General features: G+C 38.0%; 7 protein-coding genes across 9 annotated transcripts; 4 read left to right on the forward strand and 3 right to left on the reverse strand.

Annotated features, from left to right (window-relative positions):
- Window positions 1-1,138: 1,138 nt before the first annotated feature.
- On the reverse strand, window positions 1,139-7,050 carry LOC103994244 (protein PAIR1). The gene is made up of 11 exons (XM_018829752.2): window positions 6,853-7,050; window positions 6,611-6,761; window positions 4,780-4,933; window positions 4,367-4,501; window positions 4,100-4,152; window positions 3,833-4,024; window positions 3,538-3,600; window positions 3,372-3,430; window positions 2,837-2,975; window positions 2,385-2,466; window positions 1,139-1,427 (listed from the first exon to the last, which is right to left on the reverse strand). The coding sequence occupies exons 1-11, from the start codon at window positions 6,909-6,911 to the stop codon at window positions 1,321-1,323; spliced, it is 1,194 nt and encodes a 397-aa protein (XP_018685297.2). The 5' UTR covers window positions 6,912-7,050; the 3' UTR covers window positions 1,139-1,320.
- Window positions 7,051-13,698: 6,648 nt separating this feature from the next.
- LOC103993248 (U-box domain-containing protein 33-like) lies at window positions 13,699-21,570 on the forward strand. Its single transcript, XM_009413239.3, has 9 exons — window positions 13,699-14,554; window positions 15,240-15,361; window positions 15,564-15,685; window positions 16,434-16,538; window positions 18,265-18,547; window positions 19,148-19,288; window positions 19,466-19,993; window positions 20,090-20,854; window positions 21,243-21,570. Exons 1-9 carry the CDS (start codon window positions 14,299-14,301, stop codon window positions 21,432-21,434), a joined length of 2,514 nt encoding a protein of 837 aa, XP_009411514.2. The 5' UTR covers window positions 13,699-14,298; the 3' UTR covers window positions 21,435-21,570.
- A 1,606-nt stretch (window positions 21,571-23,176) lies between these two features.
- LOC135619059 (SKP1-like protein 21) lies at window positions 23,177-31,037 on the reverse strand. Of its 2 annotated transcripts, none has more exons than XM_065120661.1 (10): window positions 30,815-31,037; window positions 29,393-29,721; window positions 28,799-29,023; window positions 28,333-28,524; window positions 28,151-28,261; window positions 27,948-28,023; window positions 26,757-26,857; window positions 26,518-26,660; window positions 25,674-25,807; window positions 23,177-23,489 (listed from the first exon to the last, which is right to left on the reverse strand). In XM_065120661.1, exons 2-10 carry the CDS (start codon window positions 29,426-29,428, stop codon window positions 23,473-23,475), a joined length of 1,035 nt encoding a protein of 344 aa, XP_064976733.1. In that variant the 5' UTR covers window positions 29,429-29,721; window positions 30,815-31,037; the 3' UTR covers window positions 23,177-23,472. The 2 variants fall into 2 exon arrangements, with proteins under 2 accessions (XP_064976733.1, XP_064976732.1); XM_065120660.1 differs by having other exon boundaries at window positions 28,151-28,273.
- Window positions 31,038-32,706: 1,669 nt separating this feature from the next.
- On the forward strand, window positions 32,707-34,099 carry LOC135619060 (aquaporin PIP1-2-like). The gene is made up of 4 exons (XM_065120662.1): window positions 32,707-33,115; window positions 33,199-33,494; window positions 33,566-33,706; window positions 33,816-34,099. Exons 1-4 carry the CDS (start codon window positions 32,785-32,787, stop codon window positions 33,909-33,911), a joined length of 864 nt encoding a protein of 287 aa, XP_064976734.1. The 5' UTR covers window positions 32,707-32,784; the 3' UTR covers window positions 33,912-34,099.
- A 4,081-nt stretch (window positions 34,100-38,180) lies between these two features.
- Window positions 38,181-38,801, forward strand: LOC135619881 (NDR1/HIN1-like protein 10). Its single transcript, XM_065122334.1, has one exon. It carries the CDS (start codon window positions 38,181-38,183, stop codon window positions 38,799-38,801), a length of 621 nt encoding a protein of 206 aa, XP_064978406.1.
- A 1,461-nt stretch (window positions 38,802-40,262) lies between these two features.
- Window positions 40,263-51,223, forward strand: LOC135619061 (uncharacterized). Its single transcript, XM_065120663.1, has 8 exons — window positions 40,263-40,534; window positions 41,680-41,871; window positions 42,049-42,171; window positions 43,168-43,205; window positions 43,293-43,461; window positions 43,881-47,426; window positions 49,296-49,432; window positions 50,729-51,223. The coding sequence occupies exons 1-8, from the start codon at window positions 40,454-40,456 to the stop codon at window positions 50,934-50,936; spliced, it is 4,494 nt and encodes a 1,497-aa protein (XP_064976735.1). The 5' UTR covers window positions 40,263-40,453; the 3' UTR covers window positions 50,937-51,223.
- Window positions 51,224-53,933: 2,710 nt separating this feature from the next.
- On the reverse strand, window positions 53,934-56,466 carry LOC135619062 (protein YABBY 4-like). Of its 2 annotated transcripts, XM_065120667.1 has the most exons (7): window positions 55,996-56,466; window positions 55,757-55,915; window positions 55,484-55,682; window positions 54,896-54,944; window positions 54,739-54,814; window positions 54,531-54,608; window positions 53,934-54,380 (listed from the first exon to the last, which is right to left on the reverse strand). In XM_065120667.1, exons 1-7 carry the CDS (start codon window positions 56,095-56,097, stop codon window positions 54,306-54,308), a joined length of 738 nt encoding a protein of 245 aa, XP_064976739.1. In that variant the 5' UTR covers window positions 56,098-56,466; the 3' UTR covers window positions 53,934-54,305. The 2 variants fall into 2 exon arrangements, with proteins under 2 accessions (XP_064976739.1, XP_064976740.1); XM_065120668.1 differs by lacking the exon at window positions 54,531-54,608 and having other exon boundaries at window positions 55,996-56,465.
- Window positions 56,467-57,310: the final 844 nt, after the last annotated feature.

The following is a 57,310-nucleotide window of genomic DNA, read 5'->3' on the forward strand; positions in this document are numbered from 1 at the left end:
GGAAGGTCAAAAGGGAAAGGAATCCAGAGTTCGATATGAGGGTGATGGGAGGACTCAACTTTCACAAAATGTCCTGCGCTTTCCCATTCTGGCTCTTAGCTCTTGTGCAAGTGGCCGGTTGAGCACTTCGCCATGACGGCAGGAATTTTGATGGATGCTCCCCACTCACAATCCTTCATATAAATTGGGTGCCTAATTTGGGGCTTCTGATGGCTGAATGCCAGCACAAGAGGAAAGCCTATAGGCTATCACACGAGGAGCAAAAAAAAAGATAACTGGATATCACTAGAACCTCAAGAATCTAGTGTCAATTAAATCACCTCGCGCAGCAAAAACAAAAAAAGGATAACTGGATACCTAATAAAATCAACAGCAGCAGAATACTGTTGGAATTAATTGCAAAGCATGAAGATAAAAATAGTTTAAAGCAAAATTATAATGTACATACCTTCATAATCTTCTGTCCAGCAAAAGAAAGCGGAAAGCAACAAGGTTGGATCTATCAATCAGCACAATGATCAAAATCTATCAAGGTCTTCTATGCTGTTTAACAGATACTGTTTGTGTGGGGTAACTTGTGGTCAAGACTCTTACTGTCATCCAACTAGAGGCTCAGATAGACCATTTCTTACATTAATTCTTGATATTGTTGCCCAAATTATTGGACAATTTTCTTATAAGAAGATGAAAAAGGTCTCTTGTTTTAAAACAATGCATATGCTCAAAGATCAAAATATGAACAGATGCGTCCACAGGAAATACGAGAAAAAACAACATTGATAACAGAAGATGAATTATATACATTTACACCTTAATTTCCGTGTATTTGTTATATTTCTTTGATACATTTGAACATGAAGCTCGAAAGGCTTTAATGGAAAATTAAAATAAAAGATAAGAGTTACATGTATCAATTAAACAATGTCCTCTTTCGTCCTTTTCTTTAGTGAAATGTAAATGGAGAAAAATTCACCTATTCATATAATGAGATTTGACAAAATAATGAGAGTTAAGCTGCCCAAATTTAAGTTTTATTATAGTAACAACATATTATTAACTTCTTAGAGACAATCATGCTTCTGGTTCTAGAAGCCAAATTTATCAAGCACAAGATAAAACAATGATGGCATGGCTTGAGCTGGCAGGAATGCTCTGATAAGATTTGAGCTAGATAAGAGAAGTGACTGTACTAATTGATCTTTTTTTGGTTGTATGGCAACTGAAACAGACGATTTTACTTGTGTAACCAACAGTGAAAGCATCATAATACTCTTAATATGGCTGGTGGTTTACCAAAGGACAAGCACATGGTGTCTCACCTTAAACAACAGTTATTGAATTCATCTGTCTTCTTTTTTTCATCCTTGCTTTTCTTAGAATTCGCAGAGTGTCTTCCTGAACTTCCTCCATAAAGCTACTCTTCTTCCCTGAAATAAGACCAGTGGTAACTTGAAGAAATAATATTTATATTTTGCTCCACTAGTGTGGATGCGATCTATGTACATCAATATCTGCTTGTTCTTAATGCAAAAGGAAGTTATCAAGTGTTTTGTTTCTTTTGCAATTTTTGGAATAGTTGTCTTACTAAAGAAAAAGATACTAATGATAGAAAGCAGTCTAATTAATTCTATTTATCATGAATGCATCATGAAGCATGAGATCGGACCCAACTTTGTGGTTGTCTATACTGAAATTTTCTTTTTAGTTTTCATGTTTGTTTAATCACCTTTGCATTTTTTTTACTGATAAGCTAAAGATACTAATTTAACAACATGCTTTCAGTCTAATTATAACAGAAAATTGGATCTGTTTTTCTCACTCCTCCAATCATGATGGATGAGACTGTGATTGTCCTTACACGAATTTTCTTTTTGGTTAACACGTATGCTGGAGGCTGTAATCACATTTGGATATTGCTTTACTTGCCAAAAAAAGTAAAGATATCAATGTAACAACAGATGCCCAATCTAATTATGGCCTAAATTTGATAATTTTTTCTTGTATCATATCAAGATTCATGAGACGAAACCAAACTTTGTGATTTCATCTTCCTTAGAATTGCTTTTTGGTTAATATATATGCTTGAATCACATCAGTGTACCTCATGATGACTCTTCTTAAGAATTAGTGTGCATCATGATGACAAAAAACCTGTTTCTTTTTTTTTTTTTTGTTTCATAACTTCACTTTTAAAGAGAAGATATAATAAAGCTGGGTAGAAGGTTAACTCTTGAATGTTACAAAAAATAAGATCCAACTAATAGATCTACACTCTTGTTAATCCTGTTTTAGTCCAATAAGGAAAAAGAAGTTTTCAAGATTTCCTTATTCCAAATATTATGAAGCTACTTTTTATCTATGTTACTTGAAGTTGCTTAAGTTACCTGTTCCTTTGTTCACTATAAGGCATGAGATGCCTCCATCACTGTCTTCATCTAAATCAACGATTACTCTAACAAATTCTTCCTGCATCACCATGGACAATTATTACTATCACGTGATACATAAACACAAACAACAAATCAGCAAGAATTTTACAGCCAAAGATAAGGTCTTGTCCCAGTTACTCAGTATAGGCCCTATGCTTTTTCAAGTTCTAAACAGCACAATTCTGAGATGTCTTCGAACTGTTACATCACTATGTTGAACTGAGGAGCATACAATTTGTAACATTATGTAGGATACCAAGAATATATAGAATGTCCTGATAAGATCAGTCTTCATGTTCAGAAACAAGTGCATTACTCCAAGCATAAATTGAACTTTATGTAAAAGTGCATTACCCCAAGCATAAATTTTACTTTATTGTAAAAGCAGCAAACTTTAAAAAAATCACCTGCTTTGTATGAGGAATTATGTGTTTGTGTTTCACAGTATGCGTTGGTTCAGTCAGCTTTGATTTAAATGACTCTAGCTTTCCTTCTTTCTTAAAAGGTGGAGACCTTTGCTTGTTGCTCATCAGTGGTGCAGCAGAACTGATATCAACCAAATTTTGATTAATGCAGAAAAATGTAATAATGAGCACATAAATTTTCAGAATCTGTAGTGTGAAAATAAACATTTGCAATAATACCCTCAAAAGAATATTTGGAATACCACAAAGGTAAAAGCATTAGTAATCTGCTGATCCGCATTTCCTAAACATCTGCTATAATTTAGTCAAAACAGTGGTCAAATTGCAAAAAATCCTCTTTCTATAATGTATCTGAAAACTTATTGTAACTTTTAGACGGACGATTAACACCAAAGATTGCAGTTTGACACCATTTTCTAAGCAATAATTCTTTCAGAAATTTATGCCTCCTAATAAGTGAGTTTAGATTATAACAGTAATGAATGTGATAGAACAAAAACAGATGACTGTAACATACACTTTTTTTTCTTCTATATTGCCCTCCAGAGACTCTTTTATATCCATATAATTTCCGCTCTGCAGACAAGATATAAGATAAAGAGGCAAGAAACAAAAAATTCAGAGTACATTATACAGATCCATATCAGATTTATGTTAAAATTATAATTCATGAGCAAACTTACCATAGGTGACTGGAATTTAACTGAATGTTGGTTATTAGAGGACTTAATGCCACTTTCCCTTACCTGGATGGTATCAAGAATCAAGGTAAGAGATATTGTGTGGGTACTAACACTTAGATGCTAATAATGTTTTTGCATATGCTTCTTGGCAAATGAAGAAAAGTCCAAAATGACAGAAAAGAAAGCAAAGATGCTGGACTAGTATCCAGAATCATCAACATATTAGCAAAAATTTTCATATGCAAACAGCAACAACATTTCCATGCAGATAATGTCCGAGACATGACAGGCCTACCTCCTTTTCAGAAAAAAACCTACAAACTTCACACTCGAGTCGTGCTAAACGTGAAAACATCTGCTCTTGCAAAGTTGCAACTGCTGAGGCAATCTCATTTACTTTGCCAGAACTGGAGATTTTGATCAGCTGATCAGAAATGGAAGTGAGGCTTCCACCAAGAAAAGCTTTGATATCATCTTCCCACTTCACCTGTCATCAGGTTTTGTGCTAGTTCATTGATCTTTGTAATTTCAAGAAAAATCACTAAATAAAAAATTAACTTACCATTTGTTGCATGGAGTTTTCAAGAAGACTTACTTTTTGCCTTATCCCTTCCACTGAAGAGAAACACCAATGAAGAGATTATACAGATCATGGTATCTATTTATGCAGTCAATTATGCACATGCAATAAAATTTTAGACCATGGGATGTGAATCAGAAATCCTGTGAGACTAACACTTATGTTAACAATTTTACCAAAAAATTAAAGTGAATATATATTTGTTCTGCTTGATTTAAACATTAGGAAAAGTCCACCACTGAGGCTTACCTTCTAATGATAATTCTTTTGCCGCTCTGTTTACTTGCATAACATCACTTTGAACAGAATCCAGGATCATTCCAACTCTATTGATTGAGCTTTCAATGTGTCGAAGTTTGTGTTCAAGTTCTTCACTGACCTGAACTGTTTGAGAGTTAGTAGTAAGATATTCCCTGCATAAATCCTGAGTTGCAATTACTTTATATGAATTTGCCTCTGAAATATGACTACTTATATAGTATTTAATAATTATTTTGATTTAAACTTCAGTCATCAAAAACCATATTATATATCTATCGAACTTAACACTTTGCTTTGAATGTGGTAGCACATCAGTTGCCAGAATTATACCTTAGGTATCACCAGAAACTTTGACATAAACAGTACTTAAGCAGCAACAGCTATGGATAAACCTAACTTACATCTATTATCTGACATCGAGGCTGCATTCCATCGGTGCATAACATTGCTAGATGCTCTTGTGAGCTGTAGCTGAGATTCTTCTCTTGTTAATGCGATCGGTGCCAATGACGAGATCTTTCTTAATGAGTTATCTTTTTCTTGAGAACCAAATCTCTATTGCAGGAAAAAAGAGACTTAGACACAAGACATAAAACAGCATATGAAAAATTATATATTAGAAAGCTCTTCACGTTAGGAGAGCAAAATATTCAAAATAATTATGCAGAAGCATAAGACCATTGTATAAGTTGTTGACCAAAGAGTTAGAACAGAATGATTTATTTTTAGTTAAAATGATTTCCTTTTCTTTTTTAATTCTTGATGAATTTTCAAATTCTACTGAGTTATATTTTCTTGAGAATCACATTTCTATCTCCAGATAAAAAAATTAAATTAACAACGATCGAGGACAGCATGTGACATATTTCTTCTAAGCATGCAACAAGTTAGAGATTATTTTCTCTAGATGCAAATTTCTAGCCCAGAAGAAATTTAACCAGAAGTAGACAGTAAACAACATGAGCCAATTATTTTCTCTTCCTTAAGAGAGAATTTTTTACTCTTTGACAGAAGTTAAACCAAAAGTAGACACCAGATGAAAATATATGTGACACGTTGAGGGTCTTTTTTTCTCAAAGGAATGATGCATGAACTATTAGATGCATAAAGATCAGTATATCTGGAATTGAAGCATAACATCTTCACAGGAAGTAGATTATCATATAATATAATGAAGAGTGTTAAAAAAAATGAATGCAACATTACGCACATCACCTGTCCTGCGAGGCAATGAGGAAGCCCACATCAGCTTATGTTGCACTTCTCACCACATGGGTAAGTGAAGCAGGAAATGCATAAGCAGATAGGAAGAAGTATTGCAAACAAAACAATTTATATGATCTTTTTGTCAGGCGAAGTATTCGCTGAGCTGTTGTGTTATGATAGCTTTTTTAAAAAAAACTTATAGAACGATTTCTGCTAAATTTTCAAAAATGTGACATGGTTATTGAACCCAATGCAGAACCATGATGGACCCCATTCTGCAACAAAGTCATACACTACGTTAAAACAAATTACACATTTTAAATTGGCCATCAGCACCATGCTATCATAATTAATTATTTGTATCCAACTAACGTGGAGCCACTATAAAATAAAATCTAACAGATCCGCATAGCTATCCTGCATAAATGAGTGTATAATTATCTATGCATGATTTCCTGCACCAGATGTTGAACTTTTCGATAGGTTGTATCTGTTGCAAATTTATCAGACATCACATGCATTAGAAAACTGCGACTATATCAATTGATTCAGCTAAGAATGATCAACTCATAAGCGGACGAGATGATTTAAGCTAGTTTTACAGATATGCACCTCAATTTCCATATTATCAGATTCAGTTTATTATATCAATTGACAATGCTATCCCTTAGACATTAATCATGGATTTACTTGCAATCTTCCTCTGTTTTTAAGGTGTCAAATCTACTTATGATGTGTCTACATGGAAATTTGACCATCAATTACATTTAAGATAACAGAGAAGCCGTTTGGCACTCGGGAGAAACACGAATGAGCCTACACCATTACATAGGGTAAGACGGTCTAAAGAAACTTGAGCACAGGAACGATCAAGCCAGATTGTCTATGACAACCGCTGATTCTTCAGATCCTGACCTAAATAAAGGGATTCTAGATTTAATCTACTCAAAAACAGAACTATAAAACGACATCCAGCAATCTAGGTAATAATCCTGCACATTGACGAGCAGAAATGGAGCTCAATACCTGATCGTTGACCAGAGGCTCCTCAAACGAGCTCTGGGAGAGCTGCGACAGAGAGATGCCCTGGGAGAACGACTGCTGCGATTGGGAACGGATCTGAGACGCCTGTCTCCTCCCCAGTCCATCGCCTCCAGAGCTCATTCCGCCCGATCTCCTAAGAAAGATCGACCAAATAAGTCATATAGAGGGGAAAAATCAAGATCAAGCGAGGTAAAAGGGACAAAGAAAGAAAATGGTCTGAAAACCTCGGAGGAAGAACAGAGATGGAGCCCAGATCGCAGGCTTTGTTGATCCTTAGCTTCATCTGTTTCTCCTCGCGCGATCTGGATCGCCGTGAGCCCTAATCCTAGATCCGACCCACCGAAATCTACGAAGAGATCGATTTCAAGGACGAAGAACCCTAGAGCTTCGGGAGGTCGGCGAAGGCTTCGTTGTCTGTTAGAGAAAAGCGAGCACGAATGATCCGGTGGGGAGGCGGGTTGGTGAACTCTTATTTATAGCCGCGGAATTTGAATTTTTTTAGTTCGATTCCTAATTTGCCCTTCAAAGAGATTCTCGTTACAGTTATAGCCAATATTCCGTTGGTCGTAATCATATCAACCCCTTTTTATTTCCTTCAGAAAATTATTCTTTTAATACAATTTAATGTCTAGTTAATCATGATTAGCACATTTTTTGTAGCAGCTCCATCCAGATTAATATCATTTTTAGAAAATATCAATTTTGATACTGTGATTATATATCAAATTTTAGCACCTGCATTAGCTTTGTTATAATAATGTGGCTGGAAATAAAACATGCTCACATTATTGTGAGCATGATTTCTTGTTCCTCAGGGTTCAAATATTTTTGAGAAATGCTTAACTAATTCTCTTAGAGTTTTATCTATACAAAACTCGTTGAAGCGAGTTGAACTTTAATTTCAAGAAACATAAGAGTATTATTATTTTCTCCTACTGACTTTTGATCATGTTCTTATAGTTGTTTTGATGTGCATATAGATACTTAAAACATTTATAAATGAATAATACGTATGTAATAATTTGTAAGTAGTATCTAGGAATTCTCTAATTCAGAAGTAAAATTTATTATTTATATAATAATATATTAATCAATCTGGATATCTATTAGTTTGAAGAATTTATACTTAATATCTCTATAGTTTTATAAATAAAATAAATAATTCTATTTGTCCCAAAGAAAAACACTAACATATGTTTTGTTTCTAACGACTTTACCAATAAATTTACCGATAAAAAGATAATTTTAACTGTTTGCCTATCATTTTTGCATTGACCAATGTCACATATTATATTTTTTTCAATGTAATTGATAATGTTAGTGATAGTGATAATATTGGCACCCTCCAGCTCGCTTCATTATGTGGACTAACAAACAATAAAAACATACGAACTAGCGATCATTAATAACAACACGCCTTAACTTCCCTAAGTATCTCTTGGCTAACATGTCGAGTTATGCCTTTGTATTAATGGTTGATAGCAAGATGCTCTTATTAAGATCTCCATTGTTCAGAGTAAGGGGGGCCTTGGCTAACACATGATCAGATCATTCGACGCTCAAGTATAAAAGGCACGCCCCAGGCCAAGCTATAAAGCCAGGCAAGCAATAGCCTCTCTACTCTCTTTTTTCATTTACACAGCCTCTCTACTGACTTAAGCATTGGAGGGGTCGAGACGGGACACCCGGTGCAAACCTATTATGCAAGACTACCGATGACTAGGAGACGACCCTACTGCTAGGAGATGACTCCACAATAAGGGAGACCCCTATTTCTCTACCCGGCCTCTCCACTCCAAGGCCAAATGCCCCCGACGAACCGTCTCCCAAGCATACCTTCTATGTTGGTTCACCATGTCGGCACTCCACATCAACAGGGAGGAGTCATCAGAAGGCATATGCACTTTCGGTAGATAACCAACCAGGCCGACTCACTAATCAATAGTGTATTCGTGACATTATCATTTTGACGCTGGAAGGAGGGTTTAATGTCATAGAAATATCCTTCAACCACTTCTTCCAACGAACCCTCGAGTAGAGAAGGCACTACCCCATTTCAACAGAACGATGCCTCCACTTCGACCTAAACATCGGGGCCCTACTAGCGCTTACTCAATGATCCAGGGCTTTCCCCTAAGGTTAGAGACAAGCCCCATGCTCATCTTGTCATAAGCATTCTTAAGTCTCACTTAGCATGTTTAGACTCTTACCGGTATGTATGATGCAAATCATCACTCCACTTCTCCCTCAATTGACTTAGCTAACAGCCCCGATGTAACAGCTTACCCTCATACTGCCGACTGCACATCTTCTTATCGAAGTCAAATCAGGGAGTCGATACCTCACCTTCTAAGGATCATTTCAGCCAAAAGGGACGAGTGGCCCCGCGTCGCAGCTTTCGACAGCAAAGTGCAGCGTTCCACTAAGTCGCATCAAAGCCCTGCTAGAGTATGAGACCCAATCTGACAACTCTTGGGAACCCTCGATGAAAGCTAAACTCCAAGCTATGAACTGGAGGCTAGACAAGGTCCAGCAAGGCTTTGCGGTAACCCCGCAAGCCCTCTCCTAGCATTATCGGAGCATCAACAATGTTTCGCAATAGTTCCTCGGCCCCCTTCCTATGGCACATTGCCTCATCCTCATCGGTGCCCTTTGGGCCTCCACGAGCATTTGCTCAGTTTCCTTTGCTTATACACGAGCCAACTCCAACGTTAAGGACAATATAAGGACCCTGGCCTCAGTAGTCCTGTGCCCCCGCCTTGTCCTCAACAACACCCTCTATTGGGAAATCTGGGGTAGTATCACATGCATAGCAGAAGAACAGAAAATAAAATCTCAATTTTTTCCCCTAAAAATAAAGGTTTCATCATCGTGCAAAGATTAGTGCATCAAAATCCGTAAAACTGAAAACTACATATATAAGAAAGATATGTTACTTTGGGAGATCATATATCCCTAAAGAAACTATAAATCTATAGGAGAGGATAAAGGAGGTCAACTTTTCTCCTCTTTAGTAGTGATCCACATGGTAGGGGCTGCGAAGATGCTTTTTAAATCGCTACATAAACATTCTTTCTACGCATACCACTAGATCAAAAAGTGGCCAACCCTTCTTGCTGTCCACACTCCCCAAACAGGAGCTGCTATCTAAGGATGAGAGGGGTAGAAGAGAATAGAATATGTTAGCTAAAAGGGGTCTAGCCTATGACTCTTTGGTTTCCTTCTATTTATAAAGAGTTCCTGCAAACTTATCCTAATGGATCCTGCCTTATTAGGTATTTGATCCTACCTTATTATGTACTAGATCTTGCTGTCCACATGCCCCAAATAGGAGCTACTAGCTAAGGATGAGAGGGAGAGAAGAGAATAGAATATGTTAGCTAAAAGGGGTCTAACCTATGATTCTTTGGTTTCCTTCTATTTATAGAGAGTTCCTATAAACTTATCCTAATGGATCCTATCTTATTAGGTACTGGATCTCCATTCAACTAACTAAGCCACTTAGATTATTAGATCTCTACCTAATAATCTCTTACTAGCTATTATTGGATCTTATCTATATGATTCAAGAATTTATGGGCTTATTGGATATCCAATAAGATAGGGCTTCGACGGATATCTCATATCTAAACCTCTACTTGTCGCAATACCTACCATATATGTGTGACCCTCTATGCTCAATATTAAGCTGAATATGAGTCATACCTGTCAGAACTTATTCTGACTCAGTGAATTATTATCTTCATAATGACTCACTTGATTAATCGACTACGAACGCACTAACCACTATGTCGCAGTCCTTAGACGATATAGGAGAATCCAATCCATTAGATATGTCTATCCTCAATTACCATGTATCTATAGTCTCTCATCCATCTAATATCTCAAAGATCATATATCGGGTATAGTGTTGTCAATCTCATACAGAATCTACTCAATTCTTACTCTAATTAGATTCTCTCGGTGAACTATTTTCTCTCTCAATCTGAATGACCCTAGAAAGGGATTTGCTTGAGCAAAAACATATAGGATATTCCTCTCATGACATTGAGAGTGGATGATCCTTTATCGATACTCAATAACCCTCGTAATGTTGGTTATTATTCTTGATAATCGATTATATTAGATTTAAAACTTTTAACCTATAAGTCTGGTATCAAATAGTAGAGTACTCATATAAGACATCCTTGGTGTCTCAAGTCTAAGAACCAGATACATCACTAGGACAACGGAATCATTGTCTGACAATGAGAAATCATCAATCATCTAGTATTCTATAAGCATATTGATCAATGAACTCGCTCTCTAATGAGTACTTGCATTGTATCCCTAGTGTACTCACACGAGCAACTATGAGATCAGCCACCTCCATCATATGGATAAGTATATAGCATACTAGCCTATTCAGTTATCTCATTATCTCTCTCAAGTAACATATGACTAAGATTATTGAGGGTCTATATTTAAAAGCGAATCGATCTCATTATCGTGATCTCATCACGATCCGATTCTCATTGCACAAATCTATGGATATCACAATATATATAATAGGCAATATAAAGTGAAAAAAAGCTAAATATATAATAAGCAAAAAGAGTGTATATCATATAACATGTGTCATCACTCACGTAATTGGCTTGCAAGACACATATGATTAGTACCCTCTAGGCCTCCACAAGCTTCTACTCAACTTCTTTTACCCATAAGCGAGCCAGCTCCAATGTTAGGGATAGCCTAGGGATCCCAGACCTCAACAGCCCTACAGCACTGCCTTATCCTCGGCAACACCCTCCGGGCCTTCGTAAGCCTTTGTTCGACTTCCTTTGCCCACAGACGAGCCAGCTCTAGCACTAGGGACAACCCAGGGACCCAAGCCTCAGTGGCCCTATGCCCCCACCTCATTCTCGATAGTCCCCTCCGGGCCTCCGCAAGCCTCTGCTCGGCTTCTTTTGCCCACAAACGAGCCAGCTCTAGCACTAGGGACAACTTAGGGACCTAGGCCTCAGTGGCCTTATACCCCACCTCATTCTCAGTAATGCCCTCTGGGCCTCCGCAAGCCTCTGCTCGATTTCCTTAACCTATAAGCGAGCTAGCTCCAACGCTAGGGATAGCCTAAGGACCCAAGCCTCGATGGCATTACTCCTTCGTCTCAACCTCGGTAGTACCTCTGTAAGCCTCTGGTTAGCTTCCTTTGTTCACAGGTGAGCCAGCTCCAATATCAAGTATTAACCAAGGACCCAAGCCTCAGCAGCCCTATGCTCGTGCCTCATCCTTACCCTCTGGGCCTTTGTGAGCCTCTACTCAGCCTCAACAGCACTACGTCTCCACCTCATCCTTGATAACTTCCTCTGAGCCTTCAGGAGCCTCTACTCAACCTCCTTTATTCATAAATGAGCCAGCACCAGCACCAAGGGTAGCCTAGTGGCCCGAACCTTAGTAGCCTTGCACCCCAGTGTCCATCATTAGTAAAATGTCGCGATAGATTCTGTTAAAGCGAATCCATTTCCTAGCCCATAGTGGTTGATGTAGACCCACCATAGAACCCGCACCTCCAATCACTGCACATCAGTGGAACCTAAAGAGGAGCATGGCCCCTAAGTACATCAAGCCTCAAGGCAGCAAAAAGACTCCTTTGTAAATGAGCACTACATGCAATACAAATCCTAAAGGCAAGATGACACATCACATCCTGAGTGAAGTGCCTTAGCAGAAGACCAAGGCATGTACCTCAGTTAAGCAGACCCGCTCCTAAGCCGTGCACCTTGGCAAGAAGACCCGAGGCCTGCACCTCGATCGAGCAAACTTTCTTCTGAGCCGTGCACCTCAACAAAAAGACCCGAGGCCTACACCTCGACAAGAAGACTCGAGATCATGCACCTTGGCTAAGCAGACTCGCTCCCGAGTTATGCACCTTAGCCAGAAGACCTGCTACGACGGTCGAGCCAAACCCCATAGTGGGTCCATCCACTTGCTAAAAAACGATCGAGCCAAACCCTATGACAGGTCCAACCTCCCGCTTAAATGTGGTCAAGCCAAGCCCCATAGCAAATCTATCCTCCCGGTCAAAAGCAGTCGGGCCAAACTCCTTAAGTCAACATTCATCACTCATATAAGTGCCTCCAGAGCATTGTTCGCCTCAACGGACCTCACACCAACCACCACAACCTCACCAAATAACCACAACCCTGAAGCACGCCTTTCGAGGGGATGAATGATAGGGATAATATTAGCACCCTCCAACTCCCTCGACTAACAAATAATAAAGGCATGAGAATCAATGATCATTAATGACAGCACACCTCAACTTTCCTAAGCACCTCTTGGATGACATCTCGAGTCATACTCTTGCATTAATGACTGATAGTAAGCCACTCTCATTAAGGCCTTCACTGTTTAGAATAACGGGAGCCTTGGCTAACACATGACTAGACTGCTCGATGCCTAAGTATAAAAGTCATGCCTCAGGCAGGCTACAAGGCCAGGAAGGTAATAACATCTCTACTCTCACTATCTCAAAGGGGTCAAGCCGGAAAGCCCCCGATGCAGACCTATTATGTAGGACTACCAACAATCAAGAGAGGATCCCGTCACTAGGAGATGACCCCGCAGTAAGGGAGACCCCAGCCTCTCCGCTCTAAGGTCTAATCACCCCCGGTGAAACATCTCCGCAGCAAACCTCCTACGTCGATTCGCCACGTCAACACCCGACATCAACAAGGAGAAGTAATCAGAAGGCACCTGCACTTTCAGTAGAGAAACCAACCGGGCCGGCTCATCGATCGATGATATTCGTAACACTATCAATTCAGACAAACGAAGTTATTTGTTTCACTTCATAACTATATAGATCCGAATATAATTTTTTTTTAGTATAGAGATCATATTGTTAATATGATTCAAATATAAGGAATAACATATAATTAGCTTGTAACTGTCTTAAATGTTAAACAATCGATTAAAGGATTAAATTTATGTGTGACTCGTAGGATAAGATAAATCAAAATGCGGCAACAAATATTAGTTATTACAAGAACGAACAACAATCTGAGCTAATAGGCTAATGTACTTATAATTATTATTATAAAGTGTGACACCTCAAGTAGTCTTACATCACAAGTATGAGAATGATACATCGTGACACATAAAACTATATGCATTTATTATCATTAATTAGAGACTAAATATTTTGGAGTATATTTTGTTAGGTTAATCAAATTTTATTAGGTTTTAGATGAATCTATCATTAATTCAGAGTTAACCATTTTGAATCATGTAGTTTTTAGTTTGAGTTATTCTAAACCTCTCTGTAGTCCGTAGGGGTTTGCGAAGAGCGGAGACGGGAAGATTGACCATGGCGGAGATCGTTTGTTGCAGTATCACGCGCCTAGAGTCAACCTCGCCGTATCACCATCAACGTTGCACGACTTCATCTCATTCCGTCGTTTTCGTCCCCGTTGAAATAAGCATCTCGAACTCATCTCCACGCCCACGAATCCCACCAGATTCCGAAGAATATGCACCCAAAAGTCCCTTTTTTGTCTTCGAAGTTGCGTCTTTCCGCGTTTGCTTCATCCCGGAGAGACAAAGGCCCTTCCTTTAGCCTCCTCCTCCCGCTGCTTATACTGATTTGGTCCGTCTTGGTGGCCGGCTACTCGACGTGAAATTGCTCTATGGAGGCGAGTCAGGGAGGGGTTTTTGGCTGCACTGGTAGTTCCCCGTCGATGGAGAGCGTACGGGTCGGTAATGAGATAGAGGAGGAGTCGGTGGAGACGCCGGTGGAGTCGGAGGAGGATAAGGTCTATGTCGCGGTGGCTGCGGAGCTGGAGGCCGGACTGACCACTCTTTTGTGGGCTATTAAGAACAAGCACGGTGCCAAAGCCGTCGTTATCGTTCACGTTCATTCGCCAACGCAGATGATACCTATGAGTATGCCTTTTTCTAGTTTTCATTCTTTGTTTTTTGTTTAAGACGAAGAGAAAAATGTCTTATTTTGATAAGAAATGCAATGAGTAATTGTTGCTTGTCTTTTGGGTTAAATTTTTTTGTCACATTTTGATCTGATTTAGGGTTTATCAAGTTCGCAGTGTAAAGTACATCCTTATTACCATGATACTTTATAGGATAAAAAAGGAACTCTTTTCTTTCAGTGGTCGTGATAATATGACATAAGAAAGGGATTGAAAAATTAGTCGAAAGCATTGATTTTTGTGGTTTCTTTGGGTTTAAATAGTTGGCAAGTACCTAAAGATAAATACTTGTTCAATTTGACTTAGTTTTGGATGCAAATTCTGTCAATAAAAGGTGTTAGTAAGCTGAGATTGGTTTCAAGCACACATTCCTCTGGTGGTTTTGGGTGCATGTGTATGGCTTAATAGCTGCTTCAATTCAGTCCAATTCCCTTCTGTCCTTCCAATTTTGTCTCAACAGAAGAACTTAAGATCATAGTTATAAATGCTGTAAAAGTTTTGATATTTCTCAGAATCAGGAATATTACCATCCGAAAATCTATATAACCATCTGTTTAAGGATTGCACCATATGGTTACTGTAGTTTTACATTACATTATTTCTCAAATGTTGACAATGTTTTCAAGTATATCTCTTGGTTCCAGTGGGGGGCAGTTTTCTTGCAAGCTCACTAAGTGCAGTGCAAGTCAGTGCTTATAGGCAGATGGAGAGGGATAAGATGAACAAAAGATTGGATGAATACCTTGCTGTGTGCTTGCGACTGAAGGTATCATTGGGTGCTTCATCTTTTCATTTCATCAATTTGATTTGCCTTTAACCACCAGTAAAATTTATACTTTGTGACCAATCAATGAAGTAATATTTTAGTTTTCTGTAGATTGATATTTATACCAAAAGTGAAGCATCTTAAACAAGTTTTGAACCCAGTAACATTCAGATTATTTTTAAAATCAACCTTTTGATTTCAGGTAAGAGCTGAGAAGCTAGTAATTGAGAATGATGATGTGACAAGAGGGCTTGTGGAGCTTATTGCACAGTTTGGCATCACTAAGCTTGTCATGGGAGCAGCAGCAGATAAGCGATATTCAAAGTATGAACCAGAAACCTTTTGATTTTGTCAAAATTTAACAGAGGAAGAGAGAACAACTTGCTCAGAGAGAGAGAGAGAGAGAGAGAGAGAGAGAGAGAGAGAGAATGGAATGTTAATCGCAAAGAACTATCATTTTCAAGAAAAAATTCATTGGATTTATAAGAGTTGGAGTTTGTGGTGGCAATCTCATACGATCTACTATATTGGCAGCACTTCCAATTCAAATGCTTACAAAATCAGTGTTGAACTATTGGTTACTATGTCGAGGTTGCACTTCAATTTTTTGAAATCTGTTCTACATGGGTCCATTAAAAGAATTTTACCAAAGAGTCTTATGGAGGAGAGCAATTTTAGCAAAGTGTAAACCATGGATGAGCCAGTTGAGAGTCCAAGTTTTATGGAGAACTCTTGTAGATTTGATTATATGTATTGATCCTTTTGAAGATATCATTCTTTGGGAGATGCAGTATGAATCTAATAGCTCTGGATTGATTAAAAAGTCATTCATTTTCTTATTCTTCAAGAAGTGCAGTTTGAATCTAACAGCTCTTATTAAAGAAAAAATTGATTAACAGATATTCATATCTAAAAGGAAGAAACATTTAAGATTTATCGTGTTATTTATCAAAATACTTCATGAGACCAAAGTAACAATTACAGAAGAAAGAACAACAGAAGTTTCTCTGTGGAATATCATTTGCAAGGGATTAACTGAACTCCAATTTGGATCCGGTGTATTATTTGACAGGAAGATGAAAGAGCTCAAGTCCAAGACTGCAACCGGTGTGAATCAACAAGCTGATCCATCATGCATGATATGGTTTGTTTGCAAAGGGAAGCTGATATACACCAGGTATGCCTATGCTCAAACAATATGTTATTAATTTTCTTTTTGGAGTCATCCATCTTCTATGAACTGAGATATTTATGTTAGTTAACCTGGTAGATCTATTCTACTGTAAATTAAGCTACTGAGATGCTTAACTCCTAGCCTTAAATTTGGATATCATGTAAAATTTAGATAATTTAATTGGTGTTTCCTGGACTCTCTTGGCCACCAAATATTCTGTCTTCGTATATCAAGTTGGATGCAGGTCATACAATTAGGATGCATCTTGTTTCAAATTTTAAATTCATACACAAAGATTATGACTTGGAACAATCCAACAATGAGTCGGACTTTCTTTATGAACTTCAAATGAAAAGTATAATTACAGCAGGATTTGTAATTCGGTTGATCAGTTGCTTTTACTAACTGATTGAGCCAGGTATCATTCATTTGGTTACCTTTTTGCTGACTAGAAGTAGGTCCCTGTGTAGATGCATGCCTTGTTGCACCAACCTCCGGTAGCTCTAGCTGGTCATGCACATGCTCAATGGACAAAGACAAAAAAAAGGGAGGTTAAAGACCAATCTTGGTGATGATGCATATGTTATAATACTGAGAAATATTCATAAAGCTTAATAATGGTTTTAGGCTTTTAGCTATGTAAGAAATATCAAAACTCTACTACTCAAAATTTATACAACACCGACACTTAGTTCATTTAGTAGACATAAAAAGGAAACATAATACCACCTTTTGGTAGCTTTTTGATGAGCATGGTTTACTTGTAACTAAATAAGATTTTTTATTAAGAACTCAATATGTCACGACTCGAGTGTGATGGGCTAACTGGCTTATAACTCCATTTTGGTTCAAACCACTGACCAAAATCTAAGACTAATTGAGAGTGGTATACTCATCATACCCTTATAAGTCAATCTTAGTATTTGCCCACTTCCGATGTGAGACTAATTGGGGGTGTTACACAATAAATCATCATGACTTCTATTTTCATGATCATCCTTGGAATATCTTTTACCTCTATACAGTATTATTAATTTAATGCCCCTATATTTTGTGTCAAAAGCATCAAGTATCAACCAAGTGAATCATCAAGAAACCTTCATTTTGATATCATGATCAAGTTAGAAGTAAGTTATGCTTAAGGCGATTTGCTAATCATATAAAGGACAGAACATATTAGTGGGATAATAGTAGCTGTCATCATCCTTTTTCCCCTTGAATTTGAAATTTGAATGCTTGGATACACTTCTGAATTTGTTTCATGTACCATATTCATATCAGGTATTGTAATTTCTGAACTCAAATTGAATTTGATACTGCTGTTCACTTCAAGAAAAAGTTGCTCTACCCGAGGACCAAAAATATGACAACGTCAATTCATCAATAATAAGTATTTTAAATATATATGTATGTGGAAAAGCATGACATTTGTTTATAGATTTAGAAAGATATGTTTCATTATAAATAATATATAACTAGAACATATCATCCAAGAAAGTATGCGTAAAGTATGCCAACACATAATTTAGTATTGATCTTTAGGCCAAAAATAATTGAATACTTTGAGGAAGTATTTATCACAAATTTGGAAGCATCCAAGTTGCTTATGTTTTGTTGTTTACCATTGAAACATGATTAACTGATGACCAACTAGGTCACTTGTTCTTTCATATTTGTGACTTCATGTAATAATTTTGTAATTATCTGTTCTTTTGGTTATTACTTGAAGAGAAGCCAGTCTACATGCTTCTTGGGCAGAAAATTCACCATCCAAGACACCTAATCAGGACAGAAGATTAAGCAAACCGGGAAGTTCAACCAATCCCTGCGAAGAGATTTCTAGCCATTCTCAGAGATCAGATAATTTGTCAGTATCAAATACCGACAAAGAGGTTAGCAATTCTTGGTCAGTTTCATTGCCCAGTGACGGAGAATCTGAAGCTGGATCAGTGAGTTTATCTCCAGTGCATGATTCTGAGGATCTGCAGTTTTCATATCTGCATCATGAGCTGGTATGTCATATGTCATCCCATCTTGCTTATATTTGGAAAGGAGATCAACACAGCTGGAACTTAGATTATACATCTTGCTTAAAATTAAAACTGCAATACCAATAAGACACTAGTCTTTTGGCGTCATGGTGGAATCCTCCAATTGTCCATTTTCTCCTTGGCCAAGCTTTCAGCAATAACCTGTAAATGGTGGATGACAACTTGACAAATAGAAATCAGCAGATGAAGCTTTCTAATTGGACGAATTCTGGAACGATAATCACAAAGATGAAATACTTATGTAGTTGTGATAAGTCATCTCTCTTTTTCTTTTGTGAATGTCGCCAAAATTTTCAGACTAACTTCTTTGAGGTAAAATTTTAGTGGATCAGGTTCCGGTTTGCCAAGAGCTTGAACATCAAACTCAGTTGTCATCTAACAAATTACACTCACAGTCAACAACAACAACAAGCTGTAATATCTCAACTATTTGAAGTCGGCTAGACGGGCTAATGGCTACATAGAGCTTGAGCATCATCTTACACCCATGGTGTTTTTTATTATTTGGATGCAGCTAAATGTTCATTTCTAACTTGAAGATGAACTTTTGTTCTTTTGCAGGAAGATTCCGACTCACATTCTGATTTATTTAATAAACTTCAAGCTGTCCTCAAGGAGGTGGAGAATTTGAAGCGTGAAGCTTTTGAAGAGTCCTGCAAATATAGAAAAGCTGAAACACAATTAATGTTGTCTCAACAAAAGGTAATTCTTTCTATTGTACATGTTATTTGTGAAATATTAGTTGGTATGAATGATGATAGATCATGGCCATCGAGAAGCTTTCAATAAATTTGTTCATTTTTTTCTGAAAAACAAATGAATTTACTAACATGATCTCACGTATATATATAGACTATTAATGCCAGAATCATCTTTCAGGCTAAAGCATCAGAGAACCTGTATGCCAAAGAAGTGAGATACAGAAAAGAAATTGAGGAAGCACTTGATAGAGAAAAACTAGAAGTGGAAAAACTCAAAAACCAACATGCTGCAGTCTTAAAACAGCTCCAGAATGCAATTGATGAGAATCTGGAATTGGGACACAAGCTCACTGAATCGATTTGTACCACCAGAGATTTTGAAGAGAAAATCTCAGCTAACTGCCACCTCCTCCACTCGCTCCAGGAAAAATGTGATACATTGCAGCGCGAACGAGATGGTGCAGTTAAAGAAGTTGAAGAGCTACGCCATAAGGCAGTGTGGACAAATGCTGGCATTTCTTGGCCTTTAATCTTGGAATTTTCCTACTTGGAGCTGGAACAAGCAACTCAAAATTTCAACAATTCTTTAATGATCGGCAAAGGTGGATTTGGAAAAGTCTATAAAGGTTTTCTCCGCAACACCACTGTGGCTATAAAAATGTTGCATCCAAAAAGTTTGCAAGGCCAAAATGAGTTCAACCAGGAGGTAATTTCAAGAACCCTGGGGGTTCCTTGATGTTGAATTATATTGATTCTGTTGTATGCCATCGTTTCCTTCTACTTTCTTATGTTGCTTTTGTAGGTTGCTGTTCTCAGCAAGGTGAGGCATCCAAACCTTGTGACACTGATCGGAGCATGCTCTGATGTCTTAGCTCTCATATATGAGTTCCTTCCCAATGGAAGCCTAGAAGACTGTCTTGCCTGTATAAACAGCACTCCACCCCTCACATGGCAGGTTCGCACCCGTATTATTGGTGAAATATGCTCTGCACTAATCTTCCTTCACTCAAACAAGCCACATGCTGTGGTGCATGGTGATCTTAAGCCTGACAACATCCTTCTTGACTCTAACCTGGTGTCCAAGCTTGGTGACTTCGGCATCTGCAGGTTCCTAATTGAGTCCAACACCTCCGCGACCCCCTACCACAAGACACATCCAAAAGGCACAATTGCGTACATTGACCCAGAATTCCTTGCTACTGGGGAACTTACACCACAGTCTGATGTTTACGCTTTCGGGATCATAATCCTACGGCTGTTAACAGGAAAACCTGCCCCGGGCATTGCTAGGGAAGTGCAAAAAGCCTTGGACGATGGATATTTGCATGCTATGGTTGATCAGTCTGCAGGGAACTGGCCATTTGTGCAGGCCAAGCAATTGGCACATTTGGGGCTAAGATGCTCTGATACCAGTAGGAGGAACCGTCCAGATCTTGTGGCAGAGATTTGGAGGGTGGTGGAGCCCATGATGAAGGCTGCTTCATTGTCTGTTTCATCGGTCTCCTATAATTCATTCTCCGAGGAAAATTACCAAATTCCTTCCTATTTCATCTGCCCAATTTTTCAGGTCAGTTGAGTAGTATTAAGCTTCAATAACTCAATATTTAAAATGTTTTACTTGGTGAAATAAAGAAGTTTAAGATTTTTTGCTTCTTAATATTATACACAGTATGTTTTACCGGATGAAGTGTTTGAAATTTTGGGTTTATGCCGTATATTGGCACATCAATTTATTGTTTGTTCTGTGGTTGATTGTGTCATCAGGCTTCAAAAGTCTGATGCATCTTCGAAAGTCTTTTTCCAAGTCAATTTGTCTTGAGCAAGTCTGCAAACACTTGTTCAAGTGAAACTCACCTTCCGAAGACTAGATTTCGAAATAATAGTTTGAGGTTATGATTATTGATTATTCACCGCTGGAACTAAGCTTACTTTCTTTTCGACATCCTTCGTTTCAGGAGGTGATGAGTGATCCACTCATAGCGGCAGATGGCTTTACATATGAAGCTGAGGCTATAAAGGGCTGGATCGATAGCGGGCATGAAACTTCACCCATGACAAACTTACAACTTCCCAACTGTGAGCTTATACCAAATCGAACCCTTCGTTCCGCCATCCAGGAATGGCTTCAGCTGCAGCAGCGGTCATGACTTAATTCTTTCTCCAATTCCTGCAAATTCTATTTTCCCATTTGGTTTGTGTACATAATTCCTGCAAATTCTATTTTCCCATTTGGTTTGTGTACATAGCTTTCTAATACATATAATTCGATCCCTAGTTTTGATACCTGTACATACGAGCTTAAAATATGTATAATAAGCTCCTTTTTTACTGAGATATTTTTTATTTTGAGGAAGTGAAAGGTGGGTGTGCTGAAGTGTTGAATTATTTTCTTGCACCATAATCCATTTGTTCATCCTGTGCTTAACAAACAGTAGGCTTCCCCTCCGTCCAAATTAAGGTTTCAGGAATCATCCCAATTAAAATTAGGATTGACGAATTCCTGATAGAATCTGACGATAGCATGTGACAGATTCGCATCGTGTGCCTAACAAACAGTAGGCTTCCCCTCCGTCCAAATTAAGGTTTCAGGAATCATCCCAATTAAAATTAGGATTGACGAATTCCTGACAGAATCTGACGATAGTATGAGACAGATTCGAAAGAATCTTTCGCATCTGATAATTGTAAGAGATGGATTCCATGGGATCTTTCACCTCTGACAATAGTATAAGACCTTCCCCGTCTTGTCTTCTCTTGACATGGAAGGATTAACAACAGGCTTTAGGAAAGTTTTCATTTAACAAAGCACCATTAAGAGTTTTCACAAAACTCATAAAGCAAGTTTCCTGTCAATTTCCGAAAACATCATTTGATATATTTTTTAATCTAAAAGATTGATCAGATAATGATATCCGAGATCTATTTATGAAAAGATTTAAGAGATCAAAACCACATCAGATATATTTTTAAAGATGCTGACTAATTTAGGCAGTAAAGATTTTGACAATTCATTACAAAGTCATAAGCTCAAATCTCGTCTTTGTCAATTACTCTCTATAAAAGAAATTTCTAAAAACTCGGTGATTCAATAAAAGCATTGCAAAATATGTAAATTTTGGTTCACAAATTCCAATTTAGCAAACCTATCAAAAATTGATATCAACTCACTAAACGAAAAAAGATTTGATTTTAAATCAATGTTAAAAAGTGTTGGCTTCCAACAATGTTAAAAAGAGATCAAAAATCCAATTGTCGGAAAATAAATAAATATATAATAATAGCAGAGCCACTTCCAACATGTTTCACAAAACTAAATTGAAGATGGACCCATGTAATAAGAAAAGCTCTCCAACTATAACTACAACTACAACTACCACTGATAGACATTCCAAAGATCAATACCCCCAGCACAGATTTGAAGCTACACGATTTCAATCTCTAACAGTAGAAGATAACAGTTAAAACAATCTGTGTTAGATCATAAGAGAGATTACTCCTCGGTGATGGTAATAAACAATCTGTGTTAGATCATAATAGAGATCATAATACCTGGCAAAACAAGAAGCTCTGAAAGTGCCAAGAACAAAGCACACATTAAGTAGGTAGTTGGACAATATGATTTGGATGATCAAATTCAACCAGATAGCAATCATACAAGATTGAGGCACACTAGCATAACATACAATCTGGGGAAATCTATTCACAGAAACATTGGCTTAATTACCCATTGACATGATACCATCTTTCGTTGCACCTTGCTCGCGCCCACTCCTGACTTGTGCTGCCAGTTTAAAAGCTTTGACAAGATGAGAAATATGCAAACTGTGAACAAAAAAGAATCACAGTAAGGTGGACAGGTGGCACAGTTGCTTTCTATCGAGCTGATGGCTTTAGTTCCTAAGCTTTCTTTTTTATTATCAGCCAAAAATGTTACACAAGCAAAAACTTTAGTTAAGTCAAACCAAATAAAGTCCACAAGGGATACAGAAACCAGCTCTTTTTCTGGTAGTTGAGAGCAAAGGCTCTCGCAGAAATTGACGGGCTCTCACTATATTGAAGACTTCTTTGAGATGGTTTCGACAAAGCAACAAGAGCATACCACATTGACCCACCGACCCCTCTATCCAAAAAAAGAGATGCCCTTTGTACAAATACGAAGAACCATTTAGCTATGTTTGACACAGATCATCTTCCATCCAAGCCTGCAGTATATGAAATACAAGTCAGGAAGCTGACAGTTGCATCCAGAAAAGATGAGAATTAAACTTGGGGTGGAACAGCAAAGTAACTCATATACACGACAATCAGAAAAAGACTTTCATATAGTCAAACTAATTTGTCATCGTGTGTGGACCAGCAAAACTTGGGTGAACCAGTTGGATGGAACATAATTGATCCCAAAAGTTTTCAATTCTATTTACAGTTTTTTTATGGAACCACATTTTAAAATTCAACTACATATCTTTAACATGATTCTACAGAACCAAACTTCTTTTGCATGAGAGTTCGAACCGCAGTGAGGTTGTTCTCATCTGAATTTGGCGTCTTAAATAGCATGCAATAACGAGTGGTGAAATTTACATGAAGTTCTTACATATATATGTAATATGAGTTAAATAAAACGAGATCAAACTAGAATAAATAATAACTGAATTCAACGTAAACCAAACCTCTTTGTTTTAGGTTGTGTTCATCGATATGCTTTACTTTCAAGTATTAACTCTTTTAAAATGGGTTGATGTTGAGTTTGATCAAGCCACTGATACTATTTCCACATTTAGTAAATAAAAACTCTTGCGGCATCGTAGCATTTCACTGATACTTGATCTCATCTTGGTATAATATGGAAAAGAATAAAGATCTGGTAGCTCAGAGTAAAGATAAAATCTTTGAATAAAAATAATGAGGTAAGGTATAGGTAAAAGGCCAAAAGTGAAATTTAGGTAGAAATATGTGAAATGAAGAAAAATATGTACTTCATACTATATCAATCAACCGACAATGAGAAGCCAAACTAAATGTGAGATAACCACTTGGATATCAGCTTTCTTTTTTCTTTTTTCTTTTTTCTTTTTTCTTTTTTCTTTTTTGCTTTTTTGATAAAACAAATGGATACAGCGGAAAAACTCACATAAAGAACAGTTAAAGAATAACACCAAACAATTTGGAATGGTGTTAATAGATGACCTAAAGAAAAATATGATTTAAATTTTAAGAAAGAAAACTGGGCGAAAGAGGAACCAAGCAACCTGAACAAAAAAATCTGTCCAATAAAACTAGAGACACCCTTATTTTCATCAAGTTACCATCACAACTTTATATCCATCAAGGTCTCCAAAGCAATACATGTATGAACAACAACAAATTCCTGCCAAACCAATCTCCGTTTGCATCAGAACTTGAAGTGTTCTGATATTTTTAAGATCAGGGAAGGTGGTTGATGGACAACATCAAGGTTCACTCATCTGATAGAAATTATTTAAAAGCAAGCATAAATCATGTTTATCAAGCAACTAGTTAGGCCCACCAATACGACTCAAATTGAACTTCTGCTAAGCATATATAACACTGTAAACAACCATAAAAGTGATTACAAAAATCGTGAAAGTTTGCTGAAAACAAAAAGTATAATCCTAATCTAATCTATGCCATTTTAGTTTCAGCTCTAGCTTAACTGAAATTATTTCAATTGTTCAGAAGGTGCAGGTTGTAGCTCAAATATGGGAGAATAGAGGATCATTAGTGCCGTATCATATCAATAAACCACGAGAGCCAACTAGTACTAATAAGAGAATGGCAGATGCCAGTGTAAACACCATGCCAAGTTTTACCCAGGGACAAGAACAGCCAAGGATTTAAACAAAAGAAAGGTATGCAAAAGATTAGAACTTACTGGCCATTTTGCAAAGCTCACTCAGGATAGGAGCAACTAATACAACCTAAAAACTTATGTTGGCTAGGAAACCAAGCCTATGTGCTACACCATGAGACTGAAACAAGAATATAGAAATGAAACTTCAATGTGAAAATTCTTAGAAATCCGGAAAGAATTTTAAATGAAGAAAATACCATAATACATTAAATATGTAAGATATTAATTTCATAAAAATAAGGATGCCTACCAAATTTGAGAGAAAAAATCCAGCCACCAATTAATTTGAAAGCATGATTATTACACTAAATTACAATGCAAGATGTAGTTAAGGTTTTGCTGAAAAATAAATTGAATACAAGAAACAGATTTGAAATCAAGAATCAGAACATGAACAAAACGAAATCCTACTGGCACTAATGAGGCAGGTATGTGCCATGCAAGAACATAGGAAATTCAAGAAAAAAATAATCCTCTAGTTACCCAATAGAGAGCATAGAGAGTTAAACTAGACCTGCGAATTTCTGAACCGAACCATTCGAATTCACCAAATTAGGAACAAGCCTCCTGTCTTGTCCTAAAGACAAAATTTCTTGCATTCTTTCAGGCCAATCAGAATTTAATCTTCTGGCAAAATCTTCCACTTCTCTGCATAAAAGACATACAGAATTAAGCTACATGCATACAAAATGCAAAAAAGATTGTCAAGTCTTCATATTATATAATTCACAAATGAAACAATCAAAGAAGGATCACCGCGATCAACAAATATATGAAAAAACAAATCATTATACTGAAGCATCAGACAATTTAGAAGTGGTCACATAGATAAGATGCTGATAAAAACATAAGAAGTTTGCTTAGCTTCTACGGTCAATATGAAAGACGAAGAAAAAAACAGGATGCTAAAGAAAGATGACCTAGAATCCAATCAACTTCTGTTTCTATGATCAAACAAGAAATAAGATGAGATCTTGGAAAAACTAGATATGTGATAATGGACTAGGATAATGAAATCAAAGTCAAATAAATTTTCCAATTAATTACCCACATCCTAATGTCAATCTTCAATATTTTGCACAAGTATATGCTCTTCTTGATGAACCATTTAAGAAAAAGGATTATCAATGTGTTGAATTTAAACAAGCTTGAGTGGGCACAAGGCAAACACCCAAAATTCTCTTTGTTTTAAATTCAATGTTACCTTCAATTAAAAGTTCTACCAAAATAACATGCAAAAAGAAAACATAAGTAATCAAATATATTTAAGATTTCGCCAAGAAACATAGTAGAAGAAATAAGAAAAATAACAATAAGGAAATTCTCGTCAATCTGCAAAATTATGAACAGAACCTCACCTATCAAGTTCTTCCTTCACAGCGGGATCTAGCTCATCATCGATATCACCATCTCCAAATTCAACATTTGATACAAAAGCATCTTCAACATTGCCTTGCACTTCCAAATTTTGACTTGGACTAGGAGAAAAGGTGTCTTCCTTCTAAAATCCAAACATTGTAACACTAATTAATTACAGCCAGTAAAATGTTATTCAGACATCTAAGCATCACAAGACAGCAAAGATCATCCTATGAACCTTCCTGTGCACTTTGGCAGAGTCTCCGGAGGTATCCTTTGATAGAACTTTTTTCCTCCTATTCTTTTTCTTATTTTTAATAGCTTTAACACCTTTGGAATCTGTTAAAATTTGAAAAGGTCCATTAGACGCACATTTTAATGCAGTTAATCTTTAGTAAATTTAATATCACACATCAATGTACCATCAATCATGTCTTTCACAAGAAAAACGACACCAACACTGCAGCAAAAAATCTAAACAGTAACGAACAATTGATTTCAACAAGACGATGTTGCTGGTCCTCAGATCAAAAATTGATCCAAGCAGTTCTCACATAATTTTAAAAGGCAGGAAGTTGCAAATGACAGAGAAGGGAAGGAGGAGAAGGGAGAAGATATTGAGAGCAAATACCTTGATGCCAAAGGAGATAAGAAGAAAAGATGCTTGCAAGAATTCCCATCATAGTTTTTTGTTAAAAGCTAAAAGAGAACGCATTGGTGCTTTCCACAGGCCTTCGTCACTGACAATCGCCTTAAAATGGACCCTTTTTCATAGCTTCCCAATAGCTAGTCACCACCTCAGGTGAAAATTAATTTGGGACACTAGAAAACGTTAATGGGTGAATGAATATATTCTTATAATCAGTTCACTAAGTATCTATTGGGATGAACCCTACTATTAGATCAGCTATTTTTGTGAATGTGACTGATATGTTGCACAATCTTTGGTACCCTGACCAAATATTCTTCTAATTTTAAGCTTGCAAATCTTGAAACAAATAGATCCTAATCATTCACAAGTGCAGCCAATGACCATTAAATATTAATTTTTGGATTATATTTGGATCCATCTATTAGTTAGATAGGATCCCAACCATGAGTAAATTATACATGATCAAAAAAATAAAACTCATATCAAGGAAATTATCAGAAAGTGGTTAATGACGCTCTATTTATCAATAATGAAGTCAATGATAAATGTGACCTTAAACTTAGATCACAAACTGGATGTGCAGAGACATCCTAGTTAGCATATCAGCACAAGGATAACCTAAATAAAACAAGCAAGTAAGAGTACACTTAGAGGATATAAAATCCATACAGTAATGTAAAATTAAAGTGGATGCGGATGTAATTGGAAAATGCCAAGAGGTCATAATATGTGGTATTAGTATCAAACATGATAAATCACAGAAGCAACAGATGTCACCTTCATGTCCATTTATAAAAGATAAAATCTCATCAACAGAACGCTCCTCTTTCTTCTCTTCATCTGCTTCCTTACTCTGAAAGAAGTTTTAAGTTGTTTGCTAGGATCAATATTGAAGAAGATGAGAAATGAAATTCTTACATATTTAGAACATATCTCCAGTGAGAACCTGGATTCTTCGCTAGAGAAGCAGATGTAACTACCTTCAATTTCTGCCGCTCTTTTAGTTCTTTACGTTTTTTAGCATATAATCGATTGAGTAACCGAATCCGTGGATCATCATTTACATTTTTCAATGGCTCCAGCTTCTCTTCCTGATATAAAACCTGATCCTTGTAGTAAGTGCAGAAATAGTATGGACAAAAATTAAAAAGCATATAATTACTTCTGTAAGGTCATCTGGCAAATGAAATGTCTCACGAATTTCTTCCGGTGACTTCCCTTCTATCATACGAGCAAGAGCTCGACTAGTGAGATCAACCAATGGCTTTAGCTGGAGGCTGTCAGCTGCAGAAGTCAATTCACACAGTCGTTTTGTATCCATTCTGATGAATTTCTCATCAAAAGATTTCCGCTCCTACACAATACAGAAAAAGACTTATAAAACTCTACTACCTATTTCTTTTTAATATGATGAGCATAAGAGAGCAACCAATCATTGATATTTTGCCACAGAATTTGAAATTCCGGTCATATACATGTTAACATACTAAGGACCTTTAGGTTGGTTTTTTCTAGAAGTTATTAATAGATATACTGAATTTTAACCAGAGATATAAGAAGGACAAGAAAAAAAAAGGGGGAAAGTGAATTTGATGTGCTAAGTAAATAAAAAATAGCATGATACATACCCTGTTAGAGCGGCCAGGAACTTGATGAAACCGGCAATAATCAAAAATAAAGTTCAGAATCGCTGGATTGACATGTTCAGGTAAAGATATAGCATAGTTTTTTGATGATCCCATCCCTGTCTGAACGATCTCTCGGTATATCATGGGACAGAATGTTGCCACCTCCTCTTCAACTTGCTGAATTGACCCATCAGCACATTGCAGCCAGATAAAAGACTTCATGGCCTGTCAGCACAAAAAAAGTTACTCTTGTTTTTCTCATCTTAGCATTAAAATAAAGTATCTGATGTAATGGGAAACCTGTTATATGAATAATTACTTGATAGGACTTATAAAATATCAGTTCAAGGATAAAGAATCAGAAACAAAACTGTATATAATCAAAGAAACATGGAAATAATTGGAACAAAATTCGGAGTCAAATAAAAGTTTGGTATCCAAAGAGAAAGAAAATGTAAATTCAGTGACCATGGGCGACCAGTAAACACTTTGTAAGAAAAGAGACAATTGATGAGCATATGATGGTGAAAACAAAAAGAATAATCGAATTTTACGCTTTCACAAGAGAAAGGTTTTCGGCGATAACAAATATACCTCTGGCTTGATAATGGCCTTTTCACTTTCCGACATTGATGAAAGCCTCTTTGCACCAAGAAGAGAAGAGATATAAATGATGATGAAATTATAAAATTGATCCACCACGTACAGCAATCCTATATTGGGGAGTGATAAAAGATATGCCCCAGCAACAGAATCTTTGGTAATAGAGTAGGTAGTAATTGTTCACAAAACCAAACCCACTTGTTACATGATGTGACTTCTGCATAACTTGCACAAATATACTCTTTGCGCATCAATGTGTCAATAATATGAAATAGCTTTCTGATTATATTACGAACAAATTCTTCAGTCACTTGCTTGGCCTACCAAGATAAAAATCACAGTTAGAAATATAGATAAAACGTGCCTATAAAATTCAACAATAATAAGCACCTATAACAAAAGCAGCCAATTGAGAAAAGAGAAAAGTGCCTTAAAACAAACACAAAGAACTAAATGGAACTTATATGCATGTGAATTCTCCATAGCACATGTTGCCTAACACTTTAGCTCTAAAATGAGAAATTCTTTAAAGAAACCAAAAATCCAGATCAGATACTTTAGTATAACTTCTTCATATGAAACATAATAAAACTTGTTAAAAAGATTTGAAAGATACAAACAGATTCAGGTAAGAAAAATTAACTGTACTTATATGCAACAGATTTAAATTTCAAATGGAAAAGAACCATACAGCACACGTTATTGGAAACCCTAGTAGAACAATGGAGGACGCAATGCTAGTGACTCTAAGGTTCATACAGCAGCCAAAGAACAATATTTCTGAGACCATAATGTCAACTAATGTAGTGCAGTACTGTAGAATAGACCCCTAAATCCCAAGCCTAAAATTCTCAACGATAAAAATGATAACTACCAAATGAATGAACGAGTTCTGTAAATAAATGCTGTTAAACATACCACCGATACAACGTTCGAATAAGTATGTTCAGAAAGTCGCAAGAAACATTAATAGTTTCCCTGGATAAGCTTTCGAAGTGATTGAAAACAAGCACCCAAAAGCAGCATTACATCCTTATCGCAAACATTTTCGTAAAACTAAACATTCAATATCGTATCATGGTTTAACCTGGACAAGAAACAAAGATTAATTGCTAGGACATTGCAACTATTTACAATATATCGAGATCCTTACTATATTCATTAGCGTCAACCACAAGTAAGCTACCAGATTCACATTTCCGTCGGCATAGACAACACAACTGAATAACGAATTCCGAAACAACAACAGAGGATCCCCTTCACCCCAAGATCCGCATCTCAAATCGGGAAAGATTACCCCGGTACGCAAAATTTCAAACTTTCGCCCGCCGACAAAAAAAAAAAAACAAGACGAAACTCGTACGCCTCGCTTCCTCAATCCCCTGATAAATGAGAAGAAGATTCCGCCCGTACCTGACACCACAATGTCGTCCAAGACCGCCCCCCAGGAACGCGAGTGCGAGCTAGGGCACACGGCGGCCCCGCCGGTCGTGGGGGACGGAGAGTAGTACCTCGAATCAATGACGGGGAAAGAATGGTAGGGTTTTGGAACGATTTGCCCCTTCAATCGGAGGATCGTTTTCCTCCTACCCTTCTCGATCTTCCCCTCCCAACCTTTCGCGAACGACACGGCGGTGGCCCGCGCTCCATTTCTAACGCCTCCATCTGGGCCGGGCCAACAATCTATTTGGGCCATACGAAAAGCTAATCTATTACATATGACCCGGTTGATCGTAACTGAAACAACTAATCATGGGCCAAATCTGGCCCATGACAAGATTAGGCTCATAACGGCTTGGTTGGACCCACCAATCCATTTAAATCTTGATGCAGGTTAAGTTGGATCGAGTCGATCGATCCCTGTGATTCGAAATCGATCTCACATTTTTTAGAGCAAATTTTATTACGCACTTGTCCCAAGTTGATTTCGGACAACATCGATCTTGCCCAACTTCGATCGTGTCAACCCTACAAACTATATCGAGGGTATTCTCGATAATGTTCCTTTCATTTCCAAGCTAGCAAGTCAGATAATTTGAATTATGTTTTTGTATAATATTTTAGCAAAAGAAATATTCAAGAACATACACGTTACTCTCATTATCGCTAATTGTAAGGAGAGTGGCGTGACCATGATGCATCAAATCCGAGATACGATAACCTCTCGTTGATGCATCCTCTGAGATGTCAGTCACGTGACACTATAATATTAGTCATGTGATGTTGAAGTGTTTGTTATATCATTAAAATTTTTATAACCTCTTCCTCTATGTTTATGTTTATATAATATTGTTAACAATATGGCATTCGAAACATGATGAAAAATATTCATGCCATTGCATTACTTTGTATACTTCATACAAAACGTGCAAAGGTTATGCATCCATCTATTTAGCATCTGCAATAATTTATATTTTGAAAAAAAAAAAGGGTTAGGCAGATTCATTTATAAATCTGTCTCTTATCGATTATTTTTCTTATTCGGTCAATATCATCTAATTGCAACATTTATAGATCTTTAAATATTTGTATATAATCGAATATTTTTCGTTATTTTATCTTTTATCGGAGCCACACCCAATTTTTATTGGTTCTAAATATTTTTTACTCGATAATTAAATGATTATGTATTTCCATCGTTTTTCTGTTAATTATGTCCTGTAATGACAACCGTTTGAGTTAAATACGATAATAATATAGGCGCCGTCGGACACGTGGAAGCGAGACGAGGCCTTGTCGGCTGGGATGCGTTGTCCTGTCCGCTGTCGGGCCATATTTATATGCGCAACCCAACGCGACCAATTCTTGCCGCCAGCGAGATCATGTGGCCAGCGAAGCAACCGGGCCCACTGTGGTGCGTCCCACATGGCCCGCCACTCTTCTCTCACCTTCTTCCAATCATTCGTTCTGGCTGATCGAAGAAGAGATGACGTAAGAATAACGAGACATTCCCTTCATCTATTAACTTATGCACTAATGTGACTGTCATGCTGCATTAATTAAGGCTATAACATCCATCAGGGCATCACATATACCACCGCAGTTGGATTAGTTCGAGGTATTGTTTATTGATGTGCAGGAAGCATGCGTTTGACTTCAATTCTCGCGGTTCCACAAAGATAGCAGCAACCAAGAGGCACGCATCTTACAAGTTTGGACAAATTATACTTGACCGCTACGAATTGTGATGTGGTGATGAGGAGTATCTTACAGCTTGTCATATGTTATATGATGTATGCATGAAGCTGAAAGCAGTGCGTCTCTATAAAATCCACAGAATAATCCTGTTCTACAGCAAGCGGCGGGCCTTCCTCTCTCTCTCTCTCTCTCTGTTGTGTTTTGGAAGAGTTGGGAGAGGCAAGAGGCTCTTAGAGGTGGGGGAAATGGAGGGGAAGGAGGAGGATGTGAGGATTGGAGCGATCATGTTCTCGGAGAGGCAGCCGATAGGGACAGCAGCGCAGACCCATGCGAAGGACTACAAGGAACCACCACCAGCCCCGCTCTTTGAGCCAGCGGAGCTCAGGTCGTGGTCCTTCTACAGGGCTGGGATTGCAGAGTTCATGGCCACCTTCCTCTTTATCTATGTCAGCATCCTCACGGTTATGGGGGTGGTGAAGTCCGACAGCAAGTGTTCCACTGTGGGTATCCAGGGAATTGCGTGGTCCTTCGGAGGCATGATCTTTGCTCTGGTCTACTGCACTGCCGGCATCTCTGGTAAGTTCCTTTCTCCATGTTGCCTTTTCCTCTTGCTTTGTAGTTGCATCTCTCGGTCTTTGGAATCTGTGATGCTGGTGCAGGTGGCCACATCAACCCGGCTGTCACCTTTGGGTTGCTACTGGCGAGGAAGCTCTCCCTGACCAGGGCCATCTTCTACGTGGTGATGCAGTGCCTGGGCGCGATCTGCGGCGCCGGTGTGGTGAAGGGGTTTCAGAAGGGGGTGTACGAGAGCAACGGTGGCGGAGCCAACGTCGTGGCCGCCGGCTACACCAAGGGCGATGGCCTTGGCGCGGAGATCGTCGGCACCTTCATCCTTGTCTACACAGTCTTCTCCGCCACTGATGCCAAGAGGAGTGCAAGGGACTCTCATGTGCCTGTAAGTAGTTCTTGCCTCACCTTGGCTCATGCTAAACCACTTGATGCTAAACAATGGGTTCGATGTTTCAGGTGCTTGCACCCTTGCCTATTGGATTTGCGGTTTTCCTGGTTCACCTGGCCACCATCCCCATCACTGGCACTGGCATCAACCCTGCCAGGAGCCTCGGAGCTGCCATCATCTACAACAAAGAACACGCCTGGAATGACCATGTAAGCATGTTACGTCATTGAAGAACCAGCAGCAAAGCGATGAATATGATGCTAGGGCTTGTCTAACTACAAACACAACGCTGATGAACTTTTCTTATGTTTCTCTCAGTGGATCTTCTGGGTCGGTCCCCTCATTGGAGCTGCCTTGGCTGCCATCTACCATCAGGTGGTGATCAGAGCCATCCCGTTCAGGAGCAAGCGTTGAGCAGTCATGGCTTCCTTCCATTGCTTGTCCGTCTTGTGGTTCCGTTCCTAAGATGCAATGTTTGCGTGGATTAAATGTTGTCACACGTACTGTGTTTGTTCAGGTCTGCATTTACTGGTGTTAATTCAGATATGTAGTTGTCAGAATTTATTAAGAAATTTATCATTGGCATAATTCATATTTATATACGTGTTTTTTAAATAATTATATGATTAATCTTTAAATCATAAATTGATTAAGGACTAGAGTATATAAAAAATATAAAGTTATCATTTCATATTTGTCGATGAAACTGAACTATCCTTTGTGGAGTCTACAAGTTGATTAGAAGTATGGATATGATAAATACATTATTAATGTTTGACAATTTGATCTATAGTCAAATGAAAATTGATGATAATATGTTTTATACATGAGGGAAAAACTAGGTTGGCGTATAAGTAACACCAACATTATCACGGTATATTATAGGAGTGGATTGATAAGTGACGCCAAGTTCATATAACAAATTGGTGACTCAGTTGAGTTTTACAGCGATTGTAGCGATGACATGATATTCAACTTTAGTGATGGACCATGTGATTGTGCTCTACCTTTTGAAACTCTAACTGATCATAACATAAGTTGATGTAGATGTTCCATCATTCGTATTATCTATCCAATTAGCATCGATAAAGGCATAAAGATGAAGTGATGCATATTTCTAAAGAAGAAGTTCATAATTAAAAATCTTTTTAAGATATCACATGAAACATTTTAGTACAGACTTAGAGAGTCGATATATAAATTGTGATAATTTATTGACTACAAATAAAATGTTTGAATGTATGAGAAATAAATACTACAAGGATCTAAATATTTGTCAATATTGTGTGGGATCTGTAATAGGACTATCATCATATAATAGTGATTTAGTGATGAAGAGTGGGGTGGCGACTTTTTTAGTATTCTACATATTTCTCTTTGATATTATATCTCAAATATACTTCTTTTGAAATAAAAAAAAATTAAAAAAAAATATGAACGTTATTTCCACTCCAAAAAAAAGGTTTCTAGGTGAGAATAAATTTACCAATTGGTTAAAGAATTATTTAATCTTTATTAAATTATTATCTATGATTATAATATCATCCATATAGATTAGTAGATATATAATATATTCATTTTATTAATATAAGAATAAAAAGATGTTAGACTTGGAGTTGATGAAGTCAATAATATATTAGACTCTTAGAACTTGGTAAAGTTCATAAATAGCTTTTTTTAGTTTATAAATATTGTTTGGATATTAAGAGTGGATGAAGTTATAGGGTTTCTATCTAAAGGCAACTTTAATTAAGATCTCTTATAAAAAAGTATTATAAACATCTAATTGATGTATATGTCGACTTTTAGTGATAGTCAGAAGTTAAATCATTATTAGTTTAACAATTAGATTAAAGGTTATTGTGAAATCAATACCTGATCATAAGTGAAATCTTTTAACCACCGGACGTACTTTGTATTTAGTAATAAATCTATTTGGGTTTTATTTAATTAAAAAATATCGACTTACGCCCAATGATATTTTGTGTGAGGTGAAATAATATAAGAGTTTATGTGATATTATAGAATAGGGCATCGTATTCTTTACACATTATGAGAAGTTGTTAGAACTTGGTATTTATCTCATCTATTAGAGTAAACTATAAAAAGTTCTCTATAATCTGTCTAAAATGAGTAAAGAGTATGATGACTTTATATTTATGTTTCAGAGAACATAGTCATATATATTTATTAAAGTAATATATAAAAATATTATAAAATCTAAAATTATCAAACGAGTGGTTGGGACAAAACCCTAGACATCAGTGTAAATAATTTTAAGTAGTTTGAAGCATGATATAAAAAAATATTTCAAAAGGTAATCTTTAACTTTTATTACTAAGATAAGTACAACAATAAATTGTAATTCTACTTGTTTTGAAAGTTAGAATGAAGTAATAAGAAATTACTTATTGTTGAACAGAGAATGATGGATGACTAATGTGACAATGTCACACATCGATTATAACAGTAACTGAAGCAAGAGCAATTAGCTAGGTGATTTATGAAGTTGATATCACTTATATTAGCTTAGTTATCTCTAAAGTCACTATGGATGAATATATTTTATAAATCAAAATTAATATAATAAAAAGTACTAGAGCCAATAATCTAATTATTTAGATAAGTAGTTAAAGTAATCATGATGTTTGGTTAAGGCCAGTTGAGCGTAATAGTAGACTTAAGTTGAGATCGAAAAACTTTTGTTGTATATCCAATTTTATTATAGAGCTAATATATGATTTTTTGTTAATTATTATTATTGGGATGTTAGAACTATTGATAGTTATAGCCAAAGCTATTTTCTAATTTGTTTGGATTGAAGATACCACTATGGTTAGAGAGTTTTTATTGATAGTATAATAGAGGATAATGACCTTATGTATTACCCATGTATCCGGTAGACATTTTATTCAATCTTTTATTAAAGTTTTTATTATTTTGATTGTTTTTTCTTTTAGATTTTTTATTAAATTGAGCTTTGATAATTAGTCATATCTTCCCCTTTTCTCATTTTAGATATATTTCATGATTAATCAACTTGTTATGTAATTCTTTAAATGATATTGGTGAGTCACATGTCCAAATTACTATCACTAGTTTCTTATATTTATCTCGTAGGTTATTGAGAGTATGAACAATGAGTTCTTCATCATTCAAGGGATGACCTATTAAATCTAAATTAATTATAATAATTTTAAATTATATATAATTAGTAATAGTACTTTCTTCTTATGTTGTTTTCATTAGAGTAGATGGAAGATTTAGTATGCGAGTACGAGAGCGATTGACAAATATGATTTATAACTTGGATTATGCTTCTATAGTGCTACATGAAGAGATAAATGGTGCTCAAGAGCCAATGATCAAGGCATGAATGTCTTGTAAAATAAAATAATTTTATCGTAGCCATAAATTGTGACCATGATTTGCCATTACGATGTTTTTTCCTGATATTTAGATCTTTTTTAGTAGACAACTAAGAGAATCATTAATGCAGCCTGATAAATCATATTAAAAAAAGATTAACGAATTGTGCTTGCCAAGATGTATAATTGCTATATTTGGAGAGTTTGAATGAGATTGAAGTTGTTGTATTGATAGATATAAATCATATAGGTTGAGATGAACTATTGTTTCCTAAGCAAACAATAATTAGAGTGTTAGAGGAAGAAAATATAAGAAAACATGTTGAGAAAATTCAAGGGGAACGCTCGCTAAGCAACACTGAATAACGATGAAGGATCATCGGAGAATCCTGTTGATCACTAGAGGAGGTTGATTAAATCAGCAAAGTGGAATACATCTACTGTAAATTAGATTGCACTAGGAGATTAGTAGGGAAGAGTCGCACGTCTTTGTCTTCACTGTAACGTAAGAATCCGAAAGTGAGAAATGCAAATCAAGAGTTATAAAGGAGTAATAGTCAGACGAACGAAGAGAAATAGTAATCACCAACGTATCAACATGATAACCAGAAAGAAAGCTCTAATACCATGAATAATTAAATAAATGCATTCAAATCACATATTCAAATTATGTATTTAAATCTATGATTGATCCTCAAATCATAGATTAATTAAGGATTAAGGCATGTACCAAATGTAAAATTATCGTTACCAAAAAGAATCTCAATATTATGCAAAGTTTAACCAGTTAAACAGTGTTCGGAACATTATGCAAGCTTTTATCTAGCGCAGTATTCTTTAGCTGTGAATTATATATCGCCTCTGTTCTTCGTTATTACTACAGAAGACACAGAATTAAAGGCTAATGCGAGCTCAGAAAGCAGGGAAAAGAACCTGGAATAAAGTTTGAAGGAATCGCTTAGAGCTCAATCTATCTTGTAATCGTCTCCAACCTGGATGAAGGGCAACTTTAAGACAAACAAAATACCTTAGATACGAATGCTATTCGAGATCAATGTAAACACGATCAGCAGGTGACCAATTGCTTTCGGCTTTGATCATAATTTGCATCTTGTTCTTTGAGTGTGGAGGTAGGATTCCGAAGCCACACCCATTCACAGGGAAAGCAAACGAAAGAGATAACTTCGTCAGTGGAGCATACAACATGAAAGAAAAAGGCATGCTTGGTTGGCCAAAACCAGTATTTCTACTCCCACAGAGCCTATAGTCTTCACCTCCTCAATTCTCCATCGTGCCTGCCACCAACCCGACCTCCATGGAAAGCACTAAGCGCGACCGGGACCGCGACCGACGGCATACCCTGCGCCTCCCGCGCCGCCCCAGAATCCTTCACTGCGTCGCCATCACCGCAGTCAGCCTCCTTGCGCTCGTGGGGATTCTCGTACTAGTCTTCTGGCTCGTTGTCCGTCCCTCCTTGCTCAGGTGCTCCGTGGAAAAAGCCCACCTCCAGGGCTTCAACATCACCGACAACACCCTCAGTGCCACCTTCAACCTCACCCTGGAAGTTCACAACCCTAACCGCAAGGTCGCAGTGTACTTCGACCGGGTCGAAGTCGCTGTGTGGTACGACGGCCAGATGCTGGCTCTTAACGAGGTTGCACCATTCTACCAGCCGCGGCGGGACGTCAGGATGCTCAAGGTCGACCTGGTGGCCCGTTCGAGGCCGCTGCTTAGCTCGGTGGAGACGAGTCTAAAGCAGGACCGGTCGGCTGGGGAGGCGGCGGTGGAGGTGAGGATGAGGGCGATGGTCAGGTTCAAGGTGGGGCTGCTGAAGACCGACCACTACACACTGCGGGCCTACTGCTTGCCGGTGCTCGTGCGCTTCTCGTCGTCGGTGACGCAGTTTCAGAAGGTCTACTGCGACGTTTACATCTGAGTATTGCTTTCGACTTCATCGGTTCTTTTGATCTCGAACATTGTTTTCGTAGTAAATTGTTGATGTAAGCACGAGGATCGGATCAACTGCTTTGAGTTTATCTTAGTAGCTTACTTGAGATGAACTGAAGTCCGAATACAAGTGTTCTGCCTTAGCTGCTACGGGTTGCGAAATCACCCTTGAAATATTTCAAGGATGATTCAGCCCACCTGTCAGTGGTGGTGGAGCCCTTCAATCCATCCTAGGTGTATGTCGTGGGAGATCTATCCCATTCGGTGGGCTGTCATTTATGGGAGCATCATGCAAATGTTGACAGCTTTCTATAAGTTATAATTAATTAGGGGCGAAATTTTTAAAAAATACATTTTAAAAATTTCTTGAGGATGACTACTTTGAAAATTTTTAAGATAACACTACATGATCTTGTGAAGAGATTATTTTATTTATTTTTTCATCGATCCGTTTTTACTTTCATCGTTATATTGCCACCATCCTCGTGGGAACGCTTGTTGTCACTCATAGTCTCTTGTTTTTGTTTTGTTTATAACTCACCTCCATCCGCTATATTTAGAGATGTCCCATCAATTATAGCTCTCACGCAAGTGTTTGTTGACATTTATCGTACGGAAAGAGTACCCCTTTTGCTATAGCCCTCTCACATGAGGGGTGCCCATCCCGCTCCATCATACACCGGCTCATCTCTTATTGGTTTTGAATGAGCATCGTCGTCCTAATCCTTAAACCTTAAACCGTGCGTATGATCAGGATGGAGGTAATTATTGATGAGCTGGGTTGGGCGGAGGCTGGATGTAGGGGGCAACTAATGGAAGGATAAAATTATTATTTAAATAATTAAATAAAAACGTTGTGTAAAATTTTTTTAAAAATAAGAATTTTTTTTCCCATTGAATTCGCCGATTAATTAGCCGAAAGCATCACAATAATCGCGATCCGGTTCGGCGAACAAAGTCGATGTACACATACCCGTCGGGCCCGTACCTCTTACCAGTAAGTAGGGCCCACAGCTACAGCCCGGGTTAGTGAGATGGCCACGTCAGATGAAAACGTTGTTGGGAAAAGTTTTGGTACGAAGAAGAATTAGCCTCTATCCAATCATCCGCGACGGGGCTTGGAATGACCGCAAGCCTTTCCGCGACCCATTTTGGTCGCGATCCGGAACAAGGCCCCGAGTCGTCTCCCTTTGTGCTTCGACGAGTAGCCGTCCGCCGTCGCGGGCTCAACTTACCTTGTCCTTATCCGCCCGTCCATTTCGAAGATGACGAACCGGCTCTCAATGTCTGGGGGAGGGTGGTTGGAGCGGATCCGAGCGCAGGAAGGCCAGCGACCGTCTGATGTGCCACCGCGTCCCACACCGCAGCTGCCGACTGGGTCGGAAAGTTGCATCGCCTCGAAGCCTCCTCATCGAATAATTTAGCGATCAAATAGTATGAGCAAAGACTAAACAAAAGGAGAAAGAGAAAGCGTTGTCTCTTTCTTGCTCGTCGCCCACGCCCAGGCGGAGAGGCGAGGAGAGCGAGGCGAATCCGTCTCCTTTCTCGCGCTTCCAAAGGCTCCTCTCCTTCCCGATCGAGTAGAGGGCAACTGGGTTCGATCGTCAGGGGGAGGAGGAGGAATCAAGAAGCGGGTAGAAGATGTTCAAGCTGCATCGGCACAGGTCCGACAGATTCGGGGAGAAGGTCGAGTTCAAGCTCTCCAATCTACAGGCCATCAAGGTGCTCCTGATGTTTCTTTACCCAATCTGATGTAGTTAGGCTTTCTTAATGCTTCTTTTGTTCGAGTCGTCGCTGAAGCGAGGAATGTGCCACAGTTTTGCGATCTGGTTTTATTATGCCCATCAATAATTCGTGTGATTCTCTTACGCTTGTGGATTGTAGTTTGACTTCCTGTACATGGTGGTTGACCGCGATTCTCAGAGAAAGAAACGCGACTGAGCCATGGATTGGGTCAATTGTTATCAAATTTTGCTCTGATTGGTATTAATTAGAAATTTGAAGCCATGAGCATTCCATCTTATGATGATGAATTGTTAATTTGCCTTTCTTACTACAACGGCTTATGCAGCTATCGGGCCTTTAGAGTTTTACATCTGCTAACAACCAGCTTCGCAAAACAAAATCGAGAACCGCAAGAGAAATGCAGAAGCCAAAGTTGCTGGAAGCATTCGTGAATTAACATTTGAATTTGGTAGAATACTTGAAATTACTGGCATATATCCCTTCCCAAATTTGACATTTGTGACCACAGCTTGTAGAAATATTTTGCTGCCTTTGCCTAATGCTAGTTGAGAAGGACAGATTTTTTCTAGAGTGATGATGGCATCACTTATTTATGGAACTTTTGAACAATTACTTGTTCTGTTGGGGAGGATGTTTCCACCACTTAGCCCATTTGCATGCTTTTATTTTGAGTAGTTAGTAGTATGCCCGTATCTGAATGTAAAAAATTAACTAGAATCTTAAATCTGATATTACACTAATTGTGACATTAACAATAGTGGTAATGAGTAGTTTCAAATTTAGAGATGATGAAGACCTATTATAAACGGTGAACTGGTTATGGAGCTTCCCCTTTGCACAAGTGCAGATTAGTGAGGCACCACCTTGTTTTGAGCTCTTCATGTTGGCCTCTAAAATTCTTCTTAATATTTCCCTCTGTTTTTCCTCCTTTGTTTTTCCTGTTATACGGTGTTCATATTTGCAAATTTTGCACGCAACACTTAGTCTAATCACAACAAAGTATATGCCTCTTTGAAAAGCAGTAAATACGATCTCATACATCTGTTAATTTTATGCTTTATATTAACTTTCCTGAATGAATTGGAAAAGCTTGCATTTGATGCTCTTCTTTAATCATACAGGTTCCTAGAGGATGGGAGAAACTTTTTCTTTCTATTGTGTCAGTAGATTCTGGAAAAACGATTGCTAAAACCAGCAAATCTACAGTAAGAAGCGGAAATTGTCAGTGGACTGGAACAGAATCTATATGGGTGTCCCAAGATGATGTGTCTAAAGAGCTTGAAGAATGTCACTTTAAGATTGTGGTTTCCCCGGTCTGACACATAACTTTTCTTATCTTTCCGTTGAAAATATATCTTATTATTATTATTACTTTTATATTATAATTATTACTTAAAATTTCCTTAGGATCATGATAGTGAATGGTTTACACTCTGTTTCAGTGGCTCGAAATTAGTGAAAGCATATACTCAGATTAAATTCTTGTGCAGGCTTCTGCTAGATCTATCATTCTTGGTGAGGTTACCTTGAATGTAGCAGATTATCTGGGTAAGGAAGAATCTGGCCCTCTCTTCCTTCCATTAAAGAAGTGTGATTCTGGGACAACTTTACAGGTGAAAATTACTTTGACTAGATGTTGATGCTTTGCCTTACATGACTAAAATTGTGAAGATTCTTTATGTTTCAATGGAACATGTGAATAATTATCCAAGTTTTATCGAATAAGTTTGAAGGACTTAAATCATTCACTTTCTCATGTACTAGGAATATTATAGCAATCCTCTATCATGCTACAGCTGATCAATGAATTTTTGCCTACTCAATTTGTATCCTTCAGGATGTTGACAGAACTTAGTGCATTGGAAGGATGCAAATGTGTAATGCCAAAATTTGTTGGTCATGTTACTCTTTTGATGCCTAAAAGGAGTAATCAGTTCGTTAGACCTCTGTGTAAATGTTGTTATGGGATATAATCTGGTTTCAACATATAATATATTACAAATTTTATTCCCTAAGGATTGTTCTGTTAGTATTAGTTGTTACAAAGAGGTCATAACTTCAGATATCATTCAAAACATACCCCATAATGATAATATACATACATACATATATATATATATATATATATATATATATATATATATATATATTCTCTGCATTATATTTGTTAACATTGTATAGACAGTGCAGCAGTACAGTCTTTTTGAAAGAAGCCTTTGGAATACGAAGACCTGAGGAAATGTATATACTATGATGTACAGAAAAATGATGGATTGACTAATATAGTAGGAAGTACTGCTTTCTTCCTATTTGTTGTTGATGTGTAGCTGATGACTAAGAAACTAGCTAATTTCGAATTTGTTTATTACATCAATGTGGATATCTAAACCTAAGAACTGTAATTTATATAGTCCTCAAGTAATCACTTACACTTTTTTATTTGCATACTAATGCCATTTTCCGGTTAATTTGTTGTCCTTCCTACATCGTGCAGACAATACTTTTATTGACCTAGTGTCTTCTTGGATGCCTAGAATATTTGAAGCCATTAAAATTGCTGATTTTGAAGTTTGGCAATGACATTATTTTCTACTCCCTTTAATTTACAGGTCAAAATTCAGTGTGTGACCCCAAAATCAAAATTCAGGTTCAGTGGTTCTTTTAATTGTTGCAAATGAGTTTCTACTATACCACAATGTACCTGTACAAGTTGCTAATGATGTATTTGCTTCAGGGTTGGAAAATCTTGGAAAGATACAACTTCTCATCTTGAAGATCACAGTAATATTGATGACCTGGACAGCAAGTCAGATGGATCTGACAATTTATTCAATAGGAATCTTGGATCTTCTTCAAGTAATCATTTGGCCAATACTTCCTATCCAGAAGAACCTGGAAATAGGGTGATTCTTATGCACAAAGTTATTATTATTTTTTGCTTAGGAAAAGTAGCTTCATGCTAAATTTTTCCACCAACTATTTCATTTATTTTATTTTTAACAACAATAGCTAGACAGATGTGCAACTCTATATGTTCTAGTACTTATCATAAAACACTTTGATATTTATAGGTGATTACAATCCAACCCTTTACCCTTCCAGTTATGCTCTCAAAGTTTGAAAACATTTTCTTGTAGACAAATTTGCAAATTTTGGTTGTACAAGATTAAAAAAGTTTGAAAATATCTTCTAGAAAATTATGCTTTTAATTCATCCGGATTTCTCTCCAAGGCTAATATTATATAACTTTTTTTACCAGTTTTCACTTTTATTAGTTGTGTCTACTTTTGTTGCATATTCACAGGTCCATGTCTTTCTGCAGGAGACATGCTTCTCAGCATCGGGGTCACATCGTAGTTCTGACTCAGGGGATAGCTTTGGTCGGACAGCTTTTTCCCCCAAAAACAGCTTGAATGGGGGTCAATACATTGGAAGACTAGATTCATCAGGTTCACAGATTAGTGCAACTTATAGTGCTGGTCCTGGAGATGAGCTTTTGAGATCAAATCCATCATCTTTCAATTCTAGGGCCTCAGGTTCTTCATTGCATACCAATAATTGGCAAGACATTACTCAACGGACTTCTAATAATGGACTTGCAACACCATCATTAAGGCCCACTGGTTCTTCAAAGGATCTTCTTGAAGCTTCTGAAGAAATAGAGGAACTCCATGATGAAGTTAAGATGTGGGAGAGACATTCTCGGCAGTTGAAACTTGATCTTGAGATTTTAAAGAAGGAAATTTCTGAGAAATCCAAGCATCAGGCAGACCTGGACAGGCAGCTTTCAGCTGCACACAATGAACGTGATTCTTTAAAGCAAGAAGTTAAACGTCTGAAAGCAGCATTGGAGGAGTCAATGTCAAATAGAACTGATGTTAGCAATGTGAAAAATGAAGATATGGTTCGTGTGCAGATGGAACTGGAGGATGAGCTGAACTTTCAGAAAGATTCCAATGTCAACTTAACTCAACAACTGAAGAAAACCCAAGAATCAAACATTGAGCTTGTTGCTATACTTCAGGAGTTAGAAGAGATCACAGAGAAACAGAAGTTGGAACTAGCTAACCTTTCACAACAGAACCATGTAGATAAACATGAAGGACACAGGAGTCAGAAATCTTTTGACAATGAGGCTGAATGGGAGAGAAAACTAGCCCTGAAAGAAGAAGAAATTGCTATACTGGAGGAGAAGTTGTCCGATATTGCCAACAATGATAAAATGTCTAGTGGACGTAATCCTGACCTGATAAGAGAAGTTGAGGTCCTTACAAGTAAAGTAAATGAGTTGGAAAGGGATTGTGCCGAACTTACAGATGAAAACCTAGATCTCATATTTAAGTTGAAGGAATTAAGCAAGGACGTCAGAAAAGGAAACCATACACATGGTTCTAGGTCTAGAGATTTTCATGATCATATTTCATCTAATAATTCTGAGTACGAAAATGGCTTGCTCATATCACAAATCCATGACTTTGAGGATGAACTAATTAGGAAGGAGGCCATGTGTGGTCCATTATCAAGTAAGCTCAAGGACCTTGAGAAAGTATCTGCTGATCTCGAGAGAGAATTACAACATTATAAGGATGAAGCTAGTGATCTTGAGATAAGGCTCCACCAAAGACAAAGGAAATTAGAAGAAAAGGACCTAGAGTTATACAATCTACAGCAAAAAATTAAATCAAGCCTCGAAACTGACTTGGAAGGTTTCAACACTTTTGCTATGAAAGGATTTGAAGAAGTTGAGTCATTTGGCTGCTCAGATATGCAAAATGTTGTGTCTGAAATGGATAAACAAATTCGTCTTGCTCTAACTCAAGTTAGAAGCTTGCACTCTAATGATAGTTCTGATGCAGATAAAGCACGTGGTAGTGATATTGATCTTACATTTCCTGGTGTAGATCATATCGATCAGAAAAATCAGTTAGAGTGTATTACAAAAAGTTTACATGAGTTGAATGCTTTATTAAGAGAGAACATTCTAAGATGCAACCCTATATCTCGAGGTGCAAGTTCTGGTCTCAGCCAGAGAAGTTCAAACGATACAGAAGCTCCAGAGCACCTAAAAGATGAAAGTTCTACAACACAAGAACCTGAAGATGAGTTCCAGTCTACCTTGTTGCTAAAGGAAAAAGAGATAGATAGACTTGGACATTCTAACAAAGAGCTAGCAGATCTTATTAGCAGTCTTCAGAAAGAGAAATGTCAACTGGAGGAAGATTTGGCTTCTTTACATCAAGAAAACATTGATAACTCAAAATACTTGCAAGACATGGAGCATGATTTGCTGGTGCTTACTGGTAGTGTGAAATCACATGTTTCTGTTAATAAAACTCTTGAAAGAAAGTCGGTGGAACTTGAAAGTTGCAACAAAGAGCTGGAATTGCATGTTTCTGAGCTTGAACAAGAAAATGTAAAATTATCAGAACGCATCTCTGGGTTAGAAGCCCAACTAAGATATTTGACAAATGAGAAAGAATCTAATCGATTGGAACTGGAAGGTACTCGATCATTTGCTGCTGATTTGAAAGATGAAGTTGAACAACAGAAAGCTGAAATGGAGATGCAGAAAGCAGAACTAAAACAAAAGCTACAAGAGACACAAAAGCGCTTATCAGTGGCTCTAGAGGAGTCAGATTATTCAAGCAGATCAAACTCAAAACTACAAGCTACAATTGCAAGTCTCATTGAAGAGTGCAGCTCTCTTCAGAAACTCAATGGAGATTTAAAGAAGCAGAAACTGGAGTTTCATGAACGCATTACACATCTTGAAATTGAATTAGATGAATCCAAAAAGAAAAACTTCGATTTTTGCAAGCAAGTTGATCTTTTAGAAATAAAACTTTCTTTGCTGCAAAAAGATGTTGCACTGAAGGAGAAGTCACTACTGTCACAACTTGAGCACATTTTTCAAGATCATAAGGAGCATGAAGAAAGAATAGATAAGGCACACAGTTTGTTAAATAAGATTGAATTGGAAAAAACAGTTGAAGTAGAGAACCTCAGGAAAGAGATGTCTAACCTTACTGCACAAATGTCATCAAATCATGATGACCAAGAAAAAATAACATCAGATGCAGTGCATGAAGCATCTATCCTGCGTTCAGATAAAGTTAAACTTGAATGTAGTCTTCAGGAAGTCAATTCAAAAGTTAAGCTGTACGAGACTGACTTACAAACTCTCCGGCAAGAGTCCAAGAATAAGATTCAAGGATTAGTTGATTTGCTTAATGCTTCTAAACAGAGTGAGGAAATGTTAATGGCTGACATTGAGCATATACAACGAACAATGGACAGTGTCAAATCTAGTGAAGAGAAACATAGAAAAATGGTAAATGATTTAGAGTTGAAGCTTAAATCTTCTGATTATGAAAAACAGCAAGTAATGGAAGAGAGCACTGGGTTAAAACTTCAATTGCAAAAGTTGTCTGAACTTCAGAATTCAGTCTTAGACCTTAAAGGCTCTCTTGATGGGGCAGACTTTGAAAAGCGAAAACTGGAGGAGTTGTTGAAGTCAGTGTCGGAAGAATATGAAGAACTGAAAGCAGAGAAAGTTTCCTTGACAGAGAAAGTTTCTAATATGCAGAAGGCTTTATGTAATAGTGAAGATGACAGGCGCAGTAGAGTTGTTTTGCAAGAAAAACTTTTGAGGTTGGAAAGTGACCTTTCAATAAAAGAAGCATCTTATGCCCAGGAAGCAGAGTTTAAGAATGAACTTAATCGGATAAAGCGGACTAACAGTGAGTACCAAAGAAAGGTTCAAAGTCTTGAGCAGGAAAATCTTGAGTTAATGAAGAAAGTTCAGATAATGGAGAAGGATCTCATGCTGAGAAAAACATCCTGCCAGGATGAGAAAGTTAGTAGTGAGGTAAGTGTTCAATATCTTATTGTCTTTATAGGAACATTTTAATATAATATTCATATCTGTTTTGAATTGAAGGAGCTTTAGTATTTATTTGCCTATTTCTTTTAGGAGTATAGTGTATATTTTGATGAAAATGGATTTGTTTTTAGCTTTCATAAGTGTGCGATATAGCAATCGGGTGTAACAATACAACTATTAACAAATGGGTATTGAAAAAAGCTTGAAAATGAACTATGAGAGACTTGTTCTATGGAAGAAAAATAGTAGGTTAAAATTAAATACAACAATAACAACAAAGCCGTAAGTCTCAACTATTTGGGGTCGGCTACATGGATCTCTTGTCACCATTGAGATATGTAAAAGGTCATATATTTAGTTAAGTTCAGAATACTTAAATCTTTATTTATAATTTTTATTAAAGTCTTTTTAGGTTTTCCTATCTCTTTTCGTACTATTAACATTAATCATTTTACCTCTTTTGACTCTCGTATCTGGAGATCTCCTAAGCACATATCTATATCATCTTAAACGATTTTTTCTCATCTTATCATTTATTGAAGTGATACCTAGTTGTTTACAAATAAAAATATTTCATTTACTATCTTTTCTAGTAACTTCACACATCCACCTCAACATTCTCATTTCGACAATACAAACTTTTTGTATATGTTGTTTGTTAACTATCCAACACTCGGATCTATTCTATGTCTAAGCTTCTACTCTTTCTTTCTCATTTTGTGCTTTATTCTACCTATTAAAAATAGTTGGTAGAATAAAGCATAAAATAAGAAAGAAAGAGTAGAGGCTTAGTAGACATGGAAAACCTTATTTTCATTAATAACAATTGACTGCTTGTATTTTTTTGTACCAAGAGGCCCATTAAATTTAGACCTCCACAAGACCTGAATCCTTAAGAGTAAATCTTGATTCAAATCTATTGAGTCAACTTGACTTGTTTAGATAGAACATTGTGTTCATACTTCACAGTACGTTCCAAATTAAGAAATCTTGTCTTCCATTTTGGTTTGGGTTGGATCTGATTGAGCCAAATTTAGGTAAGAATTTTCTTGATGGTGTGATTCAACCCTATCCAATCCATCCTGACTTGGACCATTTTCTTCAAAAAGACAACGTAAGATGTGTCATGATCTTCCAACCTAGGCCTGATCAGCCAGCTTTATAAGTTAGGTTCTGGTTAAGAAATCTTGACACGTTGATGACTCTGTTTTGGTTTGGATCAGCTGTTTGTGACTGTATATGCCCTTACTATTCCATCTTAGACATATCCGGCACATTCTTAGTCCTATCTTTACTAAACTAAGATTATATTCAGGCATAGTTTAGGAGATAGGATTGTTAAGAGTTCATAACTCCATAAAAGCTCACATACAAAGCACCTAGAATTTTCCAAACAACTCAATGGAATAATGATTCTCACCAACCCTAATCCCAACCTATAATGGTATTCATATATGTCAATTCTACTCGCTTATGTACTGGCACACTTTGGCCTCCATGGAACAAATCCATTGCTTCAAGAGTTTACTTGTGGCTCAAATTGCTCAATGAGTTTTCTTGGTCTCCTCTCTCAAGGTACTAATCTCCTGTTGTTGTCCCAACTCCTGAACCGAGTAAGAAACTCACTTCGCTCAGCCGAACCAGGTGAATATTTCATGGCCTGATCCTCCTGATAAATAAAATGAAATCATAGGCTCCTATGCTGGGAGCATTTTGAGCAATATGTGTTCACATATACTTTGGCTTTTGTAGTTGTCAGTTATAGCATGATCGATTTTGCATATAATTTCCATCATCAGAAAGCTAAATTTACTAAAAGAATTTCACTTTGCATGATGGATTCTCATTTCTTAGGATGACGATAAGCCGCATAGCCATCTTGAAGGGCCACATTGCAGTAAGGAAGTTCACGAGCCAGAGAGACTGTTACTTGAAACCAAACATGCTGATGCTGTGGAGGCAGATAATATGGATGAAGTGCAACATAAAAGGTAAGCAATATCAAATATCTTGTTATGCTTTTGCTATTATTTGATTCAGCTTACATCTTATCATTTATCTATCTACCAAAAATATGATTGATATTCTACTTCATTAAGAAGCATGAAGGCAAACATAAAACCTAGCAATCATGATGTTGATCGACTATGTTTTCATCGACCAAGTTCCAACCTGAATAACTGCACTAGGATGGACATTTCTGAAATAATCTTGACAACACTAGCCATATTTGAACAAAACATTACAAGAACATGCCTGCGACTGTCAATGATCTTGTAATGATTTTGTATTGGTGATTGAAATGCTGTGGTACCTCAATTCTTGATTCTGATCTCAACAATTATGTGTAGCATGTTTACTAGAAAATCAGTGATGCATGTTGGTGGTAACTATCTCCACAACTGCCATCATTGAATGCCAGTTTTAATCGCAAACCACGGTACGGCTAAAAATGGTTTTCCTCATCTTGAGAGGTTTCATTTGTTGAGTATCTGTGTGAAGTTATCTGTTGAAGCACTAACGAGTCATCACGGTACATACCTTATCCAGCTTGTAAATGAACACAGAGCAATGGAAGTGAATAATCTGAATGCATTCTGGATTAGACCTTGAAAGTCATTTCAATTACAAATCAAACAAATACGTTTTCAAAGTACTTGCAAGAGGATTTTGAATCTACCTTGAGGATTGGAGAACCTTAAATAAATTGCATGCAGGAATCTAATAGTGCCAAAGGTGATTGAGATCCCCCTGATTTGCTACAGGTAATCATTTCGATGGTGACAGTGGGGCTTTTTAAGAAAACAATATTAGCATACCTTTTAATATTAGAGACAATTCTGTCCTGGTAAAGAGAATTTGACCGAAAAATATTTGAAGGAGTTTAGGTTGCATCTCAGAGTATTTAAAGTATTGATTGTTGAAAGGCCTCTTATCCAAGACATATACTGCAAGGATACCATAACAGGAAGATATGTGCCCATTAATACTCTATACACCCGCTCACTCCTTTAGCATGTGAAATGTTTCAATCAGAATCCTGACACAAGCACCAGTTACAGAAACTGCATGCTTCCTGTAACAAGTTCACTTATTCCTCCTCTCACTTCACCTTGTCACATAGCTTTAGCCATAGGTAGTGGAAATATATTCATCTAGTATTATATATTGTCTTTCGAGTGGTAATTTTGTAGGAATTTCTTTACTGCCTCCCCACCCCCTCCCTCTTCTTTTTTCCTGTGGACAAATTGTTTCTTATTTTTCTCTGGTGAATAAATTGTGTGCAGAGTCGTCTCAGGGAAGGAAGCTGATCACCTTCTAAAGAACAATGTGAATGAGAACACAGATAAGATCTCCTCTTTAGAGGCAGAACTAAGAGAGATGAAAGAACGGTATCTTAATATGAGCCTTCGATATGCCGAAGTGGAGGCTCAGCGTGAGGGCCTGGTGATGCAGTTGAAGTCTATGAAAAAGGAGAAAAGGTGGTTCTCATGAAACTCTCATTCGTGACCACATCTTCCCCCTGCCTAGACTACTACTTGGCATTCTTTTTCCTGTAGTTTCTGTGTATGCCATTCATCAAAGTCAATAAATTTACCCCTCTCTTTTGTTAATTTACATTAGAGTGTCTAAGTAGGTATCCTAATTTAAGACTTGTGGAGAAACTTTATTGTATAGAGAAACGATTATGATCTCTTGAATGTTAGTGTCAAAGTTCAAGTAACTGATATCCCATTCAAATTGAGCAACATAATTTTGGTCTATTAAGTACTTCAAAACTATATGATCATCTCTAGAGTATTTATGTTTATTAATTTTGACACCATCTGGGCATCAACTGATACGAGGTTAGAGATTGTTTAAGAAGAGTATAAGAGAAATCTTATCGTTGTACTAAGTTCCATTCTCGTACTAATAAGAGTAGTAACCATAACCCGAAAAGATATTTAGGATAGTACATGAATTTGGACAAAATGGGAAATTGGAGGAAAAGAAAGTGTTAAGAATTAGCTTTATGAAAGGAATGTTCTCAATATAAATCTTTTGCATCTCAGTGAGGAAAGGAATGTCGAGGGAATCCATCTTCATTGTCGATAACACCGAAGAGGCTACAGTCATCCCAAAGGGAATCGGTTTGCGTCGGACGAGAATGGAACTGGATTCGCTTTGCACCATGAGAAGCAGAAATAGTTGTGCATGCCAATGGCGGACATGTTTATTAGGCATCAGCACTGCAATCCATGTGCTCCGGTTATATCACATCAAGACGCCATGATCGACAAGACAAGCACGTCCCTCGTCTGCCTTTTGCCTCACCCTCACCTGTAACCCCTCCGCAGAACATCATCTTATCGACTGCTTCATCTCTCTCTCTCTCTTCTTTCTCGCTTGCCTGCCATAAAAAAATGTGTATGTCCGCTTCATCTTCTCCTTCTTTAATTCTTTATTCTTGTGTGTGAATCATCGTGTTGACTTGTGGAACAGAGCAAGTGCAACTTGTTGCCTGCTTCATCGAGCTACATTATTGCGTGGCCCCTCTTCTCCCATGCCTCCCCCTGTGTCAACAGTTGCTTCACGAACCAACACATCGTTTTTCTTCAGGACCAAGGCATTGCTTCAAATCATTGAGCATGTGTGGGCCAACTTTTGCCCTCCTCTCTCCCTCTCTCTCTCTCTCTCTCACCAACAGTCGTTTTCTATCATGAGTGGGTTGCAAATGCCTACGATTCCTTGGCCATCATGGAAGAGCAGGACGAAGGAAGATGTCTCCAGGTATTGAACAAGACGGAGTGCTCCTCGTCAGCCACAAACGTTCCCGGAAGGCTAATCTCGTTTCCAGGAATCGAGATGGAAATGGTGCAGAGTGGTTTTCATGACTTCCATGGTCGTTCATCCTTCTACATATACTTGCTTATTTCATGGTGGGAACTAAACAAGTACGTACGAACACCAAGTAAAAGGGAATGAGATCTCTGTCCTCCCATTAAATGGATCCTCATAACACACGACATACTTCTCGAACCATCATCATTTAGGACAACATTATTTCATCTCTTTATTATCTTCAATCCTTCGAGAGAGGCCGATGGAATCGCGATAGAATCTCACTCAAGACAAGGCATCCATGATCAAACAATACTCACTGCCAAACCACGCAGTGTTTGTCTTAAACCACCATTACAGCCATCATTTATGAAGCATAAACATTAAATTTAGAGAGATACCATCACAGGACAAAGATTGGTGTATGTCTTTAATGAAGCTTTATATATATATATATATATGTTGAGAGAGAGAGAGAGAGAGAGAGAGAGAGAGAGCATAGTAGAATTTGGTACACATCAAGTTGGCGTAAAAATTTGGGGTTTGTGCAAGCAAATGGTTTTATGTTTCTCTAAAGTTTTGAGTTGTGGGTGATGAAGGCTTCAGTATCTTCCTCTTTCTGAGGTACAAAAGTTCGATACATCAAATTCTGAAAGGCCTAAAAATTAAGACAAAATTGCACATTTAATTCTGACAAAGAAATCACTGTAACCATTCCACAAAAGTTCGATCGAGTGTGGGTATGAGAAGACTGAATTAACTCTTCTAATTAGATTCTGTATTTTTCCTAAGATTCTTCAGCATCTAACTTGCCATCTACAATGATGGCAAACCCTAGCCAACAAAAATCAAGATAACGAGGAGACAATATATAAAGTTAAAAGATCCAAAACTGTCGAGGAATACAGAAAAATCTCATCGACTAACAAGAAATCATGTAAATGCAATCCAAACACACAAGAAAGCTTCAATGGTTCCATCAAATTAACTTAACCTCCATACAGATCTCCATGCAGTCGATGTCAGAGACCACAGAAATCCAGTTCCAAGTAGAAGAATGAAGCTGCATGAATCCGACCATGGTAAGTCAAAATGCAACGATACTCCTTATAATGAGCGCGTTTAAGTATCATGGGATTTAGCAGCATTTGTTGACTGATCTGTCGAGTCAACCAAAGTTGGTGACAGTGCATCAGACATAATAATTGGAGAGTTCCTATCTCATCGCGCAGAACACACTATTCCAAACAGAAGAGAAACCAAACATTCCCCATGGAAATTTTCTCTTCTTCTTTCCGAAGTCATTCATTCCCTTCTCCCCCACCCATTACTTTTCTTACTTCTTGAACTATAAATACTAATTAATGCTATGCAATTACAAGTATAAAAGCATTACACAATTCTGTATATAATAGGGTGGTAATTAGAAAAGGTTCTTTGATATTATTTCTCATTATAGTGTTAATTCTTGTGCTGGGTTTTGGGGTGTGGCTGTGACATTTAGAGACGAGGAGCAACGAAGGAACATGCAAACATATAGTGTATCATGTTGGTTCTCGGAATCCTTCGCCCACACAATTGACATATTCTTGGATGCAAGGAAACGAGAGGAGACAGGGTATGTACCGTGAGACAAAAGCATTCCATGGCGTAAAAGGCCAAAGGATCTTAAATCCGAAAGGTTCTTTTTAACTTGCATGCATGCCCGGTGGAGAACATGGAGAGAGAAGAGAGAAGAGAGAAGGAGAAAAGCCCAGAGACAAGATGAGAAAGCACGTAGGAAGAACAGTAGAAACGTAGCAGCATTTGCCAAACAGTTAAGACGGTCCAAAGGAACACACACGCGCGTCGGTAGATAAAGGCAGCGAGCATACCGAGCTTTTCCTCAGGCGTTTGCGCCCGTCACGGCCACCATCGACCGGACATGAAGACCAGACCAAGCGGAAGGAGAAAAGAGAGAGTGGAAAGACGAGGAGGGAACCCTAAGGAGCAACCCTAACAACAGTAGCAGTGGCAGAGTGCGGTCCGGTGCGTGGTCGCTTAGAAAGGAGTGACACCCATGTTTGCAGCGGCTGTGGCGTAGAAACCCTCCTTGGGAAGAACATCCTCTCCCTCCTGAAAAGAAAAGTGAGATGCAAGATTCTCAGTTAATACCCATAAAAGCAAAGGGGAGGAGGAACAGCTGTGACCAGAGGCTAAGCTTAGGAAGAACTTTAGGTTTTTAAGGGAGACAGGGGTCGTTGCTTTTCGATCGCGCTCACTCACCGGCGTCTGCCGCACGCTGGCCTTCTTCAGACCCTGATCCGGCATCAGTCCGAAATGGATGTGCGGAAAGTGGGCCCACTAAAAGAGGAAAATTTAAAGAATGTGAGATCCAAACACAGGTTTAGTCCAACCAAACCTGAAGCTTAGATCGTAGAAGAGTAGTGAGAGAGAGAGAGAGAGAGAGAGAGCGAGAGAGAGATAGGCTTACGTTCTTTGCAGCGGCGCTGAAGGCCTCCCTGTGAGTGATGTCGGGATTCCCAGCTTTAATGCGTTGGATTTCGTCTCTGCATTTGAACGAGAAGAGAGTGTTGTTAATTCCTCGTGGTTTGACTCCGTTTAATTAGGTCAACATGTGCTCCGCTTACTTGATGAACCGATTGTATGCGGATGGAACTCGCTGCCGCTTCTCCGGAGCTGCACACCGCACCATCATCGAGATGATTACAACAGTTGTAGAAAGGACGAAAGAGGTGATAATTCGGAGCCAATTTTAACTGTTAGATATATGGCATGAATAGTGGTGAACAATTGAGTGATATGGACGGGATCATCCGAGGGGACAAAGCAGAAGGGAGGAGAGAAGAACTACTATTGCTACAGCTAAGTTTTTGAAGGCTGGGTACGTGCTACAGTTTCTGTAGCAGATGGTTTTCCTCTGGTAGACCACAGACCAGAAGACAACCTCCATTGTTGAGGTGTAAGCATCTGCAGGCATCTTCTTGCTACTGGTGTTATGTCGCCCTTGCAATTATTACTTGTGCAGGTTGCAGGAGGAAGAGGAAGATGAAGATGATGAGAACGAGGACGGGGTAGCACAATGGTAAGATTTCCGAGAGAAGATGATGTGAGTGCAACAGTGAACATTATGAAGCTACGTAGCTAAACGAAATCGACAGTGTGTGCGAAGGGGAATCGATGATATGGACCGGGAAAGGAAAGGGAAGGGATCTCACGTCTGTTGACGACCGGGGACCGTGGAAGCACTTCCTCCGCACCTTTCACGGGCGCCGTGGTGCTGCAGTTGCTGTTGATGCTGTCGTTGTGGTTGACGGTGGCGTTACTGTGGACGAGGTTGCCGTTGTTGTTGGCGTTGCCACTGCACAGTATGGATGGATCCAGCAGTAAGCTGGGAGGCGGGCACTGTAGCTCATCCTGATCGAAGAGAGACAAAAGGGTTACACGCGGGGGAAGCGAAGAGGAGATGGTAGAGCAGGTCATGTACGTACCAGGAGATTATGGTGAGCCGGGGTCAAGCAGGCATGGCTGAGGTGGAGCTGGTTGGCCGCAGGGAGGAGAAGACCCCTCATGTTGACGGAGAGAAGATTGGTGCAGTGGCCACACCTCACCGTCACCGTCTTGAAGAGACTGGTGTAGGGAACACTCACCTGCCAAAGATAACAGTGAGACGGAAGCCCCAAAGGGAAGGGGATCGGAAGAGGAGAAGGGGCCGAGAAGGATGTGTTACGGCGAGGACGGTGTCGCAGAAGTTGCAGTGGACGTAGCAGAGCTGCTCGGAAGGAGGCGGGGAGAGGTGGTCCAAGGAAAAGGCGGCTGAGGAGGATGACATGCTGCCGCAGCTGTGACTTGATGGGTGGCTGGCGGCCAACCGAAGGAGATCTTTTCTACCTACAGCTCGCTGCTCCCTGGACGTGATGATCTGATTTGATGCCTTGATTTGATGCCTTGATTGACTGCTGATTCTCTACCTCCTCGGATCTGTAGTTTCTGATTCGGAAACCAGGGGGAGAGAAGAGTCAAGGAGACACAGAGAAAGAGAGAGAACAAGAAAGAGGAGGAATGAGCTGAAAGATGGTGGAAAGAAAGAGTAGAAAGGAGGAGACGAGAGAGGAAAGAAACGTTGTAGATGAGATGGCTCAGACCGTGAGAGAGACTGTAAGATATAGGCCAAGCCACAAACCCTCCTGCTCCTCCTCCTCTCCCTCTCTCTCTCTCTCTCTCCTTCTCCCTCTCATATACACGGTACAGCTACCACCACTGATGCAGAGATACTACTAAACAAAACAAAAGCATACGACTGAATGAGTGATAAGGGAATAGTCATCTTGCACACTCACTATTCAGCCTGTTGTGTTGCTGATGCATGGAATATATGCATGGCAATAATTACTCCCATCTTTCCAAATACCAACCCTAATTACAATCAACTAAGCTTGGTTCTATGATGCCATCCGATACGGGAAGCATTCTTCTCTTGCTTTCCTCTTTCCGTGTGGTGTCAACATTCATTTTGGGCTTTTTGGTGGTATCGGAGAAAGTCGACATCAGAGTATCCATTAAAGGGAATCATGGTTTCCGAAATCCTCCAACCCTAACTTTTATGATGCATCAGCTAATTCAGCTGGTGACGGAATGTTCGAGGATCAAAGATCACCACTGTAGGGTGGGAGTTGGGTAGGGCTTGGGATCATATTGATTTGTCATGGTCAGCCATTGATCATTTCATTTATAAGCTCGCTTCAATGGCATTCAAGACTCGTAAAGCATGTGGTGACCATCATCATCGGCCATACTCGTTTGAAAGCTAACTAAAGCCATGAAGGAGATCAGTTCATCCTTGATGCCTTTCTTTCTTCTGGATTACACTCACCCATACAGCTCTAATTCCAAAGTGATTCTTGTTCAACATAAGAACAAGAGGATGGTGTCCAACAACAGATATTGCAAATAGTTTATTAGTTCATCTACAAATATGGTTTTGTGTGTCGTGACATTTTTCTGTCACAGCTTTTCAGGGCCAAATAAGAGTTTATTCATCAAAT

The sequence above is a fragment of the Musa acuminata genome, chromosome BXJ2-8, assembly GCF_036884655.1.
Source record: "Musa acuminata AAA Group cultivar baxijiao chromosome BXJ2-8, Cavendish_Baxijiao_AAA, whole genome shotgun sequence".
Taxonomy (NCBI): Eukaryota; Viridiplantae; Streptophyta; class Magnoliopsida; order Zingiberales; family Musaceae; genus Musa; species Musa acuminata.

Bases quoted from the DNA above. Each gene is read 5' to 3' on its own strand.
- LOC103994244 (XM_018829752.2), bottom strand. From the start codon at position 6,911: ATGAAGCTAAGGATCAACAAAGCCTGCGATCTGGGCTCCATCTCTGTT. The intron at 6,762-6,852 runs GTTTTCAGACCA...GATCTTTCTTAG, and splicing joins ATCTCTGTTCTTCCTCCGAG to GAGATCGGGCGGAATGAGCT. The intron at 2,976-3,371 runs GTATGTTACAGT...GGTTGATATCAG, and splicing joins AATATAGAAGAAAAAAAAGT to TTCTGCTGCACCACTGATGA.
- LOC135619059 (XM_065120660.1), bottom strand. From the start codon at position 29,428: ATGTCGGAAAGTGAAAAGGCCATTATCAAGCCAGAG. The intron at 28,274-28,332 runs GTAATTATATGC...TACAAGGATCAG, and splicing joins TGCCAGATGACCTTACAGAA to GTTTTATATCAGGAAGAGAA. The intron at 28,024-28,150 runs GTAGTTACATCT...AACTTCTTTCAG, and splicing joins AAGAGCGGCAGAAATTGAAG to AGTAAGGAAGCAGATGAAGA.
- LOC135619881 (XM_065122334.1), top strand. From the start codon at position 38,181: ATGGAAAGCACTAAGCGCGACCGGGACCGCGACCGACGGCATACCCTG.
- LOC135619060 (XM_065120662.1), top strand. From the start codon at position 32,785: ATGGAGGGGAAGGAGGAGGATGTGAGGATTGGAGCGATCATGTTCTCG. The intron at 33,116-33,198 runs GTAAGTTCCTTT...ATGCTGGTGCAG, and splicing joins CTGCACTGCCGGCATCTCTG to GTGGCCACATCAACCCGGCT. The intron at 33,707-33,815 runs GTAAGCATGTTA...TGTTTCTCTCAG, and splicing joins AACACGCCTGGAATGACCAT to TGGATCTTCTGGGTCGGTCC.
- LOC135619062 (XM_065120667.1), bottom strand. From the start codon at position 56,097: ATGTCATCCTCCTCAGCCGCCTTTTCCTTGGACCACCTCTCCCCGCCT. The intron at 54,609-54,738 runs GTAAGCCTATCT...TTCCTCTTTTAG, and splicing joins TCAGCGCCGCTGCAAAGAAC to TGGGCCCACTTTCCGCACAT. The intron at 54,381-54,530 runs GTGAGTGAGCGC...TTTTCTTTTCAG, and splicing joins CCAGCGTGCGGCAGACGCCG to GAGGGAGAGGATGTTCTTCC.
- LOC135619061 (XM_065120663.1), top strand. From the start codon at position 40,454: ATGTTCAAGCTGCATCGGCACAGGTCCGACAGATTCGGGGAGAAGGTC. The intron at 41,872-42,048 runs GTCTGACACATA...ATTCTTGTGCAG, and splicing joins TTAAGATTGTGGTTTCCCCG to GCTTCTGCTAGATCTATCAT. The intron at 43,206-43,292 runs GTTCAGTGGTTC...TATTTGCTTCAG, and splicing joins ACCCCAAAATCAAAATTCAG to GGTTGGAAAATCTTGGAAAG.
- LOC103993248 (XM_009413239.3), top strand. From the start codon at position 14,299: ATGGAGGCGAGTCAGGGAGGGGTTTTTGGCTGCACTGGTAGTTCCCCG. The intron at 14,555-15,239 runs GTATGCCTTTTT...TCTTGGTTCCAG, and splicing joins AACGCAGATGATACCTATGA to TGGGGGGCAGTTTTCTTGCA. The intron at 15,686-16,433 runs GTATGAACCAGA...ATTATTTGACAG, and splicing joins GCAGATAAGCGATATTCAAA to GAAGATGAAAGAGCTCAAGT.